The sequence below is a fragment of the Narcine bancroftii genome, chromosome 5 (genome assembly GCF_036971445.1).
Source record: "Narcine bancroftii isolate sNarBan1 chromosome 5, sNarBan1.hap1, whole genome shotgun sequence".
Taxonomy (NCBI): Eukaryota; Metazoa; Chordata; class Chondrichthyes; order Torpediniformes; family Narcinidae; genus Narcine; species Narcine bancroftii.
Window position 1 is genome coordinate 61,314,321 of NC_091473.1, and position 72,089 is coordinate 61,386,409.

Consider the following 72,089-nt stretch of genomic DNA (forward strand, 5'->3'; position numbering starts at 1 on the left):
TGGCCCTTCTAGTCCATGCCGAACACCTTCTCCCACTTAGTCCCATTGACCCGCACCTGGCACATAACCCTCAACACCTCTTTCATCCATATATCTATCCAACTTTTCCTTAAATATTAAAATCAAACCCGCATCTACCACTTTGGCTGGAAGCTCATTCCACACTACCACCACCCACTGAGTGAAGAAATTCCCCCTCACGTTTCCCCTAAACTTTTCCCCCTTCAATCTCAATCTATGTGCTCTTGTTTGAATCATCCCCACACTCAATGGAGAAAGCCAGTCCACATTGACTGATGCCATCTGGTTGGAGACTGCTGAGACAGAATACAAGATGTTGTTGCTCCGTTTCACATATAGCCTCAACCTGGCAGTGCAGGAGGCGATCAACAGACATCTTGGTGTGACAGTGGTGTGTGGAATTAAAATGGTTGATTATCGGGAAGTCCCTGCTGATGCAGCAGGCAAAGGTGCTCAGCAAAACAATACCCCTGTCTGCGCCTCGAGGCTGCATCTGGAGCACTACATGATCAAAACCAGATGGGAATTCAATCTGAGAACGGCACAGTTTGCAAAGAGATATTGAAAGGGTAAGTGAGCAGGCACAGTGTTTACAAAGGGAGAGGGGATTGGTTCACAGGCAGGAAACTGTGAGCTGGGATGAAGGGCCATTCCCAGGTGTGAAACAGAATTAGTTAAATTTGGGAGGAAGATTGATAAAATGTTAACAACCACTTGGAAAGCCAAGGACTGGATTTTGTCATGGACACATCCTGTCTGACCAATCTGACGGAATTTTTGGAAGTAGTGAAATGAATTGCAGTGGATGCAGTTTACTTCAGTAAGGGTTTTGATGAGGTCCCACACGTGACGTTAATCTGATCAATTATAGTCCGTGGGATTCAGACCAAGTTAGTGAACGGGATCCAAAAGTTGCTCAATAATAGGAGTGGTAAGTGTGGGTTGTTTTTATCATCTCTGTGTCGTGATGTTTCATAGGGATCTGTGATGCAGTGTTAGCCAGAATCAGACACACACAAAGATAAAAACTGTACAACAGGCTTTAATCCACAAAGACTTCCACAGAGCCAGGCTGGCTGTGGCTACAGCAACTCTGAGTGAGGCCTCGGGAGGCCGGCGCAGACTTATATCCCGGATGTTGATTGACACCTGACCAGGTAGGCCTTGATCCATTCAGACCGACTGATTGACAGGTGGCCAGATGTTGACCTGTCCCCTTACACTCCTGCAGGTATAGAGGGAGCCCCCTGCAGTAGGCCAGTGGTGTTCCACCACATTCACCCACTTCTTTAAAATTGTCCCGGGGGGACAGTAACAAGGAATCGCACCCACTATGTACATACAATATTTACAGGTTGAGACGATTCGGCAGCCATCGGGGTCTCTGTGACCATCGTCTCCTGGTACTGGTCAGAGAGGGTGGGGGGGCTGGCGGCAGGGGTATGTGTAGCTGGTATGGTGCCGCGCGGATGGGGTGGCCAAGGAGGCTGAGGTTGACGTATGCATGTCGTATTGGATGGGTGGAGGGGTGGGTTCGTCTCTTAAGGCTTAAGTGGGCACCTGGTGGTCAAGGAGCCCCTGCGTGCCCCATAGCTGCCTGGGAACAGAGATGTATGCCTGGTCAGCATCATCCTGGGTTGGAGGGTGGCGTGGTGTGGTGGGTGCTCCTGCTGGTGCCAGGTCCCTGGTTGAGATGGTGTCCTCCATGCCACTGCCAAACCTAACATAAGCGTAGTTATGGTTTGCATGAAGGAGGAAAACCTGCTTTACCAGGGCTTCGGCCTTGTGTGTCCTTACATGATTATGCAGAAGCACCGGTCCCAGGGACATGAGCTATGCTGGGAGGGACATTCCAGTCACCGACCTCCTGGGGAATGAGAACAGATGTTCGTGAGGGGTCTCGTTGGTAGCCGTGCACAGCAGTGACCGAATGGCATGGAGCGCCTCGGGCAGGGCATCCTGCAGTACTCAACAGCCCACTCTTTTGACCTGAGAGCCAGGAGGACTGCCTTCCAGACCACCCCATTCTCGTGTTCCTCTTGTCCGTTGCCTCTCAGGTTATAGCTTGTCGTGTGACTGGTCATGATGCCCCTCGCTGTCAGGTACTGGCGCTGCTCATCGCTCATGAAACTAGACCCCTGGTTGCTGTGGATGAAGGCGGGATTTCCAAACATGGTGAAAATCTGCCCCAAGGCCCTGATGACGGTGGCTGTGGAGTTATCCAGGCAAGGGATGGCGAAAGGGAACCGTGAGTACTTGTCCACTACCGTGAGGAAGTAGACGTTTCAGTTTGTGTAAGACAGGGGCCCTTTGAAGTCCATGCCGAGAAGCTCAAAAGGCCGAGTAGCCTTTACAATGTGGGCCTGAGGGTGGGGGTGGAAGAAGCGGAGTTTACACTCCGCACAGACCCAACAGTCCTCAGTCATGTCCCTGATGTCCCTAACGGTGTAAGGTAGATTTTGGGACTTAATGGAATGGTACAACCGGGTGACGTGCAGATGGCAGAGGACTCATGCAATGCCTGCAACCTTTCATCATGCATAGACACACAGGTGCGAGAGAGGGCATCAGGGGAGTCGTTAAACTTCCCAGGGCGGTACTGGATGTCGTAGCTGTAGGTTGCCAGCTCAACTCTCCAGCGCATGATCTTGTCGTTCTTGACCTTGCTCTTGTAGGTAGTGTTAAACATGAATGCCACAGCCCGCTGGTCTGTGAGGAGCGTGAATCTCCTGCTGACCAGGTAGTGGCGCCAGTGGCAGACCGCTTCCATAATCGCCTGGGCCTCATTTTCAATGGGGGAGTGCCCTAGCTTGGAGCCTTGGAGGGTCCTGGAGAAGAAGGCAATGGGGCACCCACCCCCTCCTTGGTTGAGGGTAGCAGCTAAGGCCACCTCGGAGGCATCGGTCTCCACCTGGAAGGGGGAGTCCTCATCCACAGCCTGCATCGTGGCGTCCACGATGTCTTGCCTGATACGGGTGAAGGCTGCCTGCACCTCAGGTGTGTAATGCATGTCGAAAGAACCAAAGATTTGTTGATCCAAGCCAAGGCTTTTATTAACTAAAAGACTGGAGCATATTACAAGTAGGTCGACAGTCCAGTATGACCTGGTCTGGGTAGGAGCAATCCTTTAAGACCTGCCAGTATTGTGGCTACACTCTCAGCCAATCACAGTCATCTTACACTAATATCTGTACATATGTACATATACACATTGGTGTTAGAATCTGTACTATCACAAGGTGGGAGGGGAAAAATTGTGGCTTGCGCCAGTGAGCGGACCTTATCCAAGAAGCGATGGACCCACTGCGAGTAATAAGAGAACAGGCCCAGGCACCTGAAGAGGGCCTTTAACATGGGGAGGAGTGGTAACTCCATTAATGGGAGCATCCTTTCCAGATCTGGGCTGACGACTCCATGGGCCACAATGTACCCCAGGATGGTGAGGCAGGTGGTGCTGAACACACACTTCTCCTTGTAAGTCAATGGGCAGGTAACAAAGTGCCTGTTGGACAGTGGCAGCACCAAGAGCCGCCTGGAGGAATTTTTCCAGGTTAACATCGTGGTCTTGCTGGTCACGGCCACAGATAGTGACATTATCCAGATATGGGAATGTCGCCTTCAGCTTGTGTCAGTCTACCATGCGATTCATCTCCCACTGGAAGACGGAGACCCCGTTCATGACCCCAAAAGGAACGCGGCAGAACTGGTACAGGCGCCCATCCGCCTCAAAGGCGGCATAGGGATAGTCCTTCGGGTGGATAGGGATTTGGTGATACGCCGACTTCAGGTCAATCGTGGAGCAAACCCGGTAGCGGGCTATCTCATTGACCATGTCGGTGATCCTTGGCAGGGGGTAGGGATCCAGCTGGGAGTACCGATTAATGGTCTGGCTGTAATCCATGACCATCCTCGACTTACTTCTACCTTTGACCACCAGGACTTGGGCTCTCCAAGGGCTGTTATTGGGCTCTATAACGCCTTCTGCCAGGAGTCGCTGCACCTCCGCCTTGATGAAGTCCCTGTCTGCAGCACAATAGTGCCTACTTCTGGCGGCAATCGGCTTACAACCTAGCAGAAGATGTGGAAAGAGCGCTGGTGGAGTGATGCGCAGTGTGGAGAGGTCGCAGGTTGGCTGGGGCTGGTAGGCTGGTGTGCTGTGAAATGTGAGTGGAGGTTGGGGCTCCCTAAAAGCAAGGGTGACACTGCAGGTGGCACTGGAAATCCAGGCCCAGGAGGAGTTGTGCGCAGAGCTTGGGCATGACCAGGTGCCTGAATCCTGTGTAAGTCTCCCCTCCCACCATTATATCAACTGAGCAGTGCCCGAGGGTACCAACAGTCTTATCCTTGATGGCGAGGGCGATTGAGCAGGTGGTGGGGTGGACCTTTAATCTTAGAGAGTGGGTCACACTCAGGTGAATGAAGCTCTTGGTGCTGCCACTGTCCAACAGGCACTTTGTTACCTGCCCATTGACTCGCCCATCCATCATCGAGCGCCCAGGATCGTGGGGGCTGTCCCTGGTCAGCATGGTGGCGGCCAGGACCATCTCGGAGTCTGAGTCATCGCTATCTGGAGGGATGGGGAGTGACGATAGGGCGGCCTGGTCATCGCCCGTGTTGATCACATTGCCATTGGTTGCTGGGTGCGTCGTGAGGCAGCTGATGGCACCCAGAGGCATGGGGAGCATCGGTAGGGCGGCCTGGTCATCGCCCGTGTTGACCACGTTGTACTCAATGTCATCGGGGGCCCTCCGTGTCACGCGCTGCCTGGCCCAAGATGGTGGCAGCATGTGGGGGGCCGCTGCATGGCTGGTCTCCTTTCCCAGCCATGTCCACTGAGCTGGGTGATGTTATTACGTCAGTCAGAAGTGATGTCACGCTGTGAGCCGGAAGTGACGTTGCTGTAGTTCTCCGTGAGTGGTGCCGGTGAGGGCGGGGGCTGGTGCAGATGCTCAGGGCACACGCTGTGACAGTTGCTGGCGGGGACGGATGATGCGCGGTCGAAGTTGGGGAAGGTGGATGTCATCGCGGGGACAATGGCGCCGCCTGGCACGCGCACATGGGGTGGGTCCGCGAGGGAGGTGGGGAGGACATAGAGGGTCGCTGAGCTGCCGGCAGGTTTAGAGAGGCACACTTTTGCAAAGTGGCCTTTCTTGCTGCATCAGGAACAATACTGGTTTCTAGCTGAGCAGTTTTGGCATGATCATCGATCTGACCCACACCAGGACCCACAGTACTTACAGGGGTGCCGGTTGCCTGCCACAGTGATGTTCTCCTCCCCAGCTCAGCCTGGGGCTGTAGCTGCAGTGTGAGAGGGCCATGAGGGAGCCTAGAGGAACCTGGAATTGAAGACTTCGACGTGCAGGGCTGCTGCTTCGAGGGTTTGGACCACATCCACAGTCCTGGTTAGGGCATAGATGTTGTCTTCCAGCAGCTTCTGCCAGATGGCCCTCGAGCGTAGCCCTCGGACGAAGGTGTCCCGGATAAGCCTCTCGACCTCCTCTACACCTACCCCGGGTTCAGCCAGACACGGTCGGGCCAACTCTCGCAAGTGTCCCAGGTAAGACTCAGCTATCTCCCTGGGTTGCTGGGCTTAGGTTTTGAGGAGGTACCTTGCATAGACCACATTCATGGGGGGCTTGTACAAGTTCTTGAGTATGTCCATTGAGCTCTTTTACATGGAGCAGCCTTTGGTATCTTGAAGGCGTGGGGACCCAGCTTTGACCAGAGTAGGACTTCTTCCGATCGGAGTCCAGAATATCACCCTCGTGTGCCTCAATGATTGCCTCAACCGTGTGCTGCCAGATCTTGAAGCATGTCTGGGCTTCCGAGTGGTATGGGTTGACCTCGAGGCTCCCTGTGCACAGGAGTTTTTCCATAGCTGCCTTGGGAAAACTTTGTGGATTAAATTGTGGTGCACTGTTAGCCAGAATCAAACACACACAAAGATAAAGACTGTACAACAGGTTTTAATCCACAAAGACTTCCATAGAGCCAGGCTGGCTGTGGCTGCAGCAACTCTGAGTGAGGCCTTGGGAGGGTGATTGACACCCGGTCGGGTGTTGTCCTGTCCCTTTACACTCTTGCAGGTACAGAAGTTTCCCCGTGCAGTAGGCCGGTGATGTAGCCCCACAGGATCAGAGCTGGAATCCATGCTGTTTGTGATAGGTGTGAATGATCGAGATGTGATGGAGGGAATGCGGTCAGTGAGTTCTCTGATGAGACTGAGTTTGGTGGAGCTGTTTACAGTGTGGATGGAAACCTGAGGCTGCAGGAGAGAGCAGTGCTGGGGAAATGGGTTGAGAAATGGCAGATGGACTTTCATCCACAAAAAGAAGGCAGACAACATCATACAGGACCCCTCCACCCTGGTCACAGCTTCTCACTGCTACCTTTGAGCAGAAGGTATAGAAGCCTGATGACCAGCACCTCAGAATCAGAATCAGAATTTATTGTTATGAACTTGAAACAAAATTCTTGGTTTTGCAGCAGCGCACAGGTGCTTCAAATTACATTTTAAAAAATTCTATGCAAAAAAAAGAGAAAGTGAGGTAGTGACTGTGGTTCATTGCCCATTCAGAAATCAGAAGGCCGAGGGAAGAGACTGTTAGGTGTTCATCTTCAGGCTCCTGTACCTCCTTCCTGATGGCAGCAGTGAGAAGAGGGCAGGGCCTGTTTGCTTTCTTGAGACACCACCTCTTTTGGATGTCATTAATGAAGTGAAGGCTGGTGCCCATGATGGCGCTATTCAAGAACAGTTTTTCCCAACAGTTATCATTCTCCTAAACTTCTCTGGTAGACCACCAGTGACCCATGGTGTTCCACAGGGCTCGATGCTTCGCCCACTTCTCTTCATGTTGTATGTTAATGATTTGGAGGATGGAATTGATGGCTTTGCAGATGATACAAAGATAGGCGAAGGGACAGGTAATGTTGAGGAAGCTTCAAATCTTCAGTAGGAGATTGGTCAGCAGATTCGGTAAAGAAATGGCTGATGGAATATAGTATGGAGAAGCATATGTAAGGAACAAAGGCATAGACTATTTTCTAAATGAACATTGAGTTCAGAAATCAGAATTTAGAGGGACATGGGAGTCTTGTGCAAGATTCCCTAAAGGTTACCTTGCAGGTAGGTGATAAGCAATGCAATAATAGCATTCATTTTAAGAGAGATAGAACATAAAGGCAGGGGTTTTTTTAGGGTATTGATCAGGTATTGGTTTTGTGAGCAGTTTTGAGCCCCATATCTAAGGAACGATGTGCTGTCGTTGGAGAGGGTCCAGAGAAGGTTTACAAGAACAATCCCAGAAATGAGAGGGTTAACAGATGAGAAATGTTTCACGGCTCTGGGCCTGTACTCACTGGTTTCGAAAGATGAAGGGAAATCTCAGTAAAACCTACCGAATATTGGAAGGGCTGAATAGAATGAAGATGTTTCCAGTAGTGGGAGAGTTTTGGACTGGAGAGATCAGCCTCTGAATAAAAGGACGTCCCTTTAGGACAGAAATGAGGAGAAATTTCTTCAGCCTGAGGATGGTGAATCTATGGAATTCATTGCTACAGAGAGCTATGGAGGCCAAGACAATGGGTAAATTTAAAGCAGAGGTTGATGGGTTCTTGATTAACAAGGATGTCAGAGGTTACAAGGAGAAGGCAGGAGAATGGGGACTAGAGGAAATACACAGCAGCCATCTCCAGAATGGTGGAGCAGTCTCGATGGGGTCAAATGGTCTCATTCTGTCTCTACATCTTATTATCATCTTACTACAAGTTGTGAACAAAGAACAGTTTTCCAGTTGATAAGATGGGGGTAGGGGTTAAGGACAACAGTGAGAGTAGTCTGGTGAATGAAAGAATCAAGGGTAGCATAGTTAGCTCAACACTATTAATGCACCAGCTTCAAATCCAGCGCTGCGTATAAGGAATTTATACATTCTCCCCATGTCTGCATGAGTTTCCTCCAGGTACCTTGATTTCCTCCCACCTTCCAAAAACCTACGGGATTTGTTGGTTAATTGGTGTATTTGGGTGACGTGTGTTTGTGGGATGGAAGGGCTTGTTACTGTGCTGAATGTCTAAATTTAAAATTTAAACTGGGGTGGGTGGGGAGGATCGCTTTAGGTCAGCTGCAGCTCGCAAGGTTTTCTGTTACTGACCCATCTTGGTATCCATCACTACCATCAAGGGCCAGTGAGTGAGAGACTTGTCATTGTCTGCCTTCTGCTTTGTTGGGACACTCAAATCTGCCTATTATCACTGGTCACTCACATCATGTGAAACACTAAGGCCAGGTGTGCACAGAGGGTTACTTAGGGGGATCAGAAACCAAGGATTGTAAATCTCAAGGAGGCACTGACAAATCCCAGGGGAGAGGAAAGAATGTAAAAACTGCTGAGTAGTTGCACAGACATTTGAAAAGAATAATAAGTCTCCAGGAACAGAGAAAATTCAATAGAGTATTGCAAAAAGTGACTTGTTCCAACAGGGTAGAGTTGTTCAATACAAAACAAAATTAAGAACAACAGATCAAATGGGTTAAAATATTCCATGAAATCTGGGAAATAAATTAACTTCCACCTATCTGTCAGCAACTTGGTTTCATTCCAAGCGCCCGACCAATACTTGTAATGTTTAAATGTAATGCAGCTGTATTAACCAATCCCAGTAAAACAGCCTCAGAAAACAAGCCTTAATTGAAGCCAAGTAATTAAAATGTGATCAAGAAAGCAAGGTTTAACAAGAAGCGAACCCTTGGTGTGTCCAAAGCACATTTCCGCTTGTGGATCACAGACTTTGACCTTTCCCCTAAAACTGAAAGCTGCTTCCAATTTGATGATTCTGCAATTATAAAATTATCCCTTGATTCTTCAATGACTTTATTATCATTTGACTGTCCATATACAAAACAGCATTTCTCTGAACCTCGGTGCACACACATGCACACTATTTCTCACTCAACACATAATAATCACATACATACATATAAATATAAAACTGTTTTACAAGAACAAAGGAACTAGCTTTCCTTTCTGGTGGATCCAGAAAGGAAAGAAAGTGACTGATGTCATTGCCAGGCTGCAGTTTTGTGCACTTCAGGACTTTCTCTCAAACCAGAACTTTGCAACAGATCCAAAATCAAATCAATCTGTAGCAAGGCAGAGGTTCTGAGTGATGGTTTTCAGCTGTAAAAGGTTTCCTGCAGTTAGCTGACAGAGATCTGTTTTGGTGCTGGTTTCTTTCTTGCCCCACTGTTCCTGCATGTTACATAGAACATGGAACAGTACAGTACAGGAACAGAACCTTTGGCCCATAATATCTATGCTGAACATGATGCCCGAATTAAATTAAAACTCTTCTGCCTGCACATGATCATATTCGTCCATCTCCCGTACATTCATACATCTGTCTCTTTCTCTTTGGCTTGGCTTCGCGGACGAAGATTTATGGAGGGGGTAAAAGTCCACGTCAGCTGCAGGCTCGTTTGCGGCTGACAAGTCCGATGCGGGACAGGCAGACACGGTTGCAGCGGTTGCAGGGGAAAATTGGTTGGTTGGGGTTGGGTGTTGGGTTTTTCCTCCTTTGCCTTTTGTCAGTGAGGTGGGCTCTGCGGTCTTCTTCAAAGGAGGTTGCTGCCCGCCAAACTGTGAGGCGCCAAGATGCACGGTTTGAGGCGATATCAGCCCACTGGCGGTGGTCAATGTGGCAGGCACCAAGAGATTTCTTTAGGCAGTCCTTGTACCTTTTCTTTGGTGCACCTCTGTCACGGTGGCCAGTGGAGAGTCGCCATATAACGCGATCTTGGAAAGGCGATGGTCCTCCATTCTGGAGACGTGACCCACCCAGCGCAGCTGGATCTTCAGTAGCGTGGACTCGATGCTGTCGACCTCTGCCATCTCGAGTACTTCGACGTTAGGGATGAAAGCGCTCCAATGAATGTTGAGGATGGAGCGGAGACAACGCTGGTGGAAGCGTTCTAGGAGCCGTAGGTGATGCCGGTAGAGGACCCATGATTCGTCTATACACCTCTTAAATGCCACTATGGCATCTGCTTCCACCACTACTCCTGACAGCCGAGCTGCGTGTAAATAAAACTCACACCTCCCTTAAAATTTCACCCCCTCACCTGAAAAGCATGTCCTGTAGCTTGGAGCTATTGTCTTGGGGAAATTATTCATTTGTCTACTCTATCAACACCTTTCATGATTTATAAACTTCTACCAGTTCTCTCCTCAGCCTCCGATGCTCCAGATAAAATAATCTCAGTTTGTCCAACTTCTCCCCATAGTCATACCCTCCAAAGCAGGCAACATCGTCACCAGTTAAAAACAAAAAAATTTGCAGGTTCTGTGGTCGAATGCAATATACAAAAGTGCTGGAGAAACTTACCCTCTCCTGTATCCTTTCCAAAGTCTGCACATCCTTCCTGTAATGAGACGACTGGAATTGCACATAGCTGGGAGGTCACACTGGATTTGAAGTTAACAGCTCAGGATGGGAGACACACAGGACACAGCAGATGCTGGAATCTGGAGCAATGCAAAATTTGTCAGCAAGTGAATTGTGTCAGTGGGAAAAGTCAACATTCAATCAATGAAGGGTTCCAAACTGAAATGTCAACCGTTCTTTTCCTCCCACTGGTGCTTGTTTGATGTGCTGAGTTCCTCCCACTGAGTGTGTGTTTGGCTTCAGATCAGGACAGCTCTGTTTCCCACCGCCACCCCCCTACCCCAACCTCCCAGCCCCTCAAACACTCCCAGCAACTTCCCGGGGCAGAAAAACAGACCGTTCTCGGATCTGGAGAAAGCACGAGAATTTACAGAATGCCTGCAAGACAGAAAGAGAGATGAAGAGATGTAACAAGAACAAAGAATGACAACAAACTACATGTAAAGAAGTAAAAATAATGTATAAGTAAGAACTAAAGGAGGGAAGAAAAGGGAAGTAAGGGAGAAGGGGGGAAAGAGGAGGGGTTAAAAAATAATAATAAATAAAAAGAAAAAGAAAAAGAGAAGAAAAGAGGGGGAGCTTTGTTGTAATGTGAAGATAAAAGTCTTTTCTGGAGGGGGTTGGGTGTGAAATCAGTTGACGCTTGCGAACAGGTTTGCAGTCCGAATGGAGAGGGGAGTTGTGGTTGCCCGGCAAGGGACAAGGGGCGACTCAGATAGGGGGGGGACACTAGGGGTTAAGGGAATTTTAGATGTGGGAATGGTTGAAATATTTTATGTTTTAGAAGTGTTGTCATACAATGTGTTCAAAAAAAGAAAACTGAGAAATGGAAATGGGGAAAAGGGGAAAGGTGGTGGTGAGCAAGTGGAAATGAGATGTAAACAAATTATGAAATGGCCATGTTGAACTATATGACTATAAATATTAATGGAATACATAACCAAATCAAAAAGAAGAGGCTATTAAATTTAATGAAAAAAGAAAAAAATAGATATAGCATTCGTGCAGGAAACACATCTAACTGAAGTGGAACACAAGAAATTAAGGAGACACTGGGTAGGGCACGTAACGGCACCATCACATAACTCAAAAGCCAGAGGAATAGCTATATTATCCAATAAAAATGTACCAATCAAAATAGAGGAGAAAATAATAGATCCAGTAGGGAGCTACCTAATGTTAAGATGTCAGATCTATTCAGAACTCTGGAATTTGCACCAAATATATATGCACCTAATGAAGAGGATCAAAAGTTTATGCAAGATATTTTTATTATGCAAGATTGTAGATATGCAGAGGAATATATTGATAGGAGGGGACTTTAACTTTAATTTGGATTCAAAGATAGATAAAACTGGAAAAAAGACTAGCAGAAAGAACAAAGTAGCCAAATTTATGGTTAAATCAATGCAGGAAATGCAACTTTTGGATATATGAGGAGAAAACACCCAAAGGAGAAGGAATATTCATATTATTCGAGTAGACATAAAACATACTCAAGAATTGACCTGTTCCTGTTGTCAGCCCATATTCAAAGGAGAGTTAGAAAAATGGAATATAAAGTTAGATTGTTATCGGATCACTCACCCCTGTTATTAGCAATAGAACTGGAAGACATCCCACCAAGAACATATAGATGGAGATTAAACTCCAAGCTACTTAAAAGACAGGATTTTAGAGTATTTATTGAGCGCCAAATTAAAATGTACATTGAAATAAATATGGAATCAGTGAAAAACAAATTTATATTATGGGATGCAATGAAAGCCTTCATCAGAGGGCAGATAATACGTTATGTAACTAAGATGAAAAAGGACTACAATCGGGAAATAGAACAGCTGGAAAGGGAAATAGTAAGTTCAGAAAAAGAACTAGCAAAAAGGGAAGATACAACAAAAAGAAGAGAATTGGCGGACAAAAATATAAAATACGAAAACAATACAAACGTAAAGGTGGAAAAGAACATAATGAAAATTAAGCAGAAGTATTACGAGCTAGGAGAAAAAACACAAAATAATGGCTTGGCAGCTTAAAACAGAACAAGCTAAAAGAACAGTATTGGCATCAAGGAAAAAGGACAAACAAATTACATATAATCCAACAGAGGTCAATGAAAACTTTAAGGGATTCTACGAGCAATTATACCAAACTGAGAACAAAGGGAAAGAAGACAAAATAGATGAGTTTCTAGCTAAAATTGAATGACCGAAATTGCAAGAGGAGCAAAACAAATTGATAAAACCATTTGAAATAGAGGAAATACAAGATATATTTAAAAAGCTACCAAACAATAAAATGCCTGGGGAGGACAGACTCCGAATAGAATTCTATAAAACATTTAAAGAGTTACGAATTCCTCCTCTCCTGGAAGTAATAAACCAGATAGAAGAAACACAAAACATGCCAGATTCATGTAAAACAGCAATAATTACAGTAATACCAAAGACAGGGAAAGATCCACTAACACTGGCATCGTATAGACCAATATCTCTACTTAACTCAGATCATAAGATAATAGCAAAACTATTAGCAAACAAATTGGATGACTGTACCAAAAATAGTAAAACTAGATCAAACTGGATTTATTAAGAAAAGACGAACAACGGACAATGTCTGTAAGTTCATTAACTTAATACATGCAGTACAAGCAAATAAGACACCAACAGTGGCTGTTGTTTTAGACACAGGGAAAGCCTTTGACAGGGTAGAATTGAATTATTTATTCAAAATATTACAGAGGTTCAACCTACCAGAGAAATATATTAAATGGATTAAAGCATTATATGAGGGTCCAATGGCGAAGGTTACAGTAAATGGATATATATATATCAAACCAATTTAAATTAAGCAGGTCAACTAAGCACGGATGTCCACTATCTCACTCACTGTTCGCTTTAGCTATAGAACCCTTGGCAGAAATGATAAGAACAGAAAATAAAATAAAAGGGATAAAAATAAAAGAGAAGGAATATAAAATCAGTTTATTTGCAGATGACATCATAGTATACTAAACAGAACCAGAAATATCAATAAAAGAATTACTTAAGAAATTGAAGGAATATGAAGAAATATTGGGGTACAAGATCAATGCAAATAAAAGTGAAGTGATGCCAATGAATAATGCAGATTTCACAAAATTTAAAAAAGAATCATAATTTAAATGGCAGACATAAGCAATCCGATACCTAAGTATTAGACTAGATAATAATCTAGGCCACTATTACAATTTAAATTATCAGCAATTAATGAAGAAATTACAAGATGACTTAGAACATTGGAAAGATTTACCACTAACACTGATAGGAAGGGTAAATTGCATTAAAATTAATATCTTCCCAAGGATAAAATACCTATTTCAATTGTCACCAATTCCCTTAACAGAGAAATTCTTCAATGAGCTAATTCTTATGGAAAGGGGGAAAACCGAGGATAGCGCTAGATAAATTAACAGAATGGTACAAACAACGGAGCTTACAGCTACCAAACTTTAAGAATTATTATAGAGCAGCACAATTAAGATATATATCAGATTTTTATCAAACAAGGGAAAAACCAGATTGGAGCAGGATAGAGCTAGATAAAATAGGGGAGAAGGAACCAGAAAATATACTTTATAAGTGGGATGAAAAACTGCTGCAATACTGCACCATCTGCTCAACATTTGGAGGAAGATTCACGTAGAAAGGAAAAAAACAAATTACCAACTACCAAAATTATTATTGACGCAAAATCAACTAATTCCTTTCACAATAGATATCCTTTCCTTTAGAGAATGGGAGAGAAAGGGGATTAAAAGAATAGAATATTTCTTTTTGGAAAATAATTTATTATCATTTGAACAAATGAAGTACAAATATGGTATAACTCACGGTACAATGTTTGCATACCACCAACTGAAAACCTACTTAAAGGATAAATTGGGAAGCAGGCTGAGGTTACCAGAAGGAAGCAGCTTTGAATATGTGATTACAGACACAATGATAATTAAAATATTTATCACAAACACGTACATCAAGCTGCAAGAGAAAGAAAATGATGAAATAAGCTGTAAACCCAAACAAAAGTGGGAAAAAGATTTAAACATAAAGATAAAAAAATGAAAAATGGGAAAAGCTATGCTCCGGAACTATGAGAAATATAATAAACACGAGGTTACGCATGATACAATATAATTGGTTACACAGGCTATATATCATGCCACAAAAGTTAAATAAATGGGACCCAACAGTATCAGATAGATGTTTTCGCTGTAAGAAGGAAACGGGAACAACAGTACATGCAATTTGGGGATGTGAGAAAGTGGAAAAGTTTTGGGAAGATCTAAATCAGGTATTAAATAAAATCACAAAAAGCAACATACCAAAAATTCCAGAGATCTTTCTTTTAAGTAATATAAGAAGTAAAGAACTAGGCCTCAAACTGGATGAAGCGCAAAAAAGATTTATTATGATAGCCTTAGCTGTAGCAAAAAATGTATGACGTCAACTTGAAAATCAGAAGAGAGCTTGAGAATAGAGCAATGGTACATAGAAATGAATAAATGTATTCCATTGGAAAAAATAACATATAATTTAAAAAATAAAGTCACATTATTTGAACAAATTTGGGAACTGTACATGGAATACAACAGAGAGGGCCTACCGTGGACCTCCACCCCCTAAAATGATAGAATGAGAAGAAGACGAAATGAACTGACCCAGTGTGTAAAATTAGATGACACAATTTTCTTGTTTATTTTCATTGTGTGATGACATTGTTTAATGGGTTTATTGTATTGTATATGTTGAATGTTTAATGGGTTTGTAGGGGGTGGGAAGGAGGGAGGGAAGGGAAAAAGGGGAGAAAAGACACTGTATATTCAAGAGGGAAATGTTTGTGGGTATTTTGGTTATTATGGTTCATAGTGTGAAAAATAAAAAAAAATTTAAAAACACTCCCAGCACCCAACATCACATCCTCTGTATATCTATATGCATGAGAACAGTTTGAATGAAAACTGCTAAATAAAATCAGAGAAAGGCTGGAAGCCGTGTCCAACTCGATCCAGGCTAACACTCTGCCTCTTGTTAATGATGATAATGAGTTTACTGTCATACACGTAAACATGCATCAAAAATCTTACTGCAGCCAAACAGGTACTTGTAAAAAAATAGTAAATTAATCAAATTACATTTAAAAAGTCAATAAATGCATGAGACAGATGATCAATATTTAAAGTTATCTTGGTACAAAATGATACTTGCAAAAGTGCAGACATTTCTTCTGTGGTGTCGGAGCAGTCCATGATGAATGTAACAAGGAGAGGTTCAGAGGCCAGATGACTGTTGGAAAGAAATTGTTCTTGAACCTGAAGGTGTTGGTCTTCAGGTGCCTGTATCTTCTGTCTGAAGGTAGCAGTGAGAAGAAGCTGTGACCAGGGTGATGGGGGTCCTTTATGATGTTGACAGCCTTCCAGAGACCGCACCTCATGAGATGTCTACAATGGGTGGGAGGTCAATCTGTGAAGGATCTGGCTGTGTTTGCTGCCTTCTGCATTCCTGGGCACACAGATTCCCAAAGCAGCCTGTGATGTTACCAATCAGCATACTTTCCACAGTGCACCTGCAGAGATCTGATAAAGTATAAAAAATGGTGGGACTAATGGAATGATGATGATGAGTTAATTGTCATACACATTGTACAATGTACATATGCACCAAAAATCTTGCTTGCTACAGCTGAACCTATGCTTTGTAAAGAAAAACCAATTGCAACAGTATGCATTAAATTAAATTAAAAAGAGATGATGAAAACAAAAGATTGACAGAAAATAAATACAGTAAAACACAGAATTCAAGCAACTGGCAGCCTCAAGCGAAGGACAAAAAAAATCCAAGAAAATAAATGTTTAAAAATGAAGATAAATAAGAATAAAATAAGAGGTAAATAATGCATAAGTTTATGTGTTAAAGTAAATGTTCTCTGAAGTAATAAATAAACCTTTGGTGAAGATGGGAGTAAATATTTAAAGTTGTGTTTGAATAAAATGGTGTCACCCAAGATGAAGAGCTGGTTTATGCCTCTTGCTGTTGGGGCGACTATTATTAGTGTCTCCTTATTCCTGCTTGGTAAGAGTTGGCCCATGCAGAGACTTTATCTATAAACTTGGGGGAGGGCAGGTTAATTATCTACAATGTTATTGTTCGTTTACTGGGCAGCTCCATGGAGGGGGAGGAACCTGCAGATGCAGCGATGGTTAAATATTTTCAAAAAATGTCATGGAAAATAAAGTAAAATGCTTATGGTTTATATATTTATGCAAGTGAAGTTTATTCAGTGTAAGTACTATATAGTATTTTTGTTTATTCTTTTTTTTTTTAATTAATTTTTTTATTTTTCACACCATAAATCACAATAGCCATGATATACACTTTTTCTTTTCCACACATTTACAGTGAATTTTTCTCCCCCCCCCTCCCTCCTCCCAAGCCACCCCCCCACCCCCCCCCTCTCATCCATCTCTCATCCATTTTAGGTATACAATCTAGGTTGCATTAATTCAGTCAGACAATGTTGTCATTCAACAAAAATACACCAGAAATTCTACTGAGTCCATTCTTTTCTTTTCTTCTCCTTCCATCAACTTAGGTAATGTTTGTTCCTGGTAGGTTTTCGCTATTGTATTTAATGTAAGGCTCCCATACTTGTTCGAATATTTCAATATTATTTCTTAAACTATATGTTATTTTTTCTAATGGAATACATTTATTCATTTCTATATACCATTGTTGTATTTTCAAATTATCTTCCAATTTCCAGGTTGACATAATACATTTTTTTGCTACGGCTAGGGCTATCTTGACAAATCTTTTTTGTGCATCTTCCAAGTCAATTCCAAATTCTTTATTTTTTATGTTACTTAGGAGAAAGATCTCTGGATTCTTTGGTATATTGTTTTCTGTTATTTTATTTAATATCTGATTGAGATCATCCCAAAATTTTTCTACTCTCTCACATGTCCAGATTGCATGAATTGTTGTTCCCCTTTCTTTTTTACATCGAAAACATCTATCAGATACTGTTGGGTCCCATTTATTTAACTTTTGCGGTGTAATGTATAGTCTGTGTAACCAATTATATTGTATCATACGCAGCCTCGTATTTATTGTATTTCTCATCATTCCAGAACATAATTTCTCCCATGTTTCCTTTTTTATCTTTATATTTAAATCTTGTTCCCATTTTTGTTTAGTTTTACCATTTGTTTCCTCATTCTCCTTTTCTTGCAGTTTGATATACATATTTGTTATAAATCTTTTGATTAACATTGTATCTGTAATCACATATTCAAGGTTACTTCCCTCTGGTAAACTCAAATTGCTTCCTAATTTATCTTTCAAGTAGGATCTCAGTTGGTAATATGCCAGTGCTGTATCTCCAGTTATATTGTACTTATCTCTCATTTGTTCAAAGGATAAGAATCTACTTCCTGAAAAACAATTTTCTATTCTTTTAATCCCTTTTTTTTCCCATTTTCTAAAGGAAAGGTTGTCTATTGTAAAAGGGAGTAGCTTATTTTGCGTCAATATTAGTTTTGGTATTTGATAATTTATTTTATTTCTTTCTACATGAATCTTCTTCCATATATTGAGGAGATGGTGTAATACTGGAGAAGTTCTATGTTGTACCAATTTTTCGTCCCATTTATATAATATGTGTTCAGGTATCTTTTCCCCTATTTTATCTAATTCTAGTCTCGTCCAGTCTGGTTTTTCCCTTGTTTGATAAAAATCTGAAAGGTACCTTAATTGTGCGGCTCTATAATAATTTTTGAAGTTTGGCAATTGTAAGCCTCCTTGTTTATACCATTCTGTTAATTTATCTAGTGCTATCCTCGGTTTCCCCCCTCTCCATAAAAATCTCCTTATTATTTTCTTTAACTCTTTGAAGAATTTTTCTGTCAGTTGTATTGGCAATGCCTGAAATAAGTATAGTATCCTTGGAAAAATGTTCATTTTAATACAGTTTATCCTTCCTATCAGTGTTAGTGGTAGCTCTTTCCAATGCTCTAAATCGTCCTGTAATTTTTTCATTAGTGGATTGTAATTGAGTTTATATAATTGGCCTAGATTTTTGTTTATTTGCACACCTAGGTATCTTATTGCCTGCGTTTGCCATCTGAATGGGGATTCCTCCTTAAATTTTGAGAAATCCGCGTTATTCATAGGCATTGCTTCACTTTTATTTACGTTTATCTTGTATCCCGACACTTCTCCATATTCCTTCAATTTCTTATATAGTTCTTTTATTGATAGTTCTGGTTCTGTTAAGTACACTATCACATCATCCGCAAATAGACTGATTTTATATTCCCTGTCTTTTATTTTTATTCCTTTTATATTATTATCTATTCTTATCGATTCTGCTAGTGGTTCTATAGCTAGCGCAAACAATAATGGTGATAGTGGGCATCCCTGCCGCGTTGACCTGCTTAAGTTAAATTGCTTTGATACATGTCCATTTACTGTCACTTTTGCTAACGGTCCCTTATATAATGCTTTAATCCAATTAATATACTTCTCCGGTAAACTGAATTTTTGCAATACTTTGAACAAGTAATTCCATTCTACTCTGTCGAAGGCCTTCTCTGCGTCTAAAGCAACTGCTACTGCCGGTGTTTTATTTCCTTCTACTGCATGAATTAAGTTAATAAATTTACAAATATTGTCTGTTGTGCGTCTTTTTTTGATAAATCCAGTTTGGTCTAAATTTACCATTTTCGGTACCTGTTCTGCTAATCTGTTTGCTAATAGTTTAGCTATTATCTTATAATCTGTGTTTAGCAGAGGTATTGGTCTATATGACGCTGGTGAGAGTGGATCTTTCCCTTGTTTTAGTATCACTGTAATTATTGCTGTTTTACATGAATCTGGTAAGTTTTGTGTCTCATCGATCTGGTTGATTACATCCAGGAGGGGCGGTATTATTAGATCTTTAAATGTTTTGTAGAATTCTATTGGGAGTCCATCCTCTCCTGGTGTCTTATTATTTGGTAAATTTTTTATTATCTCTTGTATTTCTACTGTTCCAAATGGTTCTGTTAATTTATTTTGTTCCTCTATTTGTAGTTTTGGTAGTTCAATTTTAGTCAAAAATTCATCTATTTTCCCTTCTTTCCCTTCGTTTTCAGTTCGGTATAATTGTTCATAGAATTCTCTGAAGTTTTCCTTAATTTCTTTTGGATTATATGTAATTTGTTTGTCTTTTTTCCTTGTTGCCAATACCATTTTCTTAGTTTGCTCTGTCTTAAGCTGCCATGCTAAGATTTTGTGTGTTTTTTCACCTAGTTCATAATATTTCTGTTTTGTCTTCATTATATTCTTCTCCACCTTATATGTTTGTAATGTTTCATATTTTATTTTTTTATCCGCCAATTCTCTTCTTTTGGTTGTATCTTCCTTTTTTGCTAATTTTTTTTCTATGTTTATTATTTCCCTTTCCAACTGCTCTGTTTCCTGATTATAGTCCTTCTTCATCTTGGTTGCATAACTTATTATTTGTCCTCTAATGAATGCTTTCATTGCGTCCCATAGTATAAACTTATCTTCCACTGATTCCGTATTTACTTCAAAGTACATTTTTAATTGTTTTTCAATAAATTCTCTAAAATCCTGTCTTTTAAGTAGCATGGGGTTTAATCTCCATCTATACATTCTTGGAGGGATGTCCTCTAGCTCTATTGCCAATAACAGGGGTGAGTGGTCCGATAATAGTCTGGCTTTATATTCCGTTTTCCTAACTCTCCCTTGAATGTGGGCTGATAACAGGAATAGGTCTATCCTTGAGTATGTTTTATGTCTAGTCGAGTAGTATGAGTATTCCTTTTCTTTTGGGTTTTGTTTCCTCCATATGTCCACAAGTTTCATTTCTTGCATTGATTTAATTATAAATTTGGTTACTTTGTTCTTCCTGTTAATTTTTTTCCCCGTTTTATCCATATTTGGATCCAAATTCAGATTGAAATCCCCTCATATTAGTATGTTCCCTTGTGTATTAGCTACCTTCAAAAAGATATCTTGCATAAACTTTTGATCTTCTTCGTTAGGTGAATATATATTAATTAGATTCCAAAGCTCCGAATATATCTGACATTTTATCATAACATATCTCCCTGCTGGATCTATTATTTCCTCTTCTATTTTAAATGGCACATTTTTGCTAATTAATATAGCCACTCCTCTTGCTTTTGAATTATACGATGCTGCTGTTACATGTCCTACCCAATCTCTCTTTAATTTCTTGTGCTCCAATTCAGTTAAGTGTGTTTCTTGGACAAATGCTATATCTATTTTTTCCTTTTTCAGTAAATTTAGTAGTTTCTTCCTTTTAATTTGGTTATGTATTCCATTAATATTTAGAGTCATATACTTCAGCGTAGCCATTTTATATTTTGTTTATCTTCTCTTTCCGTTTTTCCATCATTACCTTTCCTCCTTTTCCATTTCTGTTTTCTTATTTTCAACTCTTTACCAGACAACATTCCTACAACATCCAACATTTTCCTTATTCTCCTATTTCTATCTTCTTTATCCCCAATCTCCCCTTCCCCTCCTGAGTTGTCCTTTATCCCTTGTCGGACAACCACATCTCCCTTCTCCATTTGGATTTGCGAATCCACTCGCAAGCGTCAACTGATTTTGCAGTGACCGCTCTTTTCCCCCACCCAGCCCCCCCCAGAAAAGATTTCACTTTTTATATGTCACAAAGGTCACTCTTTTAATTCCCTCCTTATTCTCTCTATTCCCTTACCTTCCCTTATTAATTCTTATCTATACTATCTATGTTTTCCTCTAATTACAGATACTTTCACGTATGCCCATTGTCTCTATTCACTCTTATACCTCTTTACCCGCATACATATCAATTGTGGTCATTTTTACCCTCATTACCCGTCTTCATCCCTCAGTCTATTTTTGTCTTTACCCACATACATATCAATCGTGATCATTTTTGCTCTCATTACCCGTCTTCATCCCTCAGTCTATTTATGTAATTGTTCTGCAAATTTTCGTGCTTCTTCTGGATCTGAGAACAGTCTGTTTTGTTGTCCTGGAATAAATATTTTCAATACCGCAGGATGCTTCAGTGTAAATTTATATCCTTTCTTCCATAAAATCGCTTTTGCTGTATTGAACTCTTTTCTCTTCTTTAGGAGTTCAAAGCTTATATCTGGATAAATGAAGATTTTTTGCCCTTTATACTCCAGTGGTTTGTTGCCCTCTCTTACTTTTTCCATTGTCTTCTCCAGTACCTTTTCTCTTGTAGTATATCTTAGGAATTTTACTACAATAGATCTTGGTTTTTGTTGTGGTTGTGGTTTAGGGGCCAATGCTCTATGTGCCCTTTCTATTTCCATTTCTTGCTGTAGTTCTGGACATCCTAGGGCCTTAGGGATCCATTCTTTTATAAACTCCCTCATATTCTTGCCTTCTTCATCTTCCTTAAGGCCCACTATCTTTATGTTATTTCTTCTGTTATAATTTTCCATTATATCTATTTTTTGGGCTAGTAATTCTTGTGTCTCTTTAGTTTTTTTATTAGATTCCTCCAATTTCTTTTTTAAGTCTTCTACCTCCATTTCTGCTGCTATTGCCCGTTCTTCCATCTTGTCCATTTTTTTCCCCATTTCTGTTAAGGTCATATCCATTTTATTTATTTTCTTTTCTGTGTTGTTTATTCTTTTTCTTAAATCATTGAATTCCTGTGTTTGCCATTCTTTAAATGACTCCATGTATCCTCTAACAAGAGCAAATATATCCTTTACCTTGCCTTTCCCTTTATCTATTTCACTGTATTCTTCCTCTTCTTCTTTCTCTGGGTTGGCCATCTGTTGTTTCTTTGATGCCCTTTCCTCCTCTTCTTTCTTGTTTCCATTGTCTTCTGTGGTCTCTTCTTGCTGCAGGTGTTCTGCAGCTGTCGTTGCCGGCTGTGGAGATCGACTCCCCAGCTGGTCCCCCCTCCCGTCGGTGTGTTTTTTTTCATGCGCATGCGCGGTTGCGCACTTTTACTCGGCTCTGTGAGCCATTGTTGTAGTTCTTTTTCTACCGACCTGAGGTAGTGGGGTCCTCTCTCCACAGCGGGCCTCTTCGGACAGGTAAGGCCTTCACCTTTTTCCTCCGTTGTCTTCTCTTCCTCTCTTCTTTCCGTTGATTTTGATTTTTCTCCTTTTGTCTCCATCTTCTTTCCACCTTTATACTCACTTTTCTTTAACTTGTATTTCTGTGCCTTTGTGTTTTTCTTTGTTTTTCCCGACTTTTCTGGAGAGGGCTGGAGTTCACCGTCCGGCCACTACTCCATCACGTGACTCCTCTATTTTTGTTTATTCTTAATGCAGGTATATGAGTTACATAATGTAAAAGTATGTCTCAAGCAACCAGAAAATATATTTATCCAGAATCTACCAATCCCCATAGGTGCCGGTCACCAGGGGTTTTACCGTATTCACAATTACCATAGTGCAAGAAAACAAGTGGATTTACAGTCATGAGAGTACTGCTCTGAGGGGACCCGGGACAGCAGACAAACAGCCCTCTTCTGCATGGTCCTGCTGTCCAGTCATTACATGCCCCTGTACCCAAGGGTGTGGAGCCTCTGCACTTCTCTGCAGGGTCTTAGTATCCAGTCATTATACCAATGGTCCCATACACATGGGAGTGGAGACACAGTGCCCCTCCATAGGTCCCTACAACACAGTTGTTCCACCAATGGCCCTGTACCCAGGGGAGTGGAGACACAGCGTTCCTCTGCAGGGTCCTAATGTTCGTCCTTGCACTGACTGCCCTGTGCCTGTGACAGTGAAGCCAGCACCCTCCTCATTGTCCAGTGGTGACACTCCAGCCATGTTTTTTAATATCACCGATCTCATGGGGATCCATGCCCAAGGTGGCAGTGTCCATGCTTAGTTGCCTGGACCAGAAGGGGTTCAGGCTTCTGGGGATCAGCGGACCAGTACAGGACACCAGTTGGGGGGGGGGCACCAGCTACCCCACCAAGAAGCCTAGGAGTGGACTCCACAGGGGATGAGACCGTGGCAGGGGACCAGCACAGGGCTGAGTGGCTGAGGAATCAAACCGGGCTGCAGGCTACTGGAGACCAGTTTTGGGACTGAGATCTGTGAGGGTGCCAATGGCAAGTGGGGATCTCAAAGGGGCCCCAGGCACTGACAGCTTCTTGACCGTATTGGGAGTTGAGAACCAGGGGGCCGAGGAGGGAGACTCAGACATTTAGAGCTTGGGTTCGCCTCTGGACTGGACTTGTTGGCAGAATCACAAATGGCAATGAGGGAGATAAATCAGCTCATTGAATAGTGTAACGAAAGCAACTTTGCGCTCAACATCCGCAAAACCAAGGAGATGATTGTGGACTTTAGGAGGAAGTCAAGGGACACGACCCAGTCCTCATCAAATGTTCAGTAGTGGAGAGGGTCAAGAACTTCAATTTCCTGAGTGTCAACATCTCCAAGGATCTGTCCTGAAGCTTCCATGTTGATGCAATTACAAAGAAGGCCCGCCAGTGGCTATACTTTGTTTGAGGAGATTTGGTATGTCACTGAAAACTCTTAAAAACCTCTACAGCTGTACCAGGGAGAGCATTCTGGCTGATGGCATCACTGCCTGGTATGGAGGCACAAACTCTCAGGACAAGAATAAACTCCAGAGAGTTGTTACCTCATCCTGCGACATCACAGGCACCAGATTTCACTCCATTGAGGAAGTCTACAAGAGACAGTGACTTAAAAAAGCAGCCTCTATCCTCAAGGGCCCCCACCACCCAGGCCACGCCCTCTTCACTCTGCTACCATCGGAAAAAAGGTACAGGAGCCTACAGACGAGCTCAAGGACAGCTTCTTCCCCACTACCATCAGATTCCTGAATAATCAATGAACCATGAACACTGCCTTACATTTCGTACACTCTTATTTTTACTTTTTTATATATAGTGATGGTTATAATATGAATATTTGCTCTACGATCCTGCCACAAAACACCAAATTTCATGACTTGTGACCATAAATTCTGATTCTGATTCTGACAGCAGGCTGTGGAGCCACACAGGAAATGGTGGCATCGCAGGAGGTGATGGACACTCGATGTCTCTGAAGGACTCTCTTATGCTTCTTCATCTCGTCTCAGTGAAAGCACTGGGCTAGTAGCGCCACTTTGTGTGTCTTTATAGGCAAACGAAAGTCAGCACATTCAGTGTATTGATGTATTTCTGTACATATCAGTAAATGAACCTTGAATCTGTGCACTCTCGTGTTTGACATTTCCACCTTGGGAGAAAGATCCTGACTGTCCACCCTATCAATGCCTGTCAGAATTTTATAAACCTCTAGCAGCTGTCACCTCAGCCTCCAAAGCTCCAGAGAAAACAATCCAAGTTTGTCCCATGAATCTACCATCAATCTCATTGGAAGTATGCTTTTCAAAGCCTCTACATCTTTCAGGTATTTTGGTGACAAGAACTGCTCGCAGTACTCCAATGTTTTCAACAGCTGAAACTTGACTAAGTGACTTTTATACTCAATCCCCCAACCAATAAGTGCTTCCCTTTCTTTGCCACCTATTGACTTGCATGGCTACTTGCAAGGACCCCCAGATCCCTCTGCATGTCAAAGCAGTTAAAAGAGCCCTGCCATTCACTGCATATATTTCCTTACATTTGACCTCCCAAAGTGCAGCACCTCACAGGTGACTGGATTAAACTTCATCTGCCACTTACTTGCCCATCTCTGTAACTGATTGCTATTGTCTTGTATTCTTTGATAACCCTCCACATTGTTCACAGCTCCACCAATCTGAATGTCATCTGCAAATTGACTAATCCGCCCACCTAGATATTCATGCACATCACGCGCGCGCGCGCGCGCGCGTGTGTGTGTGTGTGTGTGTGTGTGTGTGTGTGTGTGTGTGTATGTGTGTGTGTGTGTGTGTGTGTGTGTGTGTGTGTGTGTGTGTGTGTTCATTCTAGTCCCTGTGTGTATGCCCCCCCCAATACTACCACTCCCACCGTTCGGTGCTCCCTCAGCACTGCCCCTCCCAGAGTGTGACAGTACTGCAGTACCACCCCTCCCACACTGTGATGCTCCCTCAGTACTGCCCCTCCCACAGTGAAACATTCCCTGAGTACTCTTCCTCCCACAGTTGCAAAAAAACTGGATGAGTGGTGCCTTAATAGATGTATCTAAGATGAGGGGCACAGATAGGGTGGAGAGACAGCACATTTTTCCCATGGTGGCAGTGACCATTACCAGAGGACATCTGTTTAAGGTGAGTGGAGGAAAGCTTAAGGGAGGCTTCAGACAATGTTTTTTACAGAGAGTGGTGAGTTCCTGGAAGGCATTGTCAGCAGTGGTGGTGGTGGTATTTTTGAAAGACTCTTAGACAGATAATAGATGGTTATGGGTGTGAGGAAGGGAAGGGTTAGAGTGACATGGAGCGGGTTTATATATAGGTCAGCACCACATTGTGGGCCGAAGAGCCTGTACTATGCTGTAATGATTTATGTTCTTTGAACTTGGAGGTTTGTGTTTTCAAGTTCATATCATCTGCCTGATAGAAGTGGGAGAAGAGAGTGTGACCAGTGTGGGATGGGTCCTTTAACATTTCGGCAGCTAGTTGGTGCAGGATAACAGGGGCTGTGTATGTGATGATCTGAGCTGTGTTCACAACCCTCTGTTGGTTGCTTGCAACCTTGGGCGGAATAGTTCCCGACCCACGCAGGGATGCAATGGGATAGGATTCTCTCTGAGTTGTACCTGCAGACACTGGTAAACTGAGGAACTTTAATTAGACCTGGAAAGCTGAAATAATTTTACATTTCCCCACCCCCCTCCCACCCTTGCCTCCCAACCCACCCCTCCTACCTCCTCCCTTGGCACCCCAGAACTTGATGCCTTCCCCAGACTCCTCGATAGCTCCACACTTTCACTCCCTGGGCTATGTCTTTAGTCTGCCCTGCCGTGGCTGGGGTCAGTGTCTTTATGAAACTCCATGAGGTTTCTCCTGTGTTCGTGGAGCTAATCTCCAGCAGGCGCCCAAACAGGGTTCGAGGAGACGTACCGAACTCCAAAACTCAGTGTGCGACTGGACTAATATTAGCTTCTTCACAGATCAACAGGCTCCTTTTGTCACGAGGAGCATTGGCTTCAGTCACTGTTGACGGAGAACATAACTTGAATTCTCTTGGCACTAGCCAGCATCTCTCAAATCCCAGAGTGCGTAACCTAGCAACTGAGCTGCAAAGTAGTGACAGAAAGCCTCAGGCTGGAATACCAGAGGAGATTTGCAGAGCAGGGGAGATAGAGCTGCTGGGCCTTATCGGGGTGGATCTGGGGACAAACGGCAGGCAAGAAGCAGACAGGCAGAGATGGTGGACTTTGGTGAAGGTTTGACGCAGGGGCAGCTTGGACTGTTGCCTCATCACTAGGGAGGCCAGGGAGCAGGGGTCGGGTTGCTGACAGTTGCCATGTTTGAATGGCTGTTGGCCGCACTGCTGAAGATCAGATCCAAGCTTGTTCCTCTCTCCTGAGCAATGGTTGTGGGCTGAACAGCAGCCTACAGGGCATAGAGTTCCAGCAGAATACCAAGCTAAGTGAGCCTGCATTTCCACAGTCTCCCAGCAGACATGATGGCTGGAAATGCTGCAATCGGTGACAGGTACTGACTGTCTACAGTTCTCGTCTGGAGATGACCTCAGGGTGACCTGATTCATAGAGCTGAGTCTATGGGAGAACTCCACCTAAAACTGTTTCAAAATACTGACAATGTTACTGTGGAGATGGAGCTACTGTTAGAGAGATGGGTGCAGAGGCAGATAGTGTTACACAATGTGGGTGGAGTTACTGGTAGAGAGTGTTACTCAGTGTGGATAGAGCTAAAGGCATACAAACAGGGAGAGAAAATTGCACACTGTGAATTACCTACAGGCAGAGAGATAGGTCAAGAGTATTCTTCAGTGATCTCTTTGCGTTTGGAGTTCTTATTGGGATAAGTGGAGCAGGTGCATGAAGGTGGCTGGAGTGCATTCAGAGAGACCTGGGCAACATTCCCCAACCTCCCAGATGCCCTTTAAGCCTGCTCAATACCTTTCAGGTCAACAGGGATCCCAGGAATAAACAGGGAAGTGGTTGTTTCACTCTTGTTGCTTCATGTTTGTGATGTAGTAACAACTTTGATTGTTGCAAATCCAAATATTGGCAACAGGAAATCACAAAATTCTGTGGATGTCCTGGTTGAAGTAAAAACACAAAATGCTGGAGAAGCTCAGCAGGTCAAACAGTCTCCTTTATATAGCAAAGCCCAAGATATATAATCAACATTTCGGGTTTGAGCTCTTCATCAAAGTATGAGAAAATGCTGGCAAGAGTCCAACTAAAAGGATAGGGAGGGAGAAGGGGGATGGCAAGGCAGGGGATGATTGGTGGAGAAAGGTGGGAGGGGACAGCAGCAATGTGGGGAGGGGAGATAGTAGGGCTGTGTGGGTGAAAGAACTGGAAGAACAGGAAAAGGGGAGGGGAAAGAAAAGGCGAGCAGGTTTAATGGAAAGCAGTAAAGTCAATGTTCATGCCATGTGGCTGGAGGGTGCCCAGACGGAAAATAAACTGTTGTTCCTCCAATCTGCGAGTGGTCAGGGTACAACAGTACATAAGAGGCCATGGAAAGGAGGGATTCCACTGCATGCCATGGTCAGCGAGGTCCGGTATAGGAGGGGTCCGCTGCAGGCCATGGCCAACGAGGTCTGGTATAGGAATAATGGCAACAGTTGTTGCATATGGCCAAGTGCCTCTTTGTTCACTCCCTGGATCAATAAATACTGCAGTGGCCCAGGTCGAGCTCACACCACCTGACTGTGGTCCCTTCACCAAATTTATCCTTCAAGGTGTTCTGTACATCAGTCTTTCACTGCTTTCCTCCTGTTTCTCCTGGGACTTAACAGCTTCCTCTTCCTCCACAGTGATCAATACAAAGTCCTCAATGTCATTTTCTTCATGTCCTCTGGGTCTGACCAGTGGTCTTCATTCTAGTCACTGTTCAGCAGCATCTGCACCCTAATGTTTTTTCGATAAGGGCTGATTATAAGTTTATTGTCATATACATTGACAATGAACATATGCACCAAAATTCCTACTTGCTGCAGCCGAACAGATACTTGTAAAGACAAACTGCAATAGCAAACTAATTTAATTCAATTACAAGAAACCATAAATACATACAAGAGATAATAAATATTCATTTATCCTGGTGCAAGAAAAAAAAGACTTAGCAATTGTGCAGACTGTCCTTTCATGGTGTCAGAGCAGTTCCCAATTAGTATAACAAGGGGAAGTTCAAGAGCCTGATCATTGTTGGAAAGGAACTGTTCTTGAACCTAAAGGTGCTGGTCTTCAAGCTTCTGTCAAGTTTATTGTCATCTGATTGGACAAGTGCAACGCAATGAAACAACATTCTCCAGTCCTTGTGCAAAACACAAGTATACAGCATACAGACAAAAAATACATATACAGAATAAGTATTTCATCTATACAAATAAATAATTAAATTTTGTGCCATGAATATGAGAGTCTCGGATGGTTATTGTGAGCAGTTCTTCTGGTCGTTCAGAATACTCACTGCCCGAAGGAAGAAGCTGTTCCTCAGCCTGGTGGTGCTGGCTCTGGGAGCAGCTGAAGGATGCTGTGTGCAGGGTGGAAGCGGTCCTCAATGACTTTGCGTGCCCTCTTCAGACAATTATCCTGGGTAGATCACATCGATGAGGGGAGGGAAGGACCAGTGATTCTCTCTGCCATTCTGATGGTCCTGTGGATTGACCTCCTATCCATTTGTCTGCAGCAACTGTACCATATTGTGATGCAGCCAGCCAGGATGCTCTCAATAGAGCTCCTGTAGAAGGGTGACATAATGGTGGCCCGTACTCTTGCCACTTCAGTCTTCTCAGGAAGTGCAGTCGCTGTTGCACCTTCCTGACAAGTGAGGAGATGTTGAGTAGTTTAAGAACAAATGATTCTGTACCTTCTGTCTGAAAGAAACAGCGAGAAGAAGATGTGGTCAGGGTATGGTGACTGCCTTCCTGAGGCAGAGTCTCACATAGATGTCTTCAGTAGATGAGAAGTCAGAGCCTATGGTGGAACTGACTGTGTTTGCTATCGTCTGCAGCTTTCTGCATTCCTGGCAGTCGAACCAGGCTATGATGCAACCAGTCAATATATTTTCCACAATGCACCAATGGAACTTTGATAGTGTATCTGATGACATGCCTAATCTCTTCAGATGTCTTGGAAAGTAGTGATTTCTTCATAGTTGCTTCGATATACTGGCTCCAGCTGCGATCTTCTGAAATATGAACTCCCAGGAACTTGAAGGTATTAACCCATTCCAACTCTGCCACATTAATGCAGACAGGTGTGTGGTTCCTCAGACTCCTCATCCTAAAATCAACAATAAACCTTTGTTCTTGGTGCCATTGACAGCAAGGTTGTTGTTCTGGCAGCACCCAAACAGGTTCTCAACCTCCATCCTGTATTCAGTGAGTTCAGCAAACTAGTGCTGAGGGAATAATCTTCACTGAAAGGTACAGTCAATTCAAGAGGGGATTCAACATGCTGATGATTATCATGCACCAACTATCTATATCAACAGGAATCCTGTGGTCCTATTTGTGTCAGTGTCCACTCAATTATTTTTGTCTTTGGCTGCAGTCTGACCTCCAGGGTTCCTCCAGCTTCTCCTTGCATGCTTGGAGTTGGATGCTCATCCTGGCTGGGAGCTCAATCCTTCCAATGTGATGAGTTCTCAGGTGAAGGGTCGCCACTGAGCAATGTTGCTCCCTGAAGACAAGCAGAGGTGCAGTGTCCTCCACACATGCCCACAAGCAGCTTGCCTCAGCCACCAGCCATCACCTCTCACACCCAGCCAACTCTGGCCTAGAAGGAAGCTTGACGAGAGGATCCCAGTCGTGAAAACCTCAAAAGCTGCAGAAATCGTAGATGGGGAAGATCTAACCATTGCACTGGAAGACAGAAGAAATAGTACAGCAGTTCAATCAAGGGGTACCCAACTGCTCCAGACAGTGCTACAAGAAGATCATTGGTCCCCAGATCGTGTTGGTCCCCTGGTCCAGTGTGGTTCCTGGTCCAGTGTTGGTCCCTAGACTAGTGTGATGTGTGGTCCAGTGTGGCCCTTGTTCTAGTATGGCTCCTAGTCCAGTGTGATCCCTTGTCCAGTGTTGGTCCCTAGTCCAGTGTGGCCCTTGATCCAGTGTAATCCCTGGTCCAGTGTGGTCTCTAGTCTAGTGATGGCCCTGTTCCAGTTTTGACCCTTGATCTAGTGTGATCCCTGGTCCAGTATTGGCCCTTGATCTAGTGCAGTCCTTTTTCCATTGTGGTCCTTGGTTCAGTGTGGTCCATGGTCCAGTTTTGGTTCCCTGATCCAATGTTTGTCCCCAGACCAATGTTGGTTCTTGTTCTGCTGTGATCCTCAGATGGCAGCACTGCCATTAACTCTTCAAGAGTCATTGAGGATGAACTAGCCCCACCAGCCAGTGTGCTTGCTCCCAAAGCATTGGTCTCATCAACCACAGTTACGCTTAGCACTCAGCACAAGGAAATAACATATTTCAATCTTCAGTGATAAAGCTGTTATCGAATTATAGAAGGTTAAAAAGACAAGATTTTATTTTCTTCTCTTCCCCTGAATTTTCAGATTATCAACAGAAATTAAATTTCTCATCTGCTGCGATGAGATTCGAACTCAGGTCTCTGTGGTGTGACACAGAGGTGCAGAGTCATATGGCAAAGAACAGGCCCTTTGGCCCAACTCCTCAAGGCCAGCCAAGTTGGCATTCTGGCTGGTCCTCTTTGGCTCACATTCTCCAAACCTTTCCTGTCCATACATGTGTCTAAATGCCTTTTGATTGTGACCAGCCACAGATTTCATATTTCACATTTATTATCTGAGTACATAAATGACATCTCATACAACCATGAGATTCTTTTTCCTGTGGGCACGCTAGAATTATCACAATGCAAAAAAAAACTGTACTCAACATACACATGTAAACAAATAAAGAAATGTAAACAAAGCAACTGTGCAATACAGATAGAAAAAAAGTCAATAAAGTGCAAAGTTAGAGTCCTTAAATGAGTCCCTGATTGAGTCTGTTGTTGAGGGGTAGCAGCTGTTCTTGAACCAGGTGTTGAGAGTCTTGTGACACCTATACCTCTTGGTGTGGATCATTGGTGATTGCTCCTGCTCTCTGATGGCTGTGATCTCCATATATGTTCTTGATGGAGGGGAGGGTTTTGCCTAATGTCCCGAGTTGTGTCCACTACCTTTTGCAGGGCTTTACACTCAAGGGTATTGGTGTGCCCAAACCAGTCCGTGATGCAGTCAGACAATCCACTTTCCACTACACATCTGTAGAAATTTGCTAGGGTTTCTGATGTAATTCCAAACCTTCACAAATTCCTGAGGAAGTTGAGGAGCTGATGTGCTTTCTTCATGATGCCATTTGTGTGCTGAGTCTAGGAAAGATCCTCCGAGATAGTGACTCCCAAGAACTTAAATTTGCTCAACCTCTGATATTCAACCTCTGTATGATCACTGGATCATACACCTCTGGTTTCTCTTCCTGAAGTTAACAATGACCTCCTTGGTTTTGTTGGCATTGAGTGTGAGGTTGCTGTTGGTGCACCATTCAACCAAGTTTTTCAATCAAGCCCCATGGTGCTCCGGTACTGATGAAGATTATGGAGGAAATGTTCTTACTAATTCTCACTGATTGTGGTCTGGAGGTGAGGAAATCAAATATCCAACTACACCTGAGTGGGATGTTGTCCCAGGTCTTGGAGTTTACTGATCAATTTTGAGGGGGTGGGGGTGTTAAATGCTGAACTGCAGTTGATAAAGAACATCCTGACATATGTATGCATCGTTCCACGGCTTTGTGAAGAGCCAATGAGATGGCATCTGCCATAGACCTCTTGCTACAACATGTGAATTGGAACGGATTCATGTTGCTGCTCAGTCAGGAAGAGAAATGCTTCAACACCAGCCTTTCAAAGCACTTCCTCACTGTTGATGTGAGTACCTCTGGTCTATAGTCATTTAGGCAGTTATCACACTCTTCTTGGGCACCAGTTTGAAACAGGTAGGTACCTTGCCCTGCCGAAGTGATATGTTGAAGATATCTGTGAAGATATATTGGCAAGTTTATCAGTACAGATTTTTAAAACTTGGCTAGGTACTCCGTCTGGACTGGATGCTTTCCATACTCAGATACAGGCAGAAGGGGATCATCAGGGTACATGGAGGTGTGCAGTGGTGGATTTTTATTGTATTTGTGGCTGAATCAGACATAGAAGCCTTTGAGTTTATTTGGGAGAGAAGCTTTGCCGTCCCCTAGTGCACCAGATTTGGTTTTCTAGCAAATTATGTCATTTAGGCCCTGCCACAGCTGTTCGATGTCCTTTGTTGTTTGCATTTTCATCCAGAAACTCCATTACACCTGGGGAATGGCTTTCCATAGGTCATACCTGCTCCTTCTGTAGTGATCTGGATCTTCCAATTTCAATGCTTGTAATCTGGCTCTCAGCAGGTTCTGGATTTCATTGTTCATCCAGAGCTTCGCAACCCGTTGTATCAAGAATGGATAATTCCCAGCCCCCTTGTACCCCTGCATTAAATGGCATAATGCACTGGCTAACTTTTTGTTAAATTTATTAAACATAGCAGAAAGGATGCATCTACAATGGATGGGTAGAACTGGGAGGATGGCTGCCTTGGATTGAGGTCGGGAGGGTGATGGGTGATGGGGATAATTCTTAGAAGGTGTTTTTTATTATTTGGTTTCAGTTGCAACACTGAATTTCCAAGAAGCTGAGCGGTTGCTTGTTCTGGGAGCAAATTGAGCAGGTTGACAAAGTCTCTGGCCAGTCATGTGCTGGAGCTCTCGTTGTTCCCACAAGCCATGTCAAAGGGCAATGGAGTTCATGGCAGTCAGTGAAGGAGTTGACTTCATGATTAAAACTAACTACTCTGCTCCACAACAGACTGACCACTGATCAAAGCAGGTGGAAGCTTGCCCAATCAGTAATTTTCCACAGCACTGATTCTCCAGGAAGACTACAGCAAGTTCCAAGGTCACTGCACATTCCAACAGCGCTCCAGCATACAATGGCTCAGGCAAGTCCTGACAGCCTGCACTGATCCACAGCTAATGAACAAGCAAAGGAATGTGAACCTCACAAACTATTTGACAGACATATGTGATCTCCACCCCATCCCCCAGTACTGCCCCTCCTACAGTGTGACTCTTCCTTTGTTTCACCCCTCCAACAATGTGATGCTCCCTCAGTCCTCCTTGTCTCTCAGTACTGCCCCTCCAACAGTGCAGTGCCCCCTCAGAAGTGCCCCTCCCTGAGTAAAACCTCTCCCAGAGTGCAATGGCCCGCTCAGTACTGTCCTTCCCAGGTGAATGGTCACAGTCTTTTCCCCAGGGCAGAGAAATCTAAAACTAGAGAGCATAGATATAAGGTGACAGTGTAGTGAACAGTGAAGAAGACTTTCAAAGCTTGCAGAAGGATTTGGTCCAGCTGCAAAATGGCAGATAGAATTTAATGCAGAAATGTGCGAGACGTTGCACTTTGGGAGGACGAACCAGGGTAGGACTTGCATGGTAAATGGTAGGGCACTGTGGAGTGTGACAGAACAGAGGGATTTTGGAATAGAGATACATAATTCATTGAAAGTAGCATGACAGCTAGATGGGGTTGTAAAGAGAGCTTTTGGAACAAAAGCCTTCATGAATTAAAGCATTGAGTATCGGAGTTGGGGGATGTTATGTTGACGTTGTGTCAGACATTCATGTTGTATCGTGTGCAGTTTTGGTCATCTGCAAGAAAGATAACAATAAGATTGAAAAAGTGCGGAGAAAAGTTACAAATATGTTGCAAGGACTGAGTTATAGGTGAAGGCTGAAAAAGTTGGGACTTCATCCCACGCTGTCCGTAAGGAGTTTGTACATTCAACCTGTGTATGCATGAGTTTCCTCCGGGCACATGGTTTCCTCCCACTGTTCAGAAACATACCAGGAGTTGTAGGTCTTTTGGCTGTAATTGGGTGGCACAAGCTTGTGGACTGAAAGGCCCTGTTACTGTGCTGTATGTCAACATTTAATATTTAAATTTATTCCCTGGAGTGTTCGAGAATGAGGGGAGACTTAATAGAGATATACAAAATTATGAAAGATATTGATAAGGTAAATGCAAGCAGTCTTTTTCTATGGAAATTGGGTGAGACTAGAATTAGAAGACATTGGTTAAAGGTGATAGATGAAATGTTTAAGGGGATCATTAGGGGCAGCTTCTTCACTCAGAAGATGGTGAGAGAGGGGATTGAGCTGCCAGTGGAGGTGGTGGATGTAGGTCCGATTTCCACATTTAATAGAAATTTGGCAAGGTACATGGATGGGAGGATATGGAGGGCTATGCTCCGGGTTTAAGTCAATGGGACAAGGCAGTATAGCAGTTCAGCACAGACTAGATAGGCTAAAGAGCCTGTTTCTATGCTGTAGTGTTCTATGGTTCTAAGGAGAGGGATATGATTTAAAAGGGACCTGAGGGGCAACTTGTTCACACAGAGGGTGATGGTGTGAGAAATGATCTCCCAGAGGAAGTGGTAGAGGCAAGGCAACTGTAATGTATAAAATACATGGATTGGAAAAATTCAGAGGAATGTGAGTTGACCACAAGCAACTGGAATTAATTCAGATGGAAACATGCTCAGCACGGATGAGTTGGGCAAAAGGGCCTATTTTTGTGCTATGCCCTGGTCTCACAATGCCCTGGCCAGTCTCCTGACACAGGATGGGGTATCAAACTCTCTCAGGGTTGGTGCTGCTGTTTTGGGAGTTGTACGGTTTTGAAAGAGCTGACATGGTCGAGGAAGCTGTTCAGAGATCAGGCCGTGTGCTGAATCATCTGTAGCCACTTGATCCTTCCACACAGCCCGCTCAGAGTACACTCACCTGCAACCATTGATCTTGCATTTTTATCACATCTGCTGGCACAATCCTGCACTCAGCACTTTTGCAATGCTGGCTAGGTAATCCAATGTGCTGATCATTTACTCTTAATTGGGACTCTGACCTAACTTAATTATGAAACCAACGCTAAGAGTCATTCAACACTTTGTTTTGCTGAGGTAGCAGCTTTCTGCTATGGAGACACACAGGAGACTGCTGTTCCTGGAATTTGAAGCTCCACACAATCTGCTGCAGGAACTCGGTGGGTCGAGTAATGTCAGTGGGAGAAAAAGAATGTTTCGAGCCAAAACCTATCATCAAGACCGAGAGTGCAGAGGGCAGATGATAACAATAACACATTTATTGTCATAGAATACACGTATGCACTGCAGTTTTTATTTGCTGCAACTGAACATGTACTTTGTGAAAAAAAAACATCAATAGTATGCACTAAATTACCCCAGGATGAAAAGAGGTAATAAATATAAAACTTTTATGGATGATAAATATCCAGAGTTAGTTAATGCAAGAAACAAATGGTGCTTCAGCAGGGCTGATAGATATTTTTATGGTCTCAGAGTAGTTTAGGGTTAGGGTAAAACTGGTAGGGGAGCGGGGGGGAGGGATGCTTTCAAGTCCCAGATAGCAAAACAAAACTGTTCTTAAACCAAGAGATGCTGGTCTTCAAGCATCTGTACCTGCTGCCCAGTGTAATGATTTTAGCTGTTTCTTGAGGCATGATAGCAAGTATAAAGAGCATCCTGTCTGGATAGATCACAGCTTGACATTTCCTTCCCCCTGTTATCAAACTCTTCAACAGACCTCCATTACATCAAATATGTACTCTTGTCCACACTAAACTACTTAATCCTGGATTTTGCACTAATTTCCCTGCATTTTTCTCTGAGTCACTATGCTCTGCACTTTTATTCCGTGATCTTAAGTATGGGTTGATGATTACTTGGATAGCATGCAAAGCAAAGCTTTTCACTGTACACGTGACAATCACCAATAATTCAAGTAATTCCTTCAGTGACTGGAGCCCCAACCTGTTCAACAATTCTTCAAATGGGGAATGGTAAAATTATGCCAAGATCTCTGTTCCATTATCCTTCTCAGCATCTCTTTCTGAAGAGCACGCCTCATTAGAAACTCGAGAAACCACAGATGCTGGAATCTGGAGTGTAAAACCAACTCATGGGGAACTCAGTGGGTCAGGCAGCCTCCATGGACGGAAGAGGACATTTGACATTTCAGGTTGAGACCCTTCCTCAGTCCCAAAGCAGTTCCTCCAGCAGTTGGTTTCTTGCTGGTTAATGGTTTTCATCACTGTTTTAGAGAGCGCTTTACATTACCTGTCCCTCTGGAGCACAAAACCAGTGCCTAACCAATTCTTCGGTCAGACAGGACCTCAGCCACATAGTACTCCATGGGCATTGTGACTTGCACTGCCCAAGCAATGTAAGAGCATAGCCATTGTTACTAGCTGTTAGGTCTGAAGCCAGGAGGAGGCAGGAACAAGGGAAGAAGGAACCCCTTTCGATTCTAATCACCTGTCTTGCTCTAACTATATTGACATATGGCCAAGAAAGTTCACCAGTGCCTCCATTCTTTCAGAAGGCGGAGGAAATTTGGCATGTCTCTTGTGTCCCTCAACAATTTCAACAGGTGCACCTCTGAAAGCATCCTGTTCAGGTGGATCACTGCATGGGACGGGAACTGCTCTGCCCAAGGTAGCAAGAAACTACGGAGGTTTGTGAACATCACACACAAACACACACACACACACACACACACACACACACACACACACACACACACACACACACACACACACACACACACACACACACACACACACACACACACACACACACACCCCTCCACTCTATTGACACTCCATCTGTAACTCTTGCTAGCTTGGAAAAGCAGCCAACACATTACAAGACTCATTCCCACCTCTGCCACACACTCATCATCCCCCTGCCCATCAGGAAGGAGATTCATGGGTGTGAGATCACGCAACTCCATATTCAAGAACAATTTCTTTCACGCTGTTATCAGACTCCTAAATGAATCCCAAAATAGATAAATGTTACCTTTATGGCCGATGGCAGCATGGTCAGCACGAATCCCACGCTGCCTGGCTGTAAGGAGTTTGTACATTGTACCCATGACTGTGTGGGGTTTCCTTGGGTGCTCCGGTTTCCTCCCACCCTCCAATATGTATGGGGTTAGCAGGTTAATTTGGTGTAATTGGGCGGTGTGGATTTCATGGGCTGAAAATACCTGAACTGTTTTCACTGCATTTTTCTCTGTAACACTGTAGAACATAGTATAGAATATGTAGAGCATAGAACATTCCAGCACAGTACAGGCCCTTCAGCCCACAACAATCGAATCAATCCCTCCCTCATACCCATAACCCTCTATTTTTCTTATCCATGTTAGATCCTTTTGAATGTCTCTATTGTACCAACTTCCACCACCACCCCGAGCAATGCAGACTAGGCACCCACCACTCTCTGTGTGAAAAGCGCACCCCTAACATCTTCCCTAAACTTTTCTCCACTCACATTAAAAAGAAGTTCTCTGGTATTGCTATATTGCCCCAGGAACACCCCATCTAAGCTGCTCATAATCTTATTCACAGGTTACAGGAAAGAAATAAACAATGTGGGAACTGTGAGGTAGAGTTACTGTAACTTGAAGCACAGAAGAGAGTTAGGATTACCCTGCAGGTCAGGACACATCTGTGGAGAGTTACTGTTACAGGCTGACAACCTCCATTGGAACTGGCCAGCTCTGAAACAAACTGGAAAAGCTGATTACCTGAACTAGACTGAACTGCTAGCTAGGGAAGATGAGATTTGCCACTCAAGCTGTTGCTGGCCTTTGTGGTCGTCAAGTCACCTTTATTTATCGTTTATACTATGCTCGCCCGATAAAGACAAGGTAGTGTTTCTCCAGGACCACGGAGCATATTTACATAAATATGTTAGAAGTTAAACACATTGAAATATTAAAATATTATGACATATACAGTAAAAGTCCACAGTACACTGTCCACATATGTGCTGGGAATTCAGGAGCCTGATGGCTTGAGAGGAAAACACTGTTGTCCAATCTGGACATGCTATGGTACCTCCTCCCAGATGACAGAAGGAAGAACAATTTATGGAGTTCTTCCAGCTTATGGAACAACAGTGTGCGGAGTCCTTCACAATGTTTCTTGTCTTTCACCTGCAACAAGTGTTGAAGACGTCCTTCATGGTAGGAAGAGAGCCCCCAGTGATCTTTTCCACTGACTTCACTATCCTCTGCAGGGTCTCATGGTCCAAGGAGGTACAGGTTCCAAACCAGGCTGTGATGCAGTTGCACAAGATGCTCTCGATACATCCTCTGTAGAATGTAGTAAGAATGGAGGGTGGGTGGTGAACTTTCCTCAGCCTTCACAGGAAGTAGAGGCATTGCTGGGCTTTCTTGGCTATGGAGCTGGTGTTAAGGGACCAGGTGAGATTCTCTGCCAGGTGCACTCAAAGGAACTTGATGCTCTTGACGACATCAACAGTGGAGTCGTCAATGGTCAGCAGATCGTGGTCCCCCAGTCATTTCTGAAGTCGACAACCATCTCTTTTGTTTTATTAATGTTCAGATACAAGTTGTTGGCTCTGCACTAGTCTGTTAGTGATTGCACCTCATCTCTGTTTGCTGACTAGTCATTCTTATTAATAAGGCCCACCACAGTCATGTCATCAACAAACTTGATGATGTGGTTCAAGGTGTGTCATAAGAGTCCAAATGCAGAAGCTTGGTGGGAAGTGGAATGGATTTTCATCACCCTTCTATTTATATATGCATTTATATTCTGTGTCTGAGCTAATAAAGGATTAAATTAAATTGATTTAAAATTAATTGAATTTAGATTGAATTGCTTATAATCACAAGAAACAAGATTCAGTAAAAAGCTTTATTTTCCATGCTATCCAGGAGCATAACTCATAGAGCAGGGTGTTCAATAGTAAAAACATAGTGTTACAGTAAGTCAAGTCAAGTCATTTTTATTTATATTTCATACCATGCTCACATGGTAAGGATGAGATAGCATTTCTCTAAGACCATGGAGCATATTTACATAAATATTAGTTTAGAATAGAAGTTAAACACATTAAAATATTAAGATGTATACAGTAACAGTCCTCAGTACCCTATCCACATCTGTTCTGGGAGTTCAGGAATCTGAAGGCTTGGGGGGAAAACCTGTTGTCCACTCTGGACAAAAGGGCCCGAATGCTGCATTACTTCCTATCTGATGGCAGAAGGGAGAACAGTTTACATGAGGGGTGTGTGGAGTCCTTCTCAATGTTTATTGCCTTTTGCCTGCATCGAGTGTTGTAGATGTCCATCATTAGTGCAGAGTATAGAGTTAAAGAGAGAAGTATAGTTAAGCAGTGGAAGGCAATGCCTTCTATTCATGGGTGGCCCATTCAAAAGTCTGAGAACAGCTGCAAAGAAACTGTTGTTGAGTCTGGAGTCTGGTGTTTTCAAACTCATGTATCTTCTGCCTAACAGGAGGGTAGGAAAAGAAGAGAGAGGGACGGAGGTGGGATAGGTCCTTGAATGTGTCGGCAATTTTCACGAGACAGCGGGAGGTGTCGACGGAGATGGAGGCAGGGAGGGGGTGTGTGCATGATGGTCTCTTTGCTGTTTCTTACTGCTTTGGGCAAAGCATTTTCCATCCCACACTGGAACACATCCCACATGCCTTTACAACCACCTCGATGACCTGTCCTGGAAGGTGGATCAAAGATCCCTCAGTCCCTCCACACCACTCACCTCCCTCTCTTTTATACCACATTACCGCATCTTCTCATTCCTGACAGCTCTCAGGATTAAACTGCATTGGCCACTATTTTCCCCATCCAATTAGACCATTCATATCTTTCTGCTGAATGAAGCTCATTGCTATCAAGCAACACAACCAATGTTTGTAGTATTTACAGCTTTATGGCCTGAATCATTAGTTGACAAAATGCATGATAACCTGTCTTGAATTCTCGATTCCATCATCTGCAGTCTCTTTTCTCTTCAGCCCCACTGTTGAACCCCACTTGGTAACATCCTTCCAATTACTAAATGTTCCTCATACTGCTTGCCAATTTGCGGTCTAATCTATCTTCTCCTTTTGGGTTTTTACACTTTGACCAGCTTAGCATGTGCTCACCATCCTCTCAATGTTCCATTTTACAATGGCCATCAAGTCGGGAATGATCTTCCCTCCAAATCCATGGTGACTATTCTTGATTATTCTGTCCTTCTCAAGTATAGGTTTAAGCTGTTCCTGGCAGCAAGTAAGAATGTTGGTGAAAATGGAGATTGTATAATGTATATAACAATAAAATCTCATTATCATTCAAATTAATTCTAATGATCTGCCCAGGATGGTAGTTAAACTAACCCTCCCCCCCCTCAATTTATTCCTTCCACCCTCTTTAAACTATGACAGAATGGATGGAGTGTTCCAGTCACCCAGCATCAGCATGTATCTTGGGAAAATTGGAAAATTGTGGTCCATGAGTCTGGAATTTCCTCCCTTCTGTTCACAACCAGTAATGATTTCCACTCAAAACTGGTGATTTTGCAAAGATGCTAAAATGCCTTCCACCTTTAAGAAATTTTTCCCATCCAACACTTCATTCTACACCAACCTTGTGAAGGATTCATTAAGGACATTACCCTTATTATCTGCCTCCACACCCAGGTCACCTTTCTGGTCACTCACACTGTCTCCTCTTCTCTCAATCATTATAAAACATCTCTAGATTTTCTTTAAATTGAGTATTTTCTCAACTTTCCCCTCCTCCCGTTCAGTAATTGAAGATTGGAATGCAGGTATAGCAGACAGTGAAGAAAGCAAATGATTTATTGGCCTCTATTATGAGGAATTTTGAATATAGAAACAGAAGTCTTACTGCAGTTGTGTCAGGCCTTGCTGAGGCCACAACTAGAGTATTGTAACAGTTTTGGTCTCCTAATCTTGGGAAGGACATTCTTGCTATTGAGGGGGTGCAGTGAAAGTTCACCAGATGACTGGATAGACCAGGATTACACTCACTGGAATTTAGAAGAATGAGAGGGGATCGCATTGAGGCACATAACATTCTGATAGGACTCAACAGATGCAAGAAGAATATTCCAGATATTGGGAAAGTCTAGAAGGTGAAGTCACAGTCGGACTGAAATAAGGAGAAACCTCTTCACTCAAAGAGTTGTGAACTTGTGGAGCTCCCTCACTCATCTTAAGGAACTCATTTTAAACCAACGGTTCTCAACCTTTTTTTACCAATTCATGTGCGACCTTAAGTAACCCCTTATGGGGGTCATTTCAGGTAGTATGTGAGTGGAAAGAAAAAGATTCAAAACCACAATTTTAAACAGATATGTTGGCCATTGCCACCCTGGAAAAAAATATGGCTGTCCACCCTACTGTCTCTATGCCCCTCATAATTTTATTCTTCTTTGGCTTGGCTTCGCGGACGAAGATTTATGGAGGGGGTAAAAAGTCCACGTCAGCTGCAGGCTCGTTTGTGGCTGACCAGTCCGATGCGGGACAGGCAGACACGATTGCAGCGGTTGCAAGGGAAAATTGGTTGGTTGGGGTTGGGTGTTGGGTTTTTCCTCCTTTGCCTTTTGTCAGTGAGGTGGGCTCTGCGGTCTTCTTCAAAGGAGGCTGCTGCCCGCCAAACTGTGAGGCGCCAAGATGCACGGTTTGAGGCGTTATCAGCCCACTGGCGGTGGTCAATGTGGCAGGCACCAAGAGATTTCTTTAGGCAGTCCTTGTACCTTTTCTTTGGTGCACCTCTGTCACGGTGGCCAGTGGAGAGCTCGCCATATAATACGATCTTGGGAAGGCGATGGTCCTCCATTCTGGAGACGTGACCCATCCAGCGCAGCTGGATCTTCAGCAGCGTGGACTCGATGCTGTCGACCTCTGCCATCTCGAGTACCTCGACGTTTTATACATCTTTATTAAGTCACCTATCATTCTCCTTGGTGTATAGGTGGCTGGAAGGTGACCTTATAGAGGTATAAAAACTATGAAAAGTCTAGAACAGTGGTTCTCAACCTTTCTTTTCACTTACATACCACTTTAAGTCATTCCCTACTAACCACAGAGCATCTGTGCCATAGGATGCCAGAGGAGCTCTGTGGTTAGTAGGGGATGACTTGAGGTGGTATGTGAGTGGAAAGAAAAAGGTTGAAAATGACTGGCATAGATAAAGTGAATGCTCAAGTCTTTTTCCCAGAGTAGGCAATTCTATATTGGTTTAAAGTGAGAGATTTAAGAGGGTCCTGAGGGTAACTTTTTCAGCCAGAGGGTGGTCCATGACTGGAATGAGTTGCTAGAGGCAGTAACAAGGGTATTTAGAAAGATGTGTGAACAGGAAGGACTGAGAAGCCTTTCCTGTGGGAAATGGGACTGGCCAAAGTGCCAGCTTGGTCGGCCTGGACCGATTGGGCTGAAGATCCTGTTCCCTGCTGTGTGACTTTGAATCAGACTTCCTCTGAACTATATGATGGCAGAGTTTATCTAATAGTGATAAATTGCTGCACTTATTCCACAGCCACTACAATGTTGTTGAAGTATCTGGTGAAACTGAGTAAATATGGGATCCAAATTCACAATACATTTTCATTAACTAAATCATTCTGAGTATATTTCAAAAATTTGGCTGCAGCTCCCAATCAATACAGATGTCATAAAAAACGTCATTCCTTCTTCGAAGGCTGACTAATTAATGTCAGAAGTTCATCCCACTGCTCTCCATGTCAACTCCGTGTGTCCACACAGGGATCATTGCTTCACTCTTTTTTGGCCATTGACACATCCTGAGCTTAGAAAAATATTGTGATCATAAGTCAGGAGCCTTTCTGGGTTCTGTGGAAAAGTACCTGAGCCAGCAGCCTCTTGTGTTTCCATTATCATCCTGGACTTATCAATATTTGATAAGAACCCAGGCTTCAGAAAGAAAGAGTTGCATTTATATTGCATCTTTCAGAATGTCTCCCTGTGCCTCAGAGCTAGTGATATATTCTGTACTTATGGAGACCATATACACCAGATCAGAAAGTGGTGAATCCAACTCAGAGCATCACACAAACTTCCCTCGACTCCATCTATGTCATCTGCTGCCCAGGAAAGGCAGCCAATATACTGAAGGACACACCCTAGACATATTCTCTTTTCCTTCGTTCCATCAAGAAGAAGGCTTTAGAGTGCGAAAGGGCACACCAACAGGCTTAAAGATAGCTATATCCCCGCAGACGTTAGGATCCTGAATGAATCGAAAATCCATGTTCTTACACCTCTCTTGCTGTGCACTCATTGATGTTTCTCATTGCCACCCTATACTCTGTAAATTGAGCTCTTTATACAGCTGTATGAAGGTTGGAGCTAAACTGTTAGATTGCTTGCAGAAGAACACTTCTCACTCCAGAATTTATAAGGTGGCAAATAAGCATAAACTCTGTCATTTCCTCTGAAGCAAGAAAGACATTCTGTTCCTTGCTTTACTGAAGAGCACCATGGAATATACACAGAGTACAGTACGGCCCATGTGGCTGTACTGAACATGGTGTCCAAATCAAAATCAAGCTCTGCTGCTTATGCTCCATCCCCTTCATATTCATGTCCATCTGGAAGCCTCTTTAACACAACTAGAGTATCTGCTTCCACCACCACCACTCTATGTAAAATATTTCTCCCACACATCTCCCTAAAACTTCCTCCCCCTCACCTTAAATGCATGTCCTCCAGGGTGCGACGCTGTTGCCCTGGGGGAAAAAATTCTCTCTCCAGCCTCCTTATGATTTTATAAACTTCTGTCAGGTCTTCTTTCAGTCTCTGATGTTCCAGGGAAAACAACCCCCATTTGTTCAATCTTTTCCCATAACTCAAACCCTCTAAATCAAGCAGCATCCTGGTAAACCTCTCCTGTTCCCTTTGCAAAGCCTCCACACCTTCTGCAATGGGCCAATCAGAATTGAACACAATATTCCAAGTACGTCCTCACCGAAGTTTTATATAGCTGCAATATGATCTCCTTATTTTTACATTCTCAGTGCCCAACCCAATGAAGCCAAGCTTACCACACATCTTCTTTACCATCCTGTCTACTTGTGTGGCCACTTGCAATGAACTTTGGACCTGGACCCCAGATCTCCCTTTTAAGAAACCTGTCATTAACTGTGTACATTTCCCCTTACATATGACCTCACAAAGTATGACACTTGTCTGGATTAAACTCCATCTGTCATTTCTCTGTCAATATCTGTAACCTTTCTATGTCCTTTTTCATTCTTTGATAACCCTCTACACAATCCACAGCTCCACAGATCTTTGTATCATCAAAGTTACCAGCCCACCCTCCTACATTTTCACTGTTTTTTTCTGTATATTACAAACAGGGGTACCCAGCACTGATCCCTGTGGTCACAGACCTCAAGTCCACATAACACCCTCCCATCTCTTCTATGAGCCAGCCAATGTCTTATCTAACCTAACAACTCCCCATAGATCCTACGCACCTGCACCTTCTGAATCACCCATGGAAGACTTTGTCAAATACCTCACTGAAGTCCAACATCAACTGCCCTACCTTCATCAACCATCTTTTTCACCACCTCAATAAACTCCATCATATTGGTCAGACATAATCTGCCCCTCACAAAGCCATGTTGACTGTACCCAACCTGACCATGAGTATTCTCTCCAATAGTTTCCCCTCCACCAATGTGAAGCTCACTGGTCTGTAATTCCTGAATTATCTTTATTTCTCTCTTGAACAAAGGTACCACATTAGCCACACTCCAGTCCTCTGGGACCTCTCCTATCCTCAATGAGGATGCAAAGGTCTTTGTCAAGGCCCCAGAAATCTCTTCTCTTGCCTCTTTCAATAACTGAGGATATACCCCATTTGATCCAGGGGACTTGTCTACCTTAATGTTCCTCAAAAGACCCAACACTACCTCTTATTTGATTGATCTCTAACACATGCGCATTCACCACATTATACTCCCTATCACCATCCATGTCCTCTTTGGTAAACACTCATTTTGGGGTGGTACGGTTGGCGTAGCGGTTAGCCCAATGCATTTACAGTGTTAGCAATCGGGACCAGGGTTCAAATCTCACACTGTCTGTAAGGAATTTGTACATTCTCCCTGTGTCTGCATGGGTTTTCCCTGGGGCTCTGATTTCCTCCCACTCTTAGAAATGTTCTGGGGGTGTAGGTTAATTGGGTGTAAATTGGGCAGCCTGGACTTGTGGGCCGAAATGGCCTCTTACTGCGCTGTATGCCTAAATTTAATTTTTTTTAAAATTTAATTTCAATTTAAAATTCCTCTGACTCCAAGTATAAATTCCCTCCCTTGTCCTTTAGTGGTCCTGTCCTCTACCTGACCTCCTCTCGTTTTAATGTAAGTGTAAAATGCCTTTAGATTCCCTTTAATCCTTCTCACCAGGGACATCTCATGCCTCATTGCAGCCATCCTGATGCCCTGCTTGAGTTCTTTACTCTAATCTTTATATTCATCCAGAGCCCTGTCTGATTGTAGCTTCCTGAACCTTAGATGTAAGAAAAATGAAGAGTTATTGGTGTGAGGGTGGTAAAAATTAGATTGTGGTAGCATACGTCGGTAGAACATTGTGCGCAGGAAGGCCCTGATACCATTGCTTTATCTCTAAAATTCAACAAAAAATTTAAACTTTGCTGGATATATTGCAGTTCCCATGATAGGGCTTTGGTATGACATTTCACCAGAAAGACTGCAGCTCCTGCCTGCCAGTTTAATTCAGTGTCATCTTTAATGCTTTGAAAGCTTCCCTCTGTTGGTATGAGTGTGACACCATCTCCCTTACAAAAGATGATGGTGTCAGCCTTTCCCTATCATCCCATCCAGACCTCTTTGCAATTTAATGTTTGATTATCAATTACCTTTGATGGGAGTTCTATTCATTAATCAGCAGTGGAAAAAAACATTCCTTTAATCTCTTTAAATTTGGTGGATAAGCATAATTATAAAGGTCAACAATATTTGATAAGATTATACACAACTGCAGTAAATACTTGCAATGATAATTTTACAGTGGATGGGTTCAACTAATAGTGCCCCTAATCACCAGTAGAAACATTTACCCTTGCATTCAAACTTTTGTTCATCTGCACCACCTATTTGCACACACAAGTCTCCATCCAGTCCCTATGACACTGCTGCCCCCAGAATGGCTCCAAAGCCCTTGGTCGGAGATTCTTGCCCCAACCTCTCACTCATCCACCTTTTCAACAAGCTGATCAAACCCTTGGACCAGTTGAAGCCTGTCACTGGCAGTCGACCTTATGCTCCAACTCTCCTCATCCGTAACCATTTCCTCCCCCACCTGAACCTCTCCATCTTCTGAGCATGGTGGGGGGGGGGGGGGGGTGAAGACTAGCATAGAGCTCCAGGTTAAAGAACAGCAACTACCCCTCCACCATCAGACTCCACAATGACAAAATCAATTAGAGACTCGTTTAAGGACTCTTGCTTGTCCACTTCATTAATTTTCTTTATGTTCTCTCTGTGTTGCACAGTTTGTTTACACTTGTTAGCTGTTTACAGTTCTTTATTTGTTTTTATATGTTTACACTGTGTGCAGTTTTATTTGCACTACCATTTAGTGATAATTCTGCCATGCTCACAGGAGAAAGGAATCTCAGGGTTGTATGTGATGTCATGTATGTACTCTGACAATAAATCTGAATCTGTAAATCTGAAATCAGACATGCCATTTCTATCCTGTAATGCCTTCCTTTCCACCCACAGCTCCTGAACTTCCCAGCATTCCACACAGCTGCAGAATCAAAATAACTGCAATCTTGCTGCATGTATAACTACAGACCTTACTGCATGCATTAAGTGTATGCAGCCGCAGCAGAACCCACTCCGCTCATTAACAGCATCAGACCATGTTGCACACATTAATCTTGCTGTATATGCCAAATGCATTTCAACTTGCTGCCTTAACACAGCAGGTCTTGCACCAATATCTTGTAACATGATGTCCCAGCTCCTGCACTCAGTGCCCTGACCATTGAAGACAAACATGCCAGACACTGTCTTCACCACCTTGCCTACCTGCGCCGCTGCTTTCAAGTAAATATGTATCTGTATCCCCAGATATCTCTGTTCGACCACACTCTCCAGGGCCTTGCCATCTACTGTGCAATTCCTGCCCTTGTTTAACTTCCTAAAATACAGCACCTCGCACTTACTCAAGTTAACTTCCATCTGCCATTCCTTGACCTACTTTACCAGTCCATCAACATTTTTTTCTCATCTCAGACAACCTTCTTTACTCTCTGCTGTACCACCAATCTTGATGTCATCTACAAACAAAGCTAACTATATTGTCATCCAATCATTAATATATATATGACAAACTACGGGGGCTCAGCCCCATCAATGTTCCCATTAACTTTATACATTCCCCCACATTTGAACTTCCAAAGTCCAGCACCTCACACTTGTACAGATGAAACTCCACCTGCCATTTCTCTGCCAGACTTTCAACTAATTAATATCCTGCTGTGTCAATAGACAACCTTCCTGACTCTCCACAACTCTGCCAATTTCCTTGTTCTCTCCAAACTTATAAATCAGTCCAGGGATACAGAAAGACTGCAGATGTCAGAATCTTGAGCAAAGAGAAGCTGAAGGAACTCAGCTAGTTGTGCAACATCAAGTAGAGAAGTGGACATTCAAGACTTCGGGCCAGGACTCATTAAATTTCTCAATAAAGGTTCCCAGCATGAAGCATCAACTGACTATTTCTTCTCAGGGGTCTTGCCTGACCCATTGAGTCCCTACAGCTCCTCATTATTTTATAATCATCCCATCTATATTTTTATCCAAATATATGTCAAATTGATCCCTGAAGAACACCACCAATGGTCGTAGATCTCTATCAGAATAAAGGTATCCTATCCTCTATGGCCAAACCAGTTATGAATCCAATCAAACACGTCATCATGTATCCCATATGGCTTAACTGTGACAGACTTCTTGCGCATATTAACTGCAGTGGACTTTTCTGCATGTAATAACCATGGCAGACTTTGCTGCATTCTCTAACCGTGCCAGATTGGCTTCATGATTCGCAAAAGTTTGGTCTGCAGGTGCAACAGGTAATCAAAAAGGCAAATAGGATCTTGGCCTTCGTTGCTGGAGGGATTGAATTTAAGAGGAGGGAGGTTCTGCTGCAACTGTACAGGGTACTGGTGAGGCCGCATCTGGAGTACTGTGCAGACTTCTGGTCTCTTTACAGAAGAAAGGATATACAGAAGTTAAACAGTGACGTTTGCAGACACTGGGATTAAGTGCAATAATACCCAAATGTGCTGGAGAAACTCAGCAGGTCACACAGCATCCATGAGGAGTAAAGGTAACCTGTAGATTGGTAAATTAAGTGACTGTTGTAAAATTGATGAAGAGTGTACAATCTGGGGGTGGAGCTGGTGTGAATGTGGGGTCAGGATTGGTGTGGTGAATGATTGGCAAGGACTTATTGGGCCAAAGGGCCTGTTTCTGCACTGTAATTCTCTGTGGCTCAACCCACAAGGTGGACCTTTAAAAGAAAATCGAGCAGGTTGAGCAGTATCCAAGGAAGCAAAAAGAATGGTGGGCCAATGGTTGGGGTCAGGACCATGCATCAGTACTTCTCTGGCCTTTCCATTTTGGCTTAATCTTCACTCAAATCCTTCCTTGACCTTTCCATTCTTCACTCCTCATTATTCAACTCTCGAAGCTCAGCACAGGCCATCATTGTGTGGTATGGTAGCAGCAAAGCAACAGACCAGAAGTAATACAGAGAATCGTCAAAATGGCTGAGAAGATCACTCAAGTCTCCCTTTCCTCATTGACAGCATTCATCAGGAGTGTTGCTTGAAAAGGGCTCAAAGAATTATAGATGCCCCTCTCCATCCAACACACAGTATCTTTATTCACTACCATCAAGAAGGAGATGCAGGAACATCAAAATTAGGACTGCCAGGCTGACTGTGAGATTGAGGAACAGTATCCTGTATCTGATAAATCATTCCAGAATATATATATATATATCTTCTTTGGCTTGGCTTCGCGGACGAAGATTTATGGAGGGGGTAAAAAGTCCACGTCAGCTGCAGGCTCGTTTGTGGCTGACAAGTCCGATGCGGGACAGGCAGACACGATTGCAGCGGTTGCAGGGGAAAATTGGTGGGTTGGGGTTGGGTGTTGGGTTTTTCCTCCTTTGCCTTTTGTCAGTGAGGTGGGCTCTGCGGTCTTCTTCAAAGGAGGTTGCTGCCCGCCAAACTGTGAGGCGCCAAGATGCACGGTTTGAGGCGTTATCAGCCCACTGGCGGTGGTCAATGTGGCAGGCACCAAGAGATTTCTTTAGGCAGTCCTTGTACCTTTTCTTTGGTGCACCTCTGTCACGGTGGCCAGTGGAGAGCTCGCCATATAACACGATCTTGGGAAGGCGATGGTCCTCCATTCTGGAGACGTGACCCATCCAGCGCAGCTGGATCTTCAGCAGCGTGGACTCGATGCTGTCGACCTCTGCCATCTCGAGTACTTCGACGTTAGGGATGTAAGCGCTCCAATGGATGTTGAGAATGGAGTGGAGACAACGCTGGTGGAAGCGTTCTAGGAGCCGTAGGTGGTGCCGGTAGAGGACCCATGATTCGGAGCCGAACAGGAGTGTGGGTATGACAACGGCTCTGTATACGCTTATCTTTGTGAGGTTTTTCAGTTGGTTGTTTTTCCAGACTCTTTTGTGTAGTCTTCCAAAGGCGCTATTTGCCTTGGCGAGTCTGTTGTCTATCTCATTGTCGATCCTTGCATCTGATGAAATGGTGCAGCCGAGATAGGTAAACTGGTTGACCGTTTTGAGTTTTGTGTGCCCGATGGAGATGTGGGGGGGCTGGTAATCATGGTGGGGAGCTGGCTGATGGAGGACCTCAGTTTTCTTCAGGCTGACTTCCAGGCCAAACATTTTGGCAGTTTCCGCAAAGCAGGACGTCAAGCGCTGAAGAGCTGGCTCTGAATGGGCAACTAAAGCGGCATCGTCTGCAAAGAGTAGTTCACGGACAAGTTTCTCTTGTGTCTTGGTGTGAGCTTGCAGGCGCCTCAGATTGAAGAGACTGCCATCTGTGCGGTACCGGATGTAAACAGCGTCTTCATTATATATATATATATATATATATATATATATATATAAATTAAACTATATCTTTATAGGTGATTATTTCTTGTGCATTGTGTGTGTGTGAGTGTGCAGTGTGGCCCGGAGAAACGCTGGTTTATGGGGTTGCATATGTACAGCCAGTTGATAATAAGCTTAAATTTGAACATCTCCTTCACGGTTCACACAAGGGCTGACATTCTGCAGGCAAGGTTTCACCCAGGCTGTAGGAAACCCTCAGCCCACACAGTCTCTCCTGTACAGTGCTCACCCAGTAACATCCTCCACTACTCCTGGACTAGTCCTGTGACATACCTAAAGATCTATCCACCCAGAACACCATACAGACCAGTCCCACGTAGGAACAAGACCTTTGGCCCACAATGTTTGTGCTGAACACGAGGCCCAAATTTAAACTAAAACTTTGCTGCCTGCACGTGATCCACATCCCTCCATCCCCTGCTGTCTATCTCAAATCCCCTTAAACATTACTGTTGTATCTGCTTCCACCACTACAGGCTCCCTCCACTCTCTGTATAAAACTTTTTCCCTGCATAACTCCCTCCCCCCCTCACCTTAAACCCCTGTCCTCTAATGAGTGATGCCTTTTCCCTGGGGATAAGATTGTGACTGTTCTCCCTATCAATGCCTCACATTCTTTTATAAATCTTTATCAGGTCTCCCCTCAGCCTCTGATGCTCCAGAGAAAACAACCCAAGTTTTTACAACTCTCCCCATTACTCAGACCCTCTAATCCAGGTCCTGGTGAGCCTCTCTGTCCCCTTTCTAAAGCCTCCACTCGGGCAACCAGAATTCCACATGGTATTTCAAGTGTGGCCTGAAGGCCAGATTCTCTGCCCATAGAAGATCATGTTCTGGCTCTTTGTATCCATCATGGATCACATCACCTGGGTTATTTGAATGTGTGGCTCCAACAACTCCCACCATCCTTGAGTCCATTACCTCTTGCACCAATTACAGAAGGGAGGAACAGCAATAGGCACCATGAACTGACAGACCTGGCCCTAAGATGCCTGTCCAGAGTTTTCATGTTTCCTCCCACATCCCAAAAGCAGACAGGGGGGGTTGAGTTGACTGGCAGTGACAAATTGCCTCAAGAGTGTGGGCGAGTGTGAGGTGGAGGGGGGGGGGTCTGTTGATAATGTGAAGAAATAAAATGCAGAGCTGCAGGGAAATAGGAAGAGGGGGAATGAGACCAGATGCAATTGTTCTGCTGAGAGCTCCATCCAACTCTCTGTGGAAGGAAGATCCACAAGTTCACAACTCTCTGAGTAAAGAAGCTTCTTCTTATCTCAGTCCTAAATGCTTTCCACTTATCCTCAGACAGTGACCCTTTGTTCTGGACTTTTCTAACATCTGGAACATTCTTCCTGCTTGCAATCTCCCTAATCCTGTCAGGAACTTTATACATCTCCATTAGATCCATTCTCATTTTTATAGTCTGTCCTGACACCTTAGTCAGGCTAGTGAACCTTCACACTACACCCTCTCAGTACCAGTTCAAACCAGGAGCTCAGTCCCTGCATTCCCAGAACTCTGAACAAACCATTGAATGTTCCCACTCCCTACACTTCATGCTCCCACCAAGCACTGATACAAACTGGAGCCCCCCCCCCCTCCACTGTCCTTCCTGACTGCGCAGGTGAATCGACCCACCTACTCAAACCACCCTCACCTGGAGTAAATCCACAGCAGGTCCTGCCATCAATCCCACTCAGCACATCCCTTGGCACAGCAGGTGACTCTACAGAGAATAGCTGCCCAGGACCTGCATTGACAGAGCTGTCAGGCATACCACAGTCATGTTACCATCCAGGACCTTTCCTGCCTGCCAGTCAGGGACTAGCCAGATGGAAAAAGATCTGAGCTAGCTAGGAATGTTCGAAGGGTAGCAAAGAGGTGAGATCAGGTTGCAGCAGTTCTCAGGAGAGAAGAAAATTCCAGAGCTGCATCAGCTAAAGGCATGATGTGTGTGACAGCACGGATGGGGTTAGGCGGGTGGTGGTTAGGAGCGGAAGATGAACAGGGGAGAGGTCAGATGTAGGAGGTCATATCCCACTGGAGAACCTAGCATCTGCAGGCAATCTCAAGGCAGAGGAGAGAGAGAGAGAGAAAGAGAGATGCAGGGAGGGAGGGGAGGAGTGAAGGAGGAGTGGGAGATCTGGGAAGAGAGGGGAGAGGGAGAAAGGCAGGGTGGGAGGAGATGGGGAGGGAGAGGAAAGAGGGGTAGGTAGAGAGAGTCGGGGAGAGAGGCAGCAAGAGGGTTGGTGTGGATGGAGACAGAGAGGAAGAGGTGGGTGAGAGGGGAGGGGAAGGGAGAGACAGAGAGGGATGGGAAGAGAGAGACAGGGAGGGAGGGGGTAGAGGGGAGAGAGGGGAAGAGATCGAGAGCGAGAGGGAGAGAAAGATTGGGAGTGAGACAAGAGAGAGTTAGGGAGGGATGAGAAGGGGGTAGGGGAAGGATGGTGTGGGACAGGGGGAGAGAGAGAGAGAAAGAGAAAGTGAGAGAGAGGGAGGAATAGAGGGGGAGTAATGAGGAATAGGGACTGGAACCAAGAGGAGGATAGATGAAAAGGAGGAGGTGGGGAAGGGGGGGGCAAAGATAGGGATGGAGAGGGTGGGAGAAGAATTGTAGGAGAGGGAGAGAGAGGAAGGGTAGGGAGAATGGAATGGGAAGGGAAGGGAAATGGAGAACAAGAGGAGGAGGAGGAAGTGAAGGGAGTGGGAGGGAGGGTAGAGAGATGAAGTGGAGCAGTAGGTGGAGAGGAAGAGAGTGGGAGTGAAAAGAGGGATTTGGGGAGGGAAGGTGCAGTGTCAAGGAGAGTGAAGGTAAGAGGGAGTGGGGAGAGTGAGGGAGAAGAGAGTGTCAAGAAGGGTGGGGAGGGTGAAGGGGAGCAGGAAGGAGGAGGGTCAGTGAGGGAGGAGGGAGAGCGGAGAGTGAAGGGGAGAGAGGGGGAGGGGGAACAATGAGGGAGAAAAGGAGAAAAGAATCTAGAAGGGAGGAGAGAGAGAAGGGCATTGGCCCTGGGGAGTGAGGGAGAGAGAGAGACGGGTGGGGCAGGGAATGCGGAAGGAGCATGGAGTCGGGTAAGAGTGATGGGAAGAGGCCACAGGGTGTGAAGTGGTAGAGGCCAGCAGCTGCGGTTCTGGGCCCTAACCACAGCACTGGGAGAGGAGAGAAACAGTGAACCCTTTGAGACTAGTGGTGCTTCCTGATCACAGGAGTGACTGTGTACGTGCACGCATGCGCGTGCACACACACACACACACACACACACACACGCACACACACACACGCACACACACACACGCACACACACGCGCACACACACACACACACACACACACACACACACACACACACACACACACACACACACGGACCCATGCACGCACGCACTCCACCCTTCCCAATGTGCCCTGTGCTCAACACTGCACACCATGGTTTATTCCTTGTGTTGACTTGTGTCTGAGTGTTCATTGTCTGTTCCTCCCCAACAACTCCCCCCCTCCCCCCCACTTCCTACATGCATGCTTCACATTAATATCAAAGTCTGATCACCATATGTCTCTTCCACTGCTCACTGGAGGCTGTTGGTGACCACACTTGCAATGCAATGAGATGACATGTATCTACATTCATCTTCTCTGATGCTGTGGTGTTGTATCTTGCCACCACAGCTCTGACAATTGCCTGTACCTCTTATAAAATCAGCTGAGCCTTGGCCTTGTGATGTAATACCACAAATTGGCAGTGAATCAGGCAGAAAGCCTCCACACCTTTGTTTTGGGAGCTTGTTCCCTTATGTTATTTGCCCAGTGACTTGCTCAATGGATTGTTAAACAAACGTGTTCCATGGAAGAGGGGGGGGGGGGGAGGATAAGGAAGACTGACAGGGAGAGGAAGGCAGGGAGGGGAGTGCCCCAGCCATAGAGTGTGGAGTGGTAGAGCCTAGCAGCTGGCCCCTAACTACAGCACTGGGAGAGACAGTGAACAGTGTGAGGCACTTGTGGTATTTGTTGATCACAGGAGTGACTGTGTGTGGGCTCACACGCACGCACGCACGCTAGTCACACTGCTTCAGTCCAGAAATGACTCATTCAGAGATCATCGAGAGATTCAGCACGAACAGACCCTTCAGCCCACTGCATTGATGCTGGCCTATTGAAGTCCCCATGTCTTTGAGTTAGGGTTGGGGTCACCTTACATCCTCCTTTTAAATTGACAGGACACACACACATGCACGCACATGCACACGTACGCACACATGGAAGCGGATACAAATGCATGCATACCCATCCCTACCTGGCCATGGTCTATCTAATAAAAGCTTCCACTCCCTTATTTTGGGAGTTTGTTCTCTTATATTATTTGCCCAGTGACTTGCTCAATGGATTGTTAAACAAACTGTGTGCTGTGCTTGAAAACTTGGCTCGTTTTTATCGGAGGTTTGTCCAAACTGCTCATCTTTGGCATCCTGACCCAATGTTTACTGGATTACGAGCACCTCCACTGAACACACATTGACCCTTGATCTCTTGCTCCCAGCAATACACTGGTCTCCCTCAGAAAGGATCGAGGCATTTGTGGATTTCCACAGAGAGCCACAGTATTATTAGAGTTCTACAGCATAGGCCCTTCATTCTATCCTGTCCATGCTTTTGCATGGTCCATATTCATCTAAATCAGCCATTCTCAATCTTTGTTTTTGGCTATGGCTTCCTTTGGACTCAGCACAAAGTTTATGGGGCCCCTTCCCTGTGAAGCAATTGTTTTGGTTTCTTCCGCATATCTCTCCTATCGACCACATAAAAAAAGATTTATTTTACATGAGGTGAAAAAAAAAACAAAGCTTTTAGTGTTTTGAGGTGATTGTTGATTGTTACCATGTTGTATATACAATTTTGAACCTTGAATACCCGTTTTATACTGGCCTTTAAACAGCTGCTTAAGTTAAGATGTAATTTATGATCTGTACAGCATTTTGGTCAACGTGAGTTGTTTTAAGTGTGCTATATAAATAAAATAAAGTTTTATCTAATTGTGTTGTGGGCCCCCATTGAGAATGGCTGCTCTAACTTTTCCTATCCATGTATTTATCTGAATGCAGGAGGTTACTATAAGGGTTGGAGCAATGCTTTACAATGCCAACAACCGAGAATTGAATCCCCTGCTGTTTGTAATGAGTTTGTACGTTCTCCCTATGACCAAGTGGATTTCCTCTGGATACTCCTATTTCCTCCCTTGTCCCAAATACATCCATGTCACCAGATTGATTGGTCACATGGGTGTACTTGAGCGGCATAGGCTCATGGGCCAGAAAGGACTGTTATCTTGCTTTATCTCTCTAAATTAAAAATTAAAGCAGTTAATTGCAACCCGCTCCTTCTTCCAAGTCACGCTTCTCAAAAGTAAATAATTGAGAGCCAAGAACAGTCAGTGGGACGCTCCGCTAGTCACACTGCTTCAGTCCAGAAATGACTCATTCAGAGATCATCGAGAGATTCAGAATGAACAGACCCTTCAGCCCATTGCATTGATGCTGGCCTATTGAAGTCCCTATGTCTTTGAGTTAGGGTTGGGGTCACCTTACATCCTCCTTTTAAATTGATTCCCCACGCATATGCTCTCTCCTCTCACACTCATTAATTCACTTACCTTACACACTCACTCCTTTCACACTCACTCCCCTTACACTCATTCCTTTCCCTCACACTCCATCCACTCTCACTCACCCCTGCACAGACACTTCCTCCCCTCACATCCCTTCCCCTCATTTAACTCACTCCCCTTATCCCTCACTCCTCTCACCTCATTTCTTCCCTCCGCACTCCATCCCCTTACTGTACTCATTCATTCCCCTCATGAAAACTCTTGTTTATCACTCTGCAACATCCCAACTTCCATATCATTCACAAACTTACTAGCCCACTAATGATGTGGGGAAAAGTGGTTGAACACACATGGCAGCACAGGGAAGCAGGTGTGAAATGGTGAGAGACAGTGTGAAGTTTTGATGTTCACATGGGTGTGCTTGTACACAGTGGCTGAGGACCAGTCTGCAAGTGTTCAGTGAAGTTTGGTGAGACCACACCTAGAGTACTGTGTACACTTCTTGACACCTTACAGTTCTTGGAAAGGGAGCACAGTGGAGACTCACCAAATTGATTCCTGAAGGCCTTTTTATGGTGAAACCCCACGTTATAGTCTCCGTGATTTTATCTTTTATGCCGATGACCTATAAGGCAGAATTCACGGTCCCTTTATGCACAGCTGAGTCAAGAGCCAGCTTTTAGAGCTGGGGGAGGTGGGGCAAGTGGTGCAGTAGTGCTGCCCACCACCGTGACGCCAAACATACATGCCGAGAAGGGAAGGCAGCCGACACTTGACAATGGCGACTGGACAGCAAGTAAGAACGTTGGTGGAGATCTATGCAAGCAGTTTGAGGACTCAGATGGATCTCCTGGACAATGTAATAGACTCTATTAACCATATGGGTATTTTACATTCTCACTCCTAGGTTGCGGACTGATGGCATCAGCCATGCCCTTTGCAGCCGCTTTCAGTGGCATTCATTTTACGGAGGAGCTGGAGTACTACACTACACCTTTAAGTGTACTCCCCTAGGCAGATGGAAGTTGGAGCATATTCTAGCCGTCCATCCACCTTCCCACCTTTTATAGAGGTAAGTGCAGCGATGCAAAAGATGGAGAATCCCTGTTTTTACATTCACCTTTTTTTTCTTTATAAAAGGGCCTTGAGGCAACCACACTGCCTGAGTAGAGATAGAAAGAAAGTCTGTAAGGCACCCAGCATCCAAGCATCCATGGGAGGTGAAAGGCAGTGACATTTCGGGCCTGAGTCCCTTCTTCAGGAGTACCAAAAATCAAACCATTGCCGAAATAAAAAGGTGGGTGGGGGAGGGAAAGGGGCATAGGCAAGTGGGTTAGTGGTGAAGGCGTACATACATGTGCCTTGTAACTCCCTCCTCTAGCTCTTTCCTACATCCTTTCATCAGCGAGACAGGGTCTTCACATTAGTTGGTGAGACCTCACCCAGGAGTATCGTGTGCAGTACTGGACACCGAACAATATGAAGGATGTCATGAAGTTGGAGAGGGGTACAGGAAGGTTCACCAGGACGTTACCAGAACTGGTGGGCTTGATTATAAGGAGAGACTGGATAGGCTAGGGATTTTCTTCCTGGAGCATGGGATACTATTGCATGGGATCACCCCTCATCCTCCATTGCTTCAAGGAAAAAAGACTAAGTTCACTCCACCTATCCTCATAAGGGATGCTCTCCTATCCAGGCAACATCCTTGTAAATCCCCTCTGCACCCTCTGAACAGCACATCTTCCCGGCAATGAGATGTCCAGAACTATTGAACATTACAGCACTGTAATGTTCAGCCCATCTAATCTGTGCAGAACCATTTTTTTTCCTAGTCCCACTGATCTGCAACCAGTCCATAACTCTCCGTATAACTCCCATCCATGTACCTTTCAAAATTCTTCTTAAATATTAAAATTGAGCCCACATTCACTACTTCAGCTGGCAACACCTCCTCCACTCTCTGTGTGAAGAAGTTCCCCCTTGTGTTCATCCTAAACTTTTCCCCTTTCACTCTTAATCCATGTCCTCTGATTTATATCTCACCTACCCTCAGTGAAAAAAGCCTGTCTATCCCCTCATAAATTTAAATACCTCTATCAAATCTCCCTTCATTCTTCTACGCTCCAAGGAATAAAGTCCAAACCTGTTTAACCTTTCCCTGTAACTCAGTTCCTGAAGTGCGGGCAACATACTAGTAAATCTTCTCTGCACTCTTTCTATCTTATTGATATCTTCCCTGTAGTTAAGTGACCAAAACTGCACACAATATTCCAAATTTGGTCTCATCAATGTCTTATACAATTTTACCATAACATCCCAACTCCTATTGTCAATACTTTGATTTATGAAGGCCAACATGACAAAAGATCTCTTTACAAACCTTTATGCCACTTTCAGGGAATTATGTATCTGTATTCCCAGATCCTTCTGTTCTACCTCACTCCTCAGTGCCCAATCATTTACCGTCTATGTCCTTTCTTAGTTGGTTCATCCAAAATCCAACACCTCACACTTGTCTGCATTAAATCCTTTCGACTAATTTTCAGCCCATTTGTCCAGTCGGTCAAGATCCATCTAGAAGCTTTGAAAACCTTCTTTGCTGTCCACAAAACCTCCAATCTTAGTGTCATCTGCAAATATGCTAATCCATTTTACTGCAATATTGTCCAGATATTTTTTTTAATATTTTATTTTGATTTTATCAACAAACAGCACCAAATTTACCACCACAAATAGATAAAATAAATGTGAATTAATCGTTGATATGTTTCCAAATATAACCCCTATCCCATTCCCCCAAACAAAACCCTGAAAGAGAAAGAAGAAAACAAGAAAAGAAGAAAAGGAAAAAGGACAGAAAAGAGAAAAGGAAGAAGGAAAAAGAGAGAGGAGCTGTCGAAATCTGGAATCCAATTCATAAAAGCCTAATTATTATTGTCTAAATCTCAATAAAAGGAAGAAAAATAAATAGAATAAATGTCTTATTTATTAAATTATCAACGTACACTTTGTAGGTAAGCTTCACATACCTGCAGAAACATGTATTTATTCCTTAAATTATAAGTGATTTTCTCCAGAGGAGCGCAACTATGTATTTCAGTGTTTTCCAGCAGGCTATTTCCAAAAGAGAATCAGATTCTATGTAACCACAGTATATTTCCTGGCCACTGCCAATGCAACTTTAAGAAAGTCTAATAGATACTTAGGCAGCCTCAAGTAAAGTCCACAATATTTCCTCTAAGAGAAGCAATTCTAGGCTTAGTGGCAATTGTTTCCCAGTAATCTGATTTAGTAAAACTCTTAAATTTTACCAAAAGGGTTTGAATTTGGAACATGACCAGGTAGAATGTGAGGAAGTATCTGTTTCTTCCCCACATCTAAAGCATAGATCAGTAAAATTAGAGTTTAATTTATGTAATTTTTGTGGGGTAAGATATAGCCAATGTGGAAAATCATATTGCCCCAGCCTATATCTTACAGTCATGACATAAATTCAACCAGGTCTTATCATCAATACTAATATTCAAGTCTGATTCCCATCTTTATGGGAATGAGATCTATATAACTCCCATTTAGAAGTGACCAATTGAAGTAAAGAATACATAAATGATGTGAATTTCTTTGTGTTCCCCTTTCAAAGTAGAACCTCCATTTCACTGCCTTCTGATAACATCATAGTCGATCCTAATTCTCGGAGAAAAGCTCTTAATTGAAAGTAGCAGAAGATTGTATTATTATAAATATTGTATTTGTTTTTTTAAATTGTTCAAATGACATTAATTACCCTTGTGCATAACAATCTTCTACATATCTGATCCCAGGCATGCTGAATTAAGTTATCCATTGTTAAAGGAATTAATCTGTCCTAAAACAAGGGTATTTTGTTTTTTTTCCTCATTCCAATTAAATTATTCAATTTATACCAAATATTCAGAAAGTGTTTTAATAATGGTGCTTCTTTTCCAGCAAACATAAAGTTAACAGCCCATTTATATATAAATTCTTCTGTCACTGTCTCCCCAACCTTGTGCAGTTCTATTTCCACCCTTGAAGGCTTGACTCTTCCATCAAAGAGGGAAGTGCCAAACTTCATCTGGCCTACCCAATAATAATATTTAAAGTTGTAATCCTCCCATGGCATATTTCCAAGTTAATATTTTCCAAGGAAATTCTAGCTAACTTACCTTTCCATAAAAACTTCCTAATTAAATTTTTAAAATTTTGAAATAATTTCTATGGTAGTGGCATTGAGTCTGGGCATTATTGTAAATGAGAAAATATGTTCATTTTAATACAATTTATTCTAACAATCAACGGTATCGGGAAAGTTACCCATTTATTTAAATGAACTTTCTTAAGTGGAGGAGCTAATTAAACTTATGCAAACTTTTTAAATCATTATTCACTTTAATCTCCAAATATTTGATCTCATTTACCGACCATTTGAATTATGTATTTCTTTTGCAATCTGTATAATCTCCATCCATTAAAGATATGATCTCACTTTTATTCCAATTTATTTTATATCCAGAGATTTTTCCCATAATCTTCCAATTACAAATGCAGTCTTTGTAGAGAAGTTATAGGCTCCATCAGATATATTAGTACGTCATCTGTAAACAGACTGATTTTATGCTCATCTTGGTCCATTCTAAACCCCTTAATGTTCCTGACTAACCTCCCATGTGGGTTTTGTCAGAGACAAAAAGTCCACGTAGACAACATCCACAGACTTTCCTTCCTCAATCAACCTCCCTGGAAGCCTCCTCAAAAAATCCTATAATTGGTTAAACACAACTTACCACGCATATAGCCATGTTAATGATCACTAATCAGTCCCTCGCCATCCAAATAATTGTATATCCAATCTCTTAGAACACCTTCCAATAATTTGCCTACTACTGATGTCAGGATCACTGGCCTATAATTTCCAGGGTTAATTTGGAGCCTTTTCTAAGAATTGGAACAATGTGAGCTACCCTCCAATCCTCCGAAACCTCACCCATGGCTAAGGACATTTTAAGTATTTCTGCCAGAGCCCATGTAATTTCTACACTAGCCTCGCTCAAGGTTCAAGGGAATATCTTGTCAGGTAGTGAGATTTATCCACCCTTATTTGCTTTAAGATATTACTCCCTCTTCTTTAATCTGTATAGGTTCCATGACCTCACTGCTTGTTTTCGTTACTTCCCACGACTCTGTGCTGTTTCCTGAGTGAATACTGATGAAAAAAAAAAACATTTAATATCTCCCCATCTCCTTTGGCTCCATACTAACACAATGACTGATCTTCAAGAGGACCAATTTTGTCCCTTACTATCCTTTTGCTCTTAATATCCCTGCAGAAACCCATAAAACCATAGAAAGCTACAGCACAGAAAACAGGCCATTTGGGCATTCTAGTCTGTGCTGACCATTGTTCAGCTAGTCCCAATAACCTGCTCCCATTCCATAACCCTCCAGATCTCTCCCATACATGTATCTATAAAATTTATTCTTAAAACTGAAGATCAAGTCTGCACCCACTTTATCAGAGGCAGTTCATTCCACCCTCCCACTCTCTGAGTGAAGAAGTTCCCCCTAATGTTCCCCTAAACCTTTCCCCTTTCACCCTAAAGCCATGTTCTCTTGTATTTATCTTTCCTAATCTAAGTGGAAAGAGCCTATTCGCATTTACTCTGTCTATACAAAATAATTTTGTAAATGGCGATGAAATGTTCCATTATTCTTCTTCATTCCAAGGAATAAAGTCCTAACCTGTATAATCTTTCCCTGTAATTCAATTCCTGAAGATATGGCAACATCTTAGTAAATCTTCTCTGCACTCTTTCAATCTTATTGATATCCTTCCTGTAGCTAGGCGATGAGAACTGCACACAACATTCTAAATTTAGCCTCACGAATGTCTTAAATAACTTTAAGATAACATCCCAACTCCTACACTCAAAACTTTGATTTATAAAGACCAAGATGCCAAAAGCTTTCTTTGCAACCCAGTCTATCTACAATGCCACCTTCATGAAACAATGTACCTGTATTCCCAGGACTCTCTGCTCCTCCACACCCTACCATTTACAGTGTACGCCTTCCTTGATTTACTCTTCCAAAATGCAATATCTCACACTTGTCTGCATTAAACTCCATCATCCATTTACTGGTCCATTCTCCCATTTGGTCCAGATCCCTCTGCAAGCTTTCACTGTCCACTACACCTCCTATCTTAGTGTCATCAACAAACTTTCTGATCTACTTTACCACATTATCATCCAGATCATTAATATAGACAACAAACAACAATTGTCCCAACACAGATCCCTGAAGCACACCACATGTCACAGGCCTCTAGTCTGACAAGCATCCATCCACTATCACTGTTTTCTTCCACTCAGCCAATTTCAAATCCCATTTACAACCACTCTATGGATACCAAATGTCTTAACCTTCTGAACTAACCTCCCATGTGGGACCTGTCAAAGGCCTTACTAAAGTCCATGTAGACTACATCTACAGCCTTTCATTCATCAACATTCTTGGTAGAAAACACTCTACAAGATTTGTTAAACCTGACATACCATGCACAAAGTCATGATGACTGTCCTTAATCAGCCCATGGCTCCCCAAATAACTATATCATCTTAGAACTCCTTCCAGTAATTTACCTACTACTGACATCAGGCACACTGGCCTATAGTTACCTGGCTTACTTTTGGAACCTTTCTTAAACAGCTGGAAAACACTAGATACTCTCCAATCTTCTGGCACCTCTCCTATAGCCAAGGACATTTTAAATACTTCTTTCAAGTCCCCTGTATTTTTAACACTTGTCTCCCTCAAGGTCTGAGGGAATATCATATCCAGCCCAGGGGATTTATCTACCTTTATTTGCTGTAAGGCAACAATGGCCTCCTCAATCTCCATAGGTTTCATGACGCTTCTATATGTTTCACTTCCATCTGTATACACTATCCCAGTTTCCTGAGTAAATACTGATGCAAAAAATCTATTTAAGATCTCCCCCATTTCATGAGGCTCCACACATAATGGACCACTCTGATCCTCTACGGGACCAATTTTGTCCCTTGTTATCCTCTTAATATACTTGTAGAAACCCTTTGGGTTTACCTTCACATTATCTGCCAAAGCACCCTCATGCCTTCTTTTTACCTTCCTGATTTCCTTCTTTATTATTCTCTTACATTTCCCATACTCTGAAAGTACCTCATTTGCTTCTTGTTGCCTGTACCAGTTATACACCCCTCTCTTCTTCTAAATCCTAGCACCAGTATCCCTTCGAAACCAAGATTCCCTATGCCTGTTAATTTTGCCTTTGATCGTTTTAGGAACATGCAAATTCTGCCCCTCAAAATCTTATCTTTGAATGCCTTCTACTTGCCAGACTCATCCTTGCTATAAAACAACTTATTCAAACTGACTCTTCTGAGATTTTTTCTCATTTCCACAATATTTGCCTTTTTCCAATTTAAAGCCTCAACTCAAGGGCCAAACCTATCCTTATCCATAACCAAATTGAAACTAATGGCATTATGGTCACTGGACCCAAAATGATCACCTACACTGACTTCTGCCACCTGACCTGCTTGGTTCCCTAATAGGAGATCAAGTATTGCATCCTCTCTCATTGGTACCTCTACATATTGATTTAGAAAACTTTCCTGTACACATTTAACAAACTCCAAGCCATCCAGTCCTTTTACTGTATGGGAGTCCCATTCAATATGAGGGAAGTTAAAATCTCCTAATTCCAAAATTTTCTGTTTCTGCTATCTCCCAACAGATTTGCATCTCCAATCCTCTCGGACTATTGGACGGTCTATAATACAAGCCTATTAGTGTGCTCACACCTTTCCTGTTCCTTAGCTCCATCCTTATGGCCTCTGTAGAAGAGTCCACGATACTGTCAAGTTTATGCTCAGCTGTGATATTTTCCTTAACTAGCAATTTGACTCCTCCCTCTTTCATCTCTCCCCCTCTATCACATCTGAAACAGAACCCCGGAAAATCAGGTTGCCAGTTCTGCCCCACCTGAAACCAAGTCTCAGTAACAGCAATAGCATCATAATCCCACGTGAAAATCCACACCCTAAGATCATCTGCCTTACCAACAATTCTCCTCACATTGAAATAGATGCATCTGAGATCATTTCTATCACATACAAACTTCTGTTTTCTGTCTTTACATGCAGTCCCCTTATAACCCTTACTGTCCTCCACCTCACTATATGCTCTATCATTCTGGTTCCCCTCCCCTTACAAATCTAGTTTAAACCCCCAGAGATGTAATAGCAAACCTACCCGCGATACTAGCCCCCGTCCAGTTCAGGTGCAAACTGTTCCATTGGAACAGGTCCCACCTGAAGTGGAACAGAGCCTAATTATCCAGAAACATGAAGCCCTCCCTCTTGCACCATCGCTTTAGCCATGTGTTTTGCTGGATTATCTTCCTGTTACTAGCCTCTCTCACCCATGTCACAGGTAGCAACCCTGAGATGAACACCTGGAGGTCCTGTGTTTCAACTTTACACCTAACTCCCTAAATTCCCCCTTAGGATTTTCCTTTACATTGTCTGCCAAAGTAACTTCATGTCTTCTTTTAGCCTTCTTTCTTGAGGTTTTCTAGCATTTTTTATAATCCTCAAGTACCTCATTTGCTCCATATTCCCTATACCTGTTATACACCTCTCCCTTCTTCTGAACCAGATCCCCAATATCCCTCAAAAAACAAGGTTCCCTATGCTTGCTGACCTTACTTTTAATTCTGACAGGAACATACAAACTCTGTACTCTCAATTTTCATTTTTCAAGGTCCACCACTTATCTCACAAAATCTTGACTGAAAACAACATCCCAATCCATGCATTCTAGATTCGTTCTCATTTCCTCAAAATTAGCCTTTCTCCAATTTAGAATCTCAATCCGAGGCCCAGACCTATCCTTCTCTAATTCCCCCTTTCAGCAGTTCAATCCCACTCCCTCTCCTTCTAGCTCAAACAATTTCTCCTTCATCTCCTTCTGACACCCTGAATTCAACCTTTCTCTCCAATTCCTACTCCCTCACTCTCAAATACCCCTCCTCAACCTCCTCTTTTCTTTAGTGTCCTCTTTCCCTCAAACCCTCTTCCAATCCTTCTCTGTTGATTCAAAACACAGAAATGCAGGAGGAACTCAGCTAGTCTCATAGCGTCCATAGGAGGTAACAATATATTACCAACATCTCAGACTAGAGGGTGGGATTAAAATGAAAATGAAGATCAATTAGCACCAAGCAAGGCCAGCATAAGATCACTGTTGTGGGATTCATTCAAGAGCCTGATGGGTGCAGGGAAAAAAATTGTCTTTCAGCTTGTTGGTGCATGTTTTCACACTCTGATACTTCTTCCCTATGGGAGGGGTGTGATAGGTCCTTAAGTATGTTGGCTGCCCTTCATAGGCAGCAGTAGATGTAGACGGAGTCCATGGAGGAGAGGAAGATTTGTGTGATGTTTTCAGCTGCATTCTTCTTCTGATCTTGAGCCATGCACGTCCAGTCCCACACTGGGATGCATCCAGCAACTCTGCTTTAAATAGTGCATATGTAGTTGTTGAAGGACAGTGGATGGGTGCTGAACTTCCTTGATGTGCTGTGACATGAGGCTGTAGAAAGTGGAAAATCTAGTCAGGTCCATCATAGGCACTGGGCTCCGGTCCATTGCAGACATCTATGTGAGGCGCTGCCTCAAGAAGGCCGCCATCATCCTAAGGTACCTCCATCACCCTGGTCATAACCTCTGCTCACTGCTACTTTTGGGCAGAAGGTTCAGAAACATGAAGACCAGCAATTCGAGATTCAAGAGTTTTTATCCAAAAGCTATAAGGCCCTTGAACCTCCCAATACGTCCCTACCCAGAACACCGCTTTAGTCCACAAAAAGTGTGACACTCAACTCAATTGTGATTTTGTTTTATTTATCTATCCTTTGATATCAATTATCTCTTTCTGTCTCATGGCCTATTGAAGTAATGTAATTGTCTCTGTTGTAGTTGGCTACAGCAAGTAAGAATGTTGGTGTAACTGTACATTGTACTTATGTACATGACAATAAACATTGGCATGTGTGGCAAGGGATCAGAATATAACGAATCACAAGTCAATGGTGCAAGTTAAGGACAATGATGCCTCCCTTCTGGACAGACTGAACATCTTCTGTGCACAGTTTGATGAGAAGAACAGGATGACGCCAAAGAAAGCTCCATGTCCCCCTGATGAACTGGCCCCCTGCATAGCCGCAGCCAGGGTGAGGAGAACCCTGTCCAAAGTGAACACACACGAGGCAGCGGGTCCAGACAACATACCTGGTCGGGTACTGAAGGACTGCACAGACCAATTGACAGAGGTCTTAACAGTCATCTTCAATACCTCACTGCAGCAGTTCATCATTCCTACAGGGTTCAAGGCTGTACCCAAGAGCATGACAATAATAAGCCTCAATGTCTACCGCCCTGTGGCACAAACCTCCACCATTATGAAATGCTTCAAGCATCTGATGATGGAACACTTCAAAGCACGCTTCTCAGAGACGCTAGACCTATTTCAATTCACCTATAGAAGAAACCGTTCCACAGACGATGCTATAGTGATGTCTCTTCACTCCACATTGACCCACCTGGAGAACGAGGCTTCATACACCTCCCGACTGTTCATTGACTTCAGCTTGGCCAGCTCTATGATCATTTCCCATATTATTGTTCTCGCTGGGACTCAACATCCCTCTCTGTTACTGGATTCTGGACCCTAACGGAAACCATAGTCTGTTGGGATCAGTAGCAGAACATTGAGCACCATCACACTGAGCACTGGTGCACCTCAGGGTTGCAGTCTCAGCCCGCTCATCATTGCCAGATCCAACTTCAACAGTGTCATCATTTACAGATGATAAAACAGTAGTTGGCCTCATCAGCAACAATGATGAATAGCGCTACAGAGAAGATATGGAAAATTTTGTGAAATGCTGTGAGATTAACAACCTAAGTCAAGATGAAGGAGATGATCTTGGACTTTAGGAGGACCAGGAACGACCACCCTCCACTACACATAAACAGCTCTGTAATAGAGAGACTGGTGAGCCCCAAGTTCCTTGAAGTTCACTTAACCAGTGACCTAACATGGACACTCAACATCTCCTCATTTGTCAGAAAGGCACAAAAGCTACTGCACTTCCTGCAAAGATTAAAGCAGGCAAGGCCACCAGCCAATATGTCAACCTTCTGTAGGAGTTCTATCAAGAGCATCCTGATCGGCTGCATCACAGTGTGGTATAGTTTCTGCAGAGAAATGGATCAGAGATCAATCCACAGAACCTTAAGAGTGGCAGGGAGAATCAATGGAGCCTCCAGTAAAACACCAAAGTCTGCAGACAATGTGGTTGAAGTAAAAACACAATGTTGGAGAAACTGAGCAGGTGAAATAGTGTTCTTTATATACTTTAGCAAAGATAAAGATACATAACCAATGTTTCAGGCTTGAGCCCTTCATCAAGGTCTCCGTCCCTGCCATCGACATGATCTACAGGGATCAAGTCAAGTCAAGACACATTTATTTGTCATTCATAACATAACCATTGCAGTGTACAGTGAAAACAAAATAGCTTTTCTCCGGTCCATGGAGCTGGTTATTTACATGGCTAAATTACATCAGAAACTTTTTTATAAATTATATATCACTTATAAATATCATGTTACATATGCTAGCTCTGTGACCCCAGCTTGCAGAAAAAAATTGTTTTGCAATCTGGTCATGAGGGCCCGAACGCTTCAGTACCTCTTTGCAGAGGGCAAGAGTGAGAATAGATTGTGGGAGAAGTGCGTGGAGTCCTTCACGATGTTTAAGGTTTTCCACAAACAACACTATAAATGTCTATCACAATAATCACCTCAGCAGTCTTTATGATCCGCTGTAGGGACTTACGTCCTGAGATGGTGCAGTTCCCAAATCAAGCAGTGATGCCGTTACATAGGATGCTCTCAATGCATTTCCTGTAGAACGTAGTGAGGGTGGAAGGTGAAAGCTGGACTTTCCTCACCCTCCACAGGAAGTAAAGGAGTTGTTGGGCCTTCTTGGCAATGGATTTGGTGTTGGGGGACCAGAAGAGATTCTCCGTCAGGTGCACGCCAAGGATCGTTGACCGAAGAGGATGTGCAAAATCATTGAATACCCCTTCTACCCTGCACACAGCATCTTTTAGCTGCTCCCGATGGGAAAGAGCTACAGGAGTCTCAGAACCAGCACTACTAGGCTGAGGAACAGCTTCTTCCCATGGGCAGTTAGAATGCTGAACGACCAAAGGAATTGCTCACTCTAACCATCTGAGACTTTCATATTTATGAAACCCAATTTATTTATTTATTTATTTGTATAGATGAATACTTGTCCTGCATATGTTTTGTTTGTCTGTATGTCTGTTATGTCTGGTTGTATGTCTGCAGGTTTTGCACTAAGGACCGGAGAATGCTGTTTTGTCAGTTGTACAACAATAAATTTGATTTGACTTGAATAAACTCTCATATCACATTCACTGTCAATAACATTCCTTATGTCAAGCTCCCTTCCCCTCTACCTTTCTCCCTATCCCTCTCTCTATTACCCTTTCCCCTTCCTTTGCTCTTGACTTCCCCCTCAATCATTTATCTTCTTACGCTGTTATGGCAGGCAGGGATTTGAAGGATCAGTTCTATAGTCCAATCCGTGCCTGAGATTAAATTTCAACATGTTATTAGAAAGCAGCGAAGCTCTCAGTCTATTCCAGGAACAGGCTGTTGTTTTCTTGCTGCACCACAACTGACAGCTGGAGAGAAACAAATTACTTCAGCACAGATCTGCTGCCTGAGATGGGGGATTTATTGATTAAACTGCCTAATTTCACACTGTGCGTTGCCAGAAGACAAGATGGGAGAGGACTCTGCAACTTGGAACACTGCTGAAGATGCACAGGGGTCTCCACCATACCCTTCACCCCAGCGGTGACTGGACACCAAACATGTGTGATCTGAGGTCAACGTGCTTTGCAGTGTAACTTGAAAACAACCACAGGGCAGGCGGCACGGAACCAGGCCCTTCGGCCCAAGTCATCTGTGCCCAGTGACCTGGTCCCATTGGCCTGCATTTGGCCCACACCTCTGAACCTTTCCTATCCATGTTCCTGTCTACAATAATAAAGTGTTGGAGGAACTCAGCAGGTCAGGAAGCATCCATGGAAAGTAATTGGCTTCCAAAAGCTTCCAATTGCACTGCCTGACCAGCTGAGCACCCCCCTGCAGTTTTGTGTCTTTTTCCAGTTCTCCATCTTCTGCAGCCTCCTTGTTTACCTCAATGCACATCAGAAAGTCTTTAAAAGCTACAACTGTCCCCACCACCACTTCCTCTGGCCACTCGTTCCACCTACCCACCTTCCTCTGTGTGAATAAAGATGGTGTCTCTCAGGTCCTTTTTAAATGACCCCCCCTCTCATCTTGAACCCAAACCCTCTTGTTTTAGATTCCCCTGCCCCGGGACAAAGACTGACATCTTTTCTGCAGGTAACCAATAAAATCTGCAGATGTTGAGGTTGAGTGCAATACACAAATGTTCTGGAGAAACTCAGCAGGTCACGCAGCATCCATAGGAAGTAAAGGATAACCAACATTTCAGGCCTGGGCCCTTCATCAGGTATAAGCAGACAGGCACCTGAATAAAAGGTTGGAGTGCAGTGGGGAGAAGAGATGAAGGGGCAGGGAAAGGAACACAGGTTAATAGGTGAGAAGTCAAGGTGGATACAGGTGAAAGGGTATAAGAGAAAGAAGCTGATAGGGTCAGAGGGCTAAGAAAGGTAGGTCTTGATTGGGTAAGGTAGGAAATAGTGTGGGGAGCTGGAGGAAGGGATACAGAGAGATGAGGGTGAGAGAGGAACCATGGGAGGAGGATAACAGAAATTAGAGAAGCCCATAATGAATACTTGTCATTCTGGAGAGAGTGCAAAGAAGATTTACGAGGAGCTGCCTGGACTCAGGGACCTGAGCTGTAGCTCGAGCTGGCTAGGGTTTTATTCCTTCGAGCACAGGAGGATGAGGGGTAATCTCGTGGAAATCATGAAAGAAATAGATCAAGTGAATGCACAGAGTCTTTTGCTTAGAGCAGGGGAATCAGTAACTAGAGGGCAGGCATGTGGGATTAGTGTGGGTGGAACATTTTTGTCAGCATGGGCTGAGGGTCTGTTTCCATGCTGTATGACTCTCTGACTCTGTGCCCCTTATGATTTTATAAACCTCTATAAGGCCCCCAACTCAGCCTCCTGTGCTCCAAGGAGAAAAACCCCAGCCCATTGAACTTCCATTTATAACTCAAGCTTCCTATCCCAGCAATGTCTCTGCACCCTCTCCAGTGTATTGACATCCTTCCATACTGTGCACCAAGCTCCAGACATGCTCTTACCAGCATTCCTGTGTCCGGGCAGATCTGCGTGCAGAGTGGTTGACAGAGGGAGGTGTCTCTGACTAGACACTGAGGCACCTATGTCCCCATGGGGTGGTGGGGGTGGTGTTGGCAATATAGGAGCAGACACCACCCCCCATCCCAAGCAAATGTCTGCTGTGCTCAGGCTGCAGGCTGTCTGGCAGTAGGTCTCAGAGAATTTCTCCTTGAAAGAAGGACAGTTTCCCTGGGCACAGCCAACTCCCAGCACAAAAGCAGCAAATATTGACTCCTGGCAAACATCAATTTAATCTTGGATTCCCTTGCAAGGGGACCGAATGGGGCCCATTGAAATACCATCTTGGCTACATAAATCCACAGCCTTCCTTGCAACCCTTCCCTCAGTCTCTCCCACCTTGACTTCTACCAACAAGGGGCCCACAACGAATTCCACAGATTCACCATGCTCTGGCTGAAGAAATTTCTGCTCCTCTCTGCTCTAAAGAGATATCCTTTTACTCAGTGGCTGTGCCCTCTAGAACTGGACTCTCCCAGTAGCTTCCCAGTATAGTTACAGAGGAATCTTGCATTTCATGTCCTTCATTGGGGTCCGGGCTTTCTTCCTGTGAGTTTTGCCCCACAGAAAGTTGTGCTTGGCTTCCCCGTCCAATCCACCGCTTAGATCCCTGCAAACCTGTGGTGCAACTTTACTGATTGACCTAATAGCAGCCATCCAAGATTCTTTCACTCCATCTCCCTACCTGTCCTCCCAAAATGTTATATCTCAAATGTGCCTCTATAGCCGCTTTCAGGTGGAATAGCTGGGAGAATGCAGCTCCAGAGCCGGCTGCAGGTGTGTGCGAACCAACATTCAGGTGGCATCACTGAAGGCGCTGTTCTGGCACCTGAAAGGTCCGCAGCGGAGAGAGGCGCCGCAGAACAAACGCCGGCTCAAGTTGACTGTGGCTGTAGTCCCGCCCACTTTCAGGTGCCGAGGGGAAGCGCTTGGAAGCAGAGAATACACCTACCCAAGGAGGGTTGGATAAGTACTCCTCAGGTCAGGGTTCTCCGCTTTCAGGTGGCCTCTCAACAGCCGCTTTCGGGTATTTTAGGCGGATTTACGTTGGGGTATTCTGGCCACCTGAAAGCGGCTTATCATAATGACGTTTATTGTCATACACATTGAACAATGCACATACACTCAGAAATGTTTTCTTGCTGCAGCCA

General features: G+C 43.7%; 1 long non-coding RNA gene across 1 annotated transcript; it reads left to right on the forward strand.

Annotated features, from left to right (window-relative positions):
• The first annotated feature begins 25,658 nt into the window (after positions 1–25,658).
• LOC138762694 (uncharacterized) lies at positions 25,659–59,376 on the forward strand. Its single transcript, XR_011357060.1, has 3 exons — positions 25,659–25,772; positions 57,328–57,492; positions 59,239–59,376. It is a non-coding gene; the product is annotated as an uncharacterized lncRNA (long non-coding RNA).
• The last annotated feature ends 12,713 nt before the right edge of the window (positions 59,377–72,089 follow it).